The sequence below is a fragment of the Hemitrygon akajei genome, chromosome 23 (assembly GCF_048418815.1).
Source record: "Hemitrygon akajei chromosome 23, sHemAka1.3, whole genome shotgun sequence".
NCBI classification, from domain to species: domain Eukaryota; kingdom Metazoa; phylum Chordata; class Chondrichthyes; order Myliobatiformes; family Dasyatidae; genus Hemitrygon; species Hemitrygon akajei.
In genome coordinates, this window is record NC_133146.1 from 34,819,193 (window position 1) to 34,891,281 (window position 72,089).

Below are 72,089 nucleotides of genomic sequence, written 5' to 3' on the forward strand. Positions count from 1 at the left end.
CCAGTGGGGATAACTTCATTCACCTCAACTCTGAACTGATTCCACAACCTACGGACTCACGCAGTCAAAGTCAAAGACTCTACAACTCTTGTTCGCAGTATGTATGTATTTATTTAATGACTGAGCACTTGCACAGATTGCCTCCTTTGGCATATTGGTTGTTTTCCCTGTCTTTGTGTAGCTTTTCATTGATTTTATTGTATTTCATTCGCTACTGAATGCCTGCAAGAAATCTCATGGTAGTACATGACAACGTACCTGGACTTTGAAAATAAACATATTTTGAATTTTGATAATTAATAAATGAGTGTGCAAATTAAGATCTTACAATACTGGGGAAGCTGTTGATGAGCATTATATGACAGTAATTGAACAGAGGGCAGAGAGTTCGAATGATTTGTCCTTCATCAGTCTGAAGAGACCCAACTAGTGCAATGCTCCAAGAATCAGTCCTTGGTCCTCAATTAGTCACTATCTTGCATGATGAGTTGGAGGACTATCACACTGCGGGATATTCAAGTTTGCCCTTTTTGAGGGAAGATGAGCTGCAGGGAGGCTCCTCAGAAGCTGTGACAGAATTTAGCTCCTTTCTTGTATGAAACAATAAAGGTAATCAGCCAGTGCAATGAAGATGTATATACCATTTGCCTTTTAAGTGAGGTGAGGTCACAACTGAAGTGTGGTACTCAACTTGGTAACTTTATATATGAGGATCTGGCTGAAGGGTTTCACTGGCCAGCAGTGTTATTGAGGGACGGGGCCACCCTCTTACAGGTGAAAAGACCCTGTGCTGTGTACCGTTTTGAGGAGCACCTGAGAGATGGCCTGCCTTCAATGGCTGAGCTTGGAACAATCAAAATGTGCTGAGCTTTGGCAGCTGGCTGGCCATTGAATGTTTTGACTCACTGAACTTGTTAGACAAGACCAGGCAAGTCATCTTCTGCCTGTGGGGAGTTGGAGGGATAATAGTCTTTGTGGAGTGACCTTGTGATGCAGTATTATTAGTCTGGTGTTTTGTTCTCCTCCTCTTCCTCAGTGAAATCTTTGATACTCTGAGCACTCCCTTGGTCCAAATTCTCAAAACAAACAAACATTTAAAAGAAATCAGAAGCAGGAAATCTGAAACAAAAATAGAAAATGTGGTGTTTTTTTTGCATATAATCCACATTTTCATAAACTTTGAAGATGCTTCCATTTGGAATGGGCAACAATGAAGCTGGGAATGAAAGGGTTACAATATGAGGAGTGTTTGATGGCTCAGCCTGGATACACTGAAGTTGTGAGGTTTCGTGGGGGGGGGGGAGAGAAGAGGGGTGGAATCTCATTGAAATCTATCGAATATTGACAGGACTATATAGAGTGAACTTGGAGAGGATGTTTTCAACAGTGGGATAGTCTAGGACCAGAGGGCACAGCCTCAGAATAGAAAGATGTTCCTTTTAGGTCCAGAGCCGAGTACACCTATCCTATTCCCAGCCTAACACCCTTTCCTGTCCTTGACCACCAGCCTCCAAACAATCTGAACTCCTCTAACAATTGTATCTCTCCCCACCCTGGACATTCTCCTTGAGGCATTGCTACCGGTCATTACAATGTAAGCCTTTCATTTGAATGTCATACATCAGTATTTATGCACACCTGAACAGATGCCATTGGGGCAGATTCTTCAAACTCTCAGCCTGCAATGTCTGTCCACCCCTTTAACCTGAGCAGGATTCAGACTACTATCTGACCAATCTCCTTTCGCTGCAAGCCCTCCCGTGAAACTCAGTGATTTGTGTCTTTCAAACATATACGAGCATTGATTGCTGAGGTTCTGCCCAGTGTGTGCTGTCTCATGCTCCACCAACACAGGCCTGACATTGGCCGGGGGTGGAATGATTACTGCAACCAGGATGATGATGGAAGACTCCCTCTACAGATAGAAGTGATAACAATTACCCACCAGATGCTCTAGGGCAGGGGAACAGGACTGAGAAAAACCACATCTGTACACCACAATCAGTTTCTGTGAAGCACAGTACACAGCAATCCCTGATGTACTCCAAACTTGCTCTGAGTTTCTCAATCTTATTTTTCAAATTGTGAACATTAGCCAGGAGGATGGTAGGATTAGAACCTCAGAGCCCCATGTTACCTGAAACTCATCCAGGCTGGAGTGTTTTCTTAAAGGGAAACTGCACTCACTACCCCAGTGGTCTGCGGACAAGTCTTCTGATTTTGAGGATCAGATCTAATAACAAAGATGCTTACTGAAATACCACTGGACATGATTGTAGATTCCAGCTGTAGTCCTAATTGGGAATATTTCATCATTCCTAAACCAGACATCGGGCATGCCACTCTCCAACACTGCATTTCCCAGCAAAATTAACATCTGGCTGGACATCCATCATGGTCTGAACATAGGAGCCCAGATGTCCACATTGATTATGCCTATCAACATAAACAAATGCATCAATTTTCAACTAACTTAAAGCTTTTGTCAACTTTAAGATTTTCTGGACTTTATCTTGTAAACTGGCAATTGAAACAGGGAGAGCACAGTACAAATTTTCTATTGCTATATTAGACCAGACAGATCATTCACTTAGACCAGGTGTGGAGGGACAGCTGGATCCCCAGGAGGAGAAGGAAACAAAAGGTTAGACATAAATCAGAGCTTCAGAGGGACAACTGAGCAACACCATGAAACAATTCACCCTCTCCAACACAATGTCCCCACTAAGCCACAGCTGAGAGTTCTCTTTAAATAAAGACAGACTGCAGGAAACTTGTGCCAACCACAATTAACTTGACAAGATTACATCAAAAACATAAGGGCTTAACAACTCTAGTTAAGATATTGATTAGTAAATACAGGTGCTCAAAAACCCAAGAAGGCAAGCTGCAGGACTCAAGATAATTTCATTTAGGAATACCGCATGGAATAGGCCTTTCCAGCCCTTTGAGTCGTGCCATCTAGCAACTCGCAATTTAACACTAGCCTACAGTGGACACCTACACTACAATGACCAAATTTGTACGTCTTTGGATGTTTGAAGGAAATTAGAGCAGCCGGAGAAAATCAACACATTTCACGGGGATGATGTTAAAAGTCCTTACACAAACACCCAGATTGAATTCCAAACTCTGAAGCCCGAGCTGTAATGGTGTTGTGCTAAATGCTGTGCTACTGTGGCACCCCATGGTGTTTTAAATAATTAAAACATAAATGCAAATTTAATTAATCTTTAAAATATTATAGTTTAAAAATATAACTACAAAGTGAAATTTTAAAAAATCAACAAAAAAGGTGACATTTACTTTATGAGTGAAAGTCAGCTACCTCATTCATATACTTTAGACCATGCTGGATACTCCAGCTATATGTTCTGTTGTGTAGGATGGAGGTGATGCACCATCAATAACTCTTGGAGATGTGAGGCAAATGATAGGCTTTTATTAGCTGCAAGAAACGAACACACAACGTCCTGGTGACTGAGGGGGGAGCAGTGCCTCCAACCGCCTTTATACAGGGGTCTGTGGGAGGAGCCACAGGAGCAGTCAGTGGGGGGGGGGGGCGTGTCCAGACATGTATATGTAGTTCACCACAGGAGGTCCAGTGTTCTGTCTTGCAGGATGGAGATCCAGTGTTCTGTTGTGCCAAGACCGAGGTCCAATGTTCTGTTATCCTGGGAATATCAACACTGTAATCTGGAGATACAGAAACAAAGCAAGTGCCAACCTGTGAGGTTGAAAACAATCTTTCTTATTCAAATTGCCAACGAGAGGTGACTTTGTTCCAGGTCATTTTCCTTTCTGAAAAAGCTGTTTGATCAGGTGTATTTTAACATCTCCTTTTGGCAGAAGTTGTATCATTCATACATTCTTAATCAATCTAACAATCAGTAAGGCCAGACCACATCAGTCTCTGGAGTCCTTTAGTTACAACTTTTGGAAAGACTGGGAGTTCATCTCCTACTTAATCTAATGAGGCACTATTTCATAAAACTTGAGGAAATAGCTCCAAAGGTTCAACATTTTAAAGTGCAAGTGATTCAGGAAAAAATAACTACTTTGTAATCATAGATTCTTGCCCATCACTGCAATATTTAGCAGGTCTAACAATAGTGCCTCTGATTTTTACATTAGATATCAGTCTGGTGGGTGTGGTGAAGGCACACAGCAAAAGGTAAATACTCTTGCTTAATGGTATTGGACCATGGCATAAAAAGGTTGGAATCCACTGACCTAGATGATGTGAAACACAGATTACAAGATTCAAGGAAGATTGGTGGGGAAAATCAACACCAGCCTCGCAACCAATTTGATTTTGTGAACCACTTGCAAAGCAACTATGAAGAAGCAGTTCAAAATTTCGAGAAAGCAGAAGGGGCTCTGAGTGTTGCACAGACATGGCAGTGGAACAAACCCAAGTGCTGAACACAGGCAAGGAGGCCGAGTCCAGAGGCTTTGTTGTCGTAGTGAGTGTGGGAAAGGTTCCAAGAGAGTCTTGGCTTTGGTAGGTAATTCAGGAATGAGGTTAGACTTAGAACTGATAGTCCAAAGAACCATGGAATGAGATTACTCATACACAAGTCGACCAACAAACTGGCACCTTCTAGTTGTGGTCACAGGATTCTTATACTGCATTGGTTGATGGAATGCAGGTGTTTGTAGTTATTGGAATCAGGGAATGATTGGGAACTAAACGAGGTCATTAAGGCCCAATTCCAGGTTCCAGAAGGGACCATGACACTGAGAAAGAAGCACGTGGATGGATGGGAAAGAATAAATATTAATTCCTATGGAAACTATGCCTTGATATGTTATGTAGGACAACTGACTGAGGCCCAATCCTACATCTACAATCTGGAGATGATTTGCAAAATACCCAGTGATGGCCTTCTCTATACAGCAATGATAGCTGATGTGTATGGGGAGAAGGGATAGTCACTGTTGACTTCTACTGCTGAATATAATCACTTATATTCTGAGGTCAAGACCCCATCTTACTGTATGAGAGATCCATTCAAGAGCCTGATAACAGCAGGACAGAGCTACCACTGAGCATGGTTTAACATGCTTTCAGGTGTTTGTATCTTCTGCTGAGTGGGAGAGGAGAGAAGGAAGATCATCCGGAGGGGATTATGCTGGCTGCTTTACTGAGGAGTCCGCAGGGAGGAGGTATGTTACCATGATATGCTGAGCTGTGTCCACAACTGCATTTCCTGCATTTAATCACAAGTTACATATAGCAGTAATACTGTGGACGAGGAACACATGGATGCCAATTTTTTTTAAGTAACAGATGAGACGGGATCTAGACAGGATTGAGACTGGATTATCATGGAGTGGGCATTGTGACAACGAGAAAGAATAATTAACAATTTTCTCCTGCGTGGGCTGTATGGGGAGTGACCAGAGCATATTAGAATTCTTCATTAATATGCTGGGTGAAGTCACAGAATGAAATCAAGGGTGTGAACCTGAAGAAATGAAATTATGGGGACCCATTTCGTTGGCACACTATTCAATGGTTTGATTGTGAATGGGCACTGTATAATGTTTAAAGAATGAACTACAACAATGGTCCATTCCTGATTGGCATAAAAAGACGTAAGGAAAGAAGGGTCAACCCTGTGGGGGAAATTCAGCACAGAATTAGACCAAAAAAAGCAGCAGCTTGAGGATTGGAAACAGGTCAGAGTTCAGCCAAAGAGGGCAGAAATATTGATTAACAGTGGGAAGATGAGGTGTGAGAGTAAACTGGCAGGGAACATTAAACTGATAGTAAATATGGAAACTGAAATAAGATAGTGACCAGAATTGCAGATTACTTACAATTACAAACAGAGAAAATTATAAATAATTGAACAAGGGTGCTCAGAGTGACACACTACACGGGCATTCTGGTGAGATGTAGACTATTTCTATGCAAATCAATGGTTATATTGGCATACAGGAAATGCTTCTAAATTGCTTTCAATGGCCTCAGGGTTATTGATAGGCTTTGAATTTCAATTTCTATTCACAATACGGAACTAGTTGATAGTAGAAAAGGTTACCAGGTATAAAAGCTGACATAGCAACGGAGACTCAGCAGAAGAAGAACCGCACAAACTGAGAAAGAGCACAAATTGCTTTCCATCCAATGAACATCATGAGGTAAAGGACGTTTCCTTGCAGTTTATCTTTATGTACAGATTATTATAGAGGAGGTGGTTTACCAAAGTTAGTGGATCACAGTGCACTAACTATGAAATACCCAGAGTGGACACACACTGGCTAACACGGTAGCTGAATGACAAGACTGGAGGGGGATCCCTACATTACTCTGCTGGGGTGAAAACAGTGCAGGGAACTGCAGTGCTTTAGTATTATTTTTTGTTGTTAACAGCTAATACAGTGACTGTAATCACAAGATTTGCATCTGATTCCTGACTTCTGAAGAGCCTTTTGTACTGTATGATCTCCAGATCCAAGAGCAATTTCAAGGGATCAGAAATAATCCTTACTCACGGCAGGAGAGGCAAGAGGAGTAGGAGAGTAGGAGTCTGATGAAGTCGGTTTATCTGCATTTGACTTCCTCAGACTGGGGTCTTCGGTGGAATACGACTGAGAACAATGACATTATTTGAAAAGCTTAGCAGTGAGCGCAATCACTTTATCACGGATTGATTTCCACAGTAATTTGTAAGGAATGTGGACATTCTCTCTGTGACTGTGTGTGTTTCCTTTGGGTACTCGACTATGATTGAACATTCCAAAGATGTGTGGGTTAGGGTTAGCAAGTAGCTAGTGCTGGAATCTTGGTGACACACTTGTTGGCTGCCCTATGCAATTCTTTTTGATCTGATATAATGTCAAACAATGCATTTCACTTATCCTTTGATATACATGTGACATGTGAAAAGCTAATCTTTAATCTTCAAATTTTTAAAAGTAGGAGTTGATCCAGCTCTGCCATACACTACATCTATGTAGATTTAAGCATGTTGGAGCCTATGGGGTGCATTCAGTACTGAGGTAATACACCAGAGGAACATGCTACTCTAAACTGTCATAATTTCCAGCCCTTAACGGCTTTCAGGACAGAATGGAGGAGCTGCATCCACAGTGCGGCAAATTCATCTCCTTTGGGAGAAAGCAGGAAGCAGGGTTGATCTTAGAGTAGGGTTAAAGGTCGGCACAACATGTTCTATGTTCTATGCTGGTCTATGTTCTTTCATAAATGTGCAGCAGGATCAGGGGACGTTGCTCATGCAATTGTTCTGTGAACTGGTCTGGTAACTCGTAAATTGCCAGACTTCAGTGGGCTTCACAAAACAGCTTTATCTCACTGATGTTATTGAAGTTCTCAATCTTCTAGACATTGAGTCTGAGTACTGGTGGCTGTCTGGGGAAAAGCTCCACTTCTCTGTACCGAGATCTGGAGCTATGCTCAGGCTGCTGGCAAAAAAATGAAAGTCTGCAATAGTGGGAGAGCTCAACGTCTGGTAATAAAACCAAGTCCAGCATCAGTGTAACAAAGCAACAGATCAGCTGCCTTGGCTGTTCAGGAAACACATTTCCATCTTCATCACATGAATCAATTCTTCATATTGGGTTACTGATCTGAAACATTCTCCTTCCTCAGGTGCAGACTGATATGCGGAGCATTTCCAGGTTTTAAATGCCATAATTATAGAAAACTTCATTAAAAGGCAGCTTTCACACAGTTAGTAAATCTGCTGTTTATGGGATTGCAGGTCAGACCTGCATCAAGTGATCTGAGATGGAATTCATGATTATGTTTTTTCTCTCTTGCAGCAACACACTGGGAGATTTATTGAAAGAGAAGCTCAATCAGCTGCAGTGTCACTTCACGTGGAGACCACAGAAAGAAACTATTGACTTGGACGATATGATGTTAAGATTGCAAGATTCTCTGACATTGGGTAAAAAATATCAAGCTGCATCGTACAACCAACTTGCTTTTGTAAACTGTCTGCAGGGTCATTTTGAAGAAGCCATTCAAAATTTAAAGGAAGCTGAAAAGATTCTGAGGGAGAACCACCAAGATGAATTTGAAAGAAGAAGCATCATCACCTATGGAAACTTTGCCTGGGTGCATTACCACATGGGACAACTGACTGAGGCCCAGTCCTATCTCGACAAGCTGGAGATGATCTGTAAACCGCTCAGTGATGGCCCTCGCTATACAGCAATGATACCCGAGGTGTACGGGGAGAAGGGATGGTCATTGGTGAGTTCTGCTGCTGAATACTATGAGGAGGCAAATGAATGCTTTGCAAAGGCTCTGGAGCAAGATCCTGACAACACTGAGTGGATAATGGGATATGCGACTGCACTATTTCGGCTGGAATCATTTTCTGGAACCGCAGAGAGTCGTGATCAGAATCAGTCAGTGAAGTATTTCCGACGAGTACTGGAGCTTGATCCAGATGATGCTATGGCCATGGTGCAGTTGGCTCTAAAACTGCAGAGGTTAGGGCAAAATGAGGAAGCAAATGAATTAGTTGAGCAAGCTTTGAAGAAGAACTCTGATCTTCCATATGTGCTTCGCTACGCTGCAAAATATTATAGACAAAGCAAATCTGTGGAGAAAGCAATCGAGCTCTTGAAAAAAGCATTAGAGTTAACTCCACACTCTGGGTTCTTACACCACCAAATTGGGTTGTGCTACAGAAGTAAGCTGAAATACACTCACAGCAGACGTCGCAATCCTGAATTTCAGCAGAACCCAGTGTTGATCAATCTATGCAAGTATCATTTTGAAAAGGCTTTTGATCACCGTCCAAGGTCATTTATTAGAGCACAACTGGACTTTGCAGACATCTGCATAACAAGTGGGGAATATTCCAGAGCAGAGGAGATTTACCGTAGATTGGTGGAGTTAGTGGACATTCGTCCAGAGAATATGCAGAGCATATGTCTAGAAGCTGGGTTATTTGAACTGTACCAGAAAAGATCTGAAACAAATGCTGTCAGCCTCTTCCTGAAAGGTGTGAAAATTGAATATAACTCAAGAGAACGGGGAAAATGTCGCATGAATTTGGAGAAGTGGGCCGATAGGAAACTTAGTGTTAATGCACAAGACAGCGAGGCTCTTGGTGTCAAAGCATTTCTGTATCAGCTGAAGGGGATCAAGGGTAAAGCGACTGAATACTTTGAGAAGACCTTGGAGTTTGATCCTGGCAATGAGGAATATGTGAGTGCTCTTTCTCAATTACACATCTGAGCACCATTGGGATGTTTAAAAGATGCATTTCCATCTGATCTGAGGATAGGTTTGGTGGGGTGTTGCTTTACTAGTTATATTCTCTTAGCATCTTCTCTTTCTCGTTAGTGTCCAATTTGCAAAAATGGTCTCTCTACAACTATACCCAATCATTGCTTTTCTTTAAGAAATCTTCATTCCTCAAGTACCCTTTTTCAAATCTTGCTTCTCTGGACTCTGGAAAAATGGGATTGGGGATAATGCAGCAAGTGGAGTTAAATGAGAAATCAAACATTTTTCCACATTGGTTTGTTTGACCTATTAACCATTGAATGTATTTAACTTTTCACGAGGATTTTGACGTAGAAGTGTAATGGTGGGATGATTTTTCGAGAGCAATTTTATCTTGAGAATCATTGTAAAATATCCTCTTTAGATATGTCTGGTAATTAAAGCTTCAAAGCAGAGGTTGGTCTTGTCTTGACAAAATCAAAAGAACACAAGCAATAAATCCTAACAGCATGTATCCAAACCTGCTGAGTGTGGTGGAGGAATGGCTCGGAAGGAGGAATGACTGGCGAGTGGTAGTGGAGGGGTTTCGGGGATAATGAATGGAATTCCAATCAGATATTAACAAAAAATATGATATCTCTGGTCAGGTTTTGGCTAAAAGAAATATACACTTATTGATAACGTTATGAATCATTTTGTAAAGTGAAAGGGATGATTGCCATTCCCAAACCATACGAGTTAATTGAATTAATCAGATAGAACCACTTAAGTTGTTTGTGAATTCAGTGTTTCCCCACCTTACAGCAGTTTGAGTACCACAAATACTCCAACAGAGAATTCATAGATTACTCCAAAATAAATCGGCATATTGTATAAATTTTGATCTTAAATGCCTTGGATGTGAAAAAATAAACACAAATCATAAAGTAGCACTTTTGATCATTTTTTGTCAAAAATCACAATTTGAATGTTTTTCTGGGTACACAATCACTCCATGGGGTATCCTGTCATTGGGAATCGATGATAAAGACTGAGTTTAATTCCAGGTAGAGATTGAATTGTTGATTGGTGTAGAGGCTTGAGTGTTCAACCATTAGTATAGCGCTAGGGCCCTAAACAACATGCCCTACCAGCCCAGTTTCAGCACAATTACATCCATGTGACCAAATAACCAATGAAAGCAAACAGCTTTGTCATGTGGATGGAAACCGGTGTACCTGGATGAAACCTATGTGGTCACAGGCAGAACCAATAAAATCCTTACAGACAGTGGTGGGAATTGAACTCAGATCACTGCCGCTGTATTAGTGTTATGCCAATGACAATGCTATAAAGATTCCCCTTATCACTCCTTGCAGGTAGGTGGGAGGTATGCGGATGTGGTAGATTGACAGAGACCGAAGGGGACCACGCTCAGTCAATGAGCTGAAGTGGTAGACCTGGCTGAAGAACCACCCTACATCATTCTTACGGCACTAAAGTTGGCAAGGGTTCTATATTTTGTCCATCAGAGACTCAGGGGTCAGGGCCTCATATCATTGGACCAAACCAATCATTTTTTTAAAAAAAGAGACTTGACCAGCACTTGAAAGCACTCGGTGTAACTGTGAGTCTCTCCATCCATAACACACCAGTCACTGCAGCTCTTCAGCGAACCTTCAGAATCCCTCATCGTAGAAGGCTGGAAATTTTGTGGGACAGTGTAATTTCCAAATCCTGGTGCTATCTCAGCCAGGGGAAAATAAAAAGAAAGAAGTTCAAAGTGAGTAAAAATATGTTCAAAAGAATAATGGACAATTGCTGAAAATTTGAGGGACACACAGAAAATGCTGGAGGAACTCAGCAGGCCAGGCAGCATCCATTGAAAAGAGTACAGTCGACGTTTTGGGCCGAGTCCCTTCGACAGGACTGTAGGAAAAAAAGACGAGTAGTACATTGAAAGGTGGGAGGAGGGAAGAGAGAAATGTGAGGTAATAAGTGAAGCCAGGAGTCACAGGGGTGAAATAAAGAGCTGGTAAGTTGGTTGGTGAAACAGATACGGGGCTGAAGAAGGGTGTTTGACAGGTGGGTGTAGAAGGCGATGGAAGAAATAAAAAGGGGAAGAAGTACCGGGGGAGGCGATGGGCTGGCGAAGAAAGGAAAAGAAAGGAAAAGAGGATGGGGACTGGTGAAGGAATGGGTGGGGAGAGGACCATTGACAGAATCTTGAGGAATCAATGTTCATGCCATCAGTTTGGAGGCTACACAGATGGAATACAAGGTGTTTTCCTCCAACCTGAGTGTGGCCTCTGTGACAGTAGAGGAGCCAATGGATTAACATATCAGAATGGGAATGGGAAGTGGAATTGAAATAGGTGTCCACTGGGAGATCTCTCTTCTTCTGGTGAACAGACCTTAGGCGCCCGGCGCAATGGTCTCCCGAACTACATCGGGTCTCACTGATGTAGAGGAAGCCACAGTGGGAATACCAGACGCAACTAATGACCCCCACAGACTCACAGGTGAAGTGTCGCCTCAGCTGGAAGGACAGTTGGGCCCAGAATGGTAGTGAGGGAGGAGGTGTAGGGGCATACATAGCACATTAATTTCTATATTACTGACTCACCACTCATACCCCTGATCCTCGGATCCCCTTGGCTTTCCTAGCAGAATCCATCCATGAACTGAAGGAGAGGGAGAGTCATTGAATGGCCCAGTCGTCGTAAGAGGGTATGTTTGCAGAGTGGTGTTCCAACACCTAGACTCTGCCAAGACCAACGATAAACAAGGGGGATCTTCAGTGTGAAGTAACCTCGAGTCTTCTGTAGACCTAGTTCTGCCTTCAAGGATAGACAAGTTGGTTCTGACCAATGGGAGTACGTGTGTCCTGGCCCGGCCTAGTTGAGGCCGCACGGTAACTAGAGAGAGGGAATCTCCAGTCCAACTAATCTGGATCTCCTGCAGCTAAGCCTAAAGGATCCAGCTGCCTGGTGCCAAGGAGAGGAAAGACCACTCAGAGCATTTCCAGAGAGCGCAAGGACTTTTTGAAGCACTTTGTTGTCGTCGCCCGAGGATGCGATGGAGCCTCGTGGACCTCGGCAAGAGACTCAGATATCAGCTGCACCACCCTGGCCATCTAAGAACCCTCAGCAAGCCTGAGGCGTGGTGCGACCATTTAATGTGGGCAGAGGACACCCAAACAGCTTACAGCTTTCAGGGCAGGGTATGTTACTGTTCAATCGGTTCAACAGGTACATTTATTGTCCGAGAAATGTATACAATAAACATCATGAAATTCTTTTTCTTCACAACCATCCACGTAAACAGAGGAGTGCCCCAAAGAAAAAATGACAGAGCCTCAAATCACCCCTCCCATGCATAAGCAGCAGCAAAGCAACGACCCCCCCCCATCAGAAAAAAAATGAACGGCACCCCCCACCCCCCCACACCGAGCACTCAGGCGTGCAGCAAAGCATCAATAAAGACACAGACTTTCGGTAGTCCAAAGACTTCTTGTAAATCTGGTAATTCAGCATACCTCTCTCTCTCTCTAATAACGGAAAAAGACGTGACCCCGTTTCGCAGTTGGAGGAGCGATATAACAAAGCACCTTGCTAATTTACAGTATTAAAAGTCTGTTGTGATGCTTCTAATAAGCTCTGTGCCTAAAGAACTTAGGTCTCTGGGCACACAGCCAGCTCGCTGCTTACAATCTTCCGTCTCCCACGATGGATCAGGTGGCAGCACACTGGCCTTGAATCCATCTGCCTCCAGAGCCACGAAAATCCGGCGCCCTGACAGTGCACTGGTCTTCCAGGCCGCTTCCTTGGCATATTGAAAAGTGGCCAGTCATGTCGCCCTGAGAACCGATCCCATTTCCACAAAGAACCAAATTCAGCATGTAACTCAGGGTCTTCAAAAGAACCTTGAAAGGGAAAAAAGGAGGTATCAAAGATAGAAATAGAGCTGTTTCCAAGGATGCAAGCAAAGGAGTCACTGTTAGGTATCATCACCCTCTTTGTTTTCGAACAGGAGGACGATGTTGGGGTTCCAGGAGCAAAGATCTCATCCGACACTGCAATCAGAAATGGAACAGGGCAAGAGATACTTTGCTGAAGTCTACCTGGAAGGTGAAAACCAAGCCTAACTGAAGGATCAGTTTGATAGAGGCCCAACTGAGCAGGTGTGCGGACATCACCGAGTTAGAAAGGCAGGAAGAATTTAAAAGGAGAGCATTTTTTTCTTCAGCGGTTTGATCAAGGCATGACTGAGCACACGCGTGGACATCAGCAAGTTAGACCAGAGGGAAGGATTTAAAAAGAAGACAGCTTCATGGAGTGAGCACTTCAATCGAGGGTATCAGAGTAGGAGGGCTTAGGCGATAACGGGTCCAGGCGAGGTAAGCTCCTTGTGTAGAATAGATACAGGAAGTATGTCTGTGAGGCCGGTGTTCTGTACTGGGTGTCAGATGTAGGATGTTTGGGAGACTCCCAGCCTCCCGGATGGCCACACCTGTGCCAGGTGCATTGAGCTGCAGCTCCTTAGGGACTGGGTCAGGGAACTGGAGATGCAGTTCAATGACCTTCGTCTGGTCAGGGAAAGTGAGGAGGTGATAGAGAAGAGCTATAGGAAAATAGTCACACCGGGGCCTCGGGAGACAGATAAGTGGGTAACAGTCAGGAGAGGGAATGGCAAAAGTCAGTTACTAGAGAGTACCCCTGTGATTGTCCCCCTTAACAATAAGTACTCCTATTTGAGTACTGTTGGGGGAAACGGCCTACCTGGAGGAAGCAACAGTGGCTGCACCTCTGGCACAGAGTCTGACCCAGTGGCTCAGAAGGATAGGGAAAGGAAGAGGATAGCAGCAGTAATACGGGACTCTATAGTTAGAGGGTCTGACAGGCAATTCTGTGGATGCAGGAAATAAACACAGATGGTAGTTTGCCTCCCAGGTGCCAGGGTCCAGGATGTTTCTGATTGTGTCCACAATACACTAAAGTGGGAGGGAGAACAGCCAGAGGTCGTGGTACATATTGGTACCAATGACATAGGTAGGAAAAGGGAAGAGGTCCTGAAAACAGACTACAGGGAGTTAGGAAAGAAGCTGAGACGCAGGACCACAAGGGCAGTAATCTCGGGATTACTGCCTGTGCCACGCAACAGTGAGGATAGGAATAGAGTGAGGTGGAGGATAAATGTGTGGCTGAGAGATTGGAGCAGGTGGCAAGGATTTAGATTTCTGGATCATCGGGTCCATTTTGGGGCAGGTGTGATCTGTACAAAAAGGATAGGTTGCACTCGAACCTGAGGGGGCCCTATATCCTGGCAGGTAGGTTTGTTAAGGCTATTGGGAAGATTTTAAGCTAAATTGCTGGGAGGTGGAAGGGGTGGCTGTCTCACAAATGGAGAAAGCTTGTGGGCTATGTGAGAAAGAGGATAGGCAGGTGATAGAGAAGGGATGTGCTCAGAGCGTGGATCAGCACTTGGAGCTATGAAGTTGTGGCCATTACAGAGACTTGGATGGCTGAGGGGCAGGAATGGCTACTTCGAGTGTCAGGCTTGAGATGTTTCAGAAAGGAAAGGGAGAGAGGCAAAACAGGTGGGGGTGGTCAGGGCTAGTGTCACAGCTGCAGAAAAGGAGAAATCATGTAGGGAAGACCACAGTCTGTACGGATTGGTGATAACATATCCTCCTCACTGAAGATCAAGACTGGCGCACCTCAGGGGTGTGTGCTTAGCCCAGTGCACTGCTCTCTGTTTGGGGTCAATGACCAGTGGTGTGCTTTAGGGATCTATTATGGGATCCCTGGTCTTTATTTATAAATAACCTGGACGAAGAAGTGGCGGGATGGGTTAGTAAATTTGCTGATGACACAAAGGTTGGGAGTGTTGTGGATAGTGTGGAGGGCTGTCAGAGTGTACAGCCGGACATCTTTAGAATGCAAAACTGGGCTAAGAAGCGGCAGATGAGGTTCGAGCCAGATAAGTTGAGGTGGCTCATTTTGGTAAGTCAAATATAACGGCAGAATATAGTATTCATTGTAAGACACTTGGCAGTGTGGATGATCAGAGGGATCTTGGGTTGCGAGGCCATAGGACACTCAAAGCTGCTGCGCAGGTTGACTGTGTGGTTAAGAAGTCACACAGTGCATTGGCCTTCATCAACTGTGGGATTGAGTTCAAGAGCTGAGAGGTAATGTTGCAGCTATATAGGACCCTGGTCAGAACCCACTTGGAGTACTGTGCTCAGTTCTGGTCACCTCACTACAGGAAGGAAACTATAGAAAGGGTGCACAGCAGATTTACAAGGATATTGACTGGATTGGGGAGCATGCCTTATGAGAATAGGTTGAGTGAACTTGGCCTTTTCTCTTTGGAGCGATGGAGGATGAGAGGTGACCTGATAGAGGTGTATAAGATGAGAGGCATTGATCATGTAGATAGTCAGAGGCTTTTTCCCAGGGCTGAAATAGCCAGCATGAGAAGGCACAGTTTTTAGGTTTTTGGAAGTAGGTACAGAGGAGATGTCAGGCATAAGTTATTTTATGCAGAGGAGTGAGTGCATGGAATGGGCTGCCGGTGACAGTGTTGGAGGTGGATACAATAGGGTCTTTTAAGAGACTCTTGGATAGGTACATGGAGCTTAGAAAAATAGAGAGCTATGGATAATCCTAGGTAATTTCTAAAGTACATGTTCAGCATAGCATTTTGGGCTTAAGAGCTTGTATTGTGCTGAAGGTTTTCTGTGCTTCAATGTTGAGAAGGCATGGAATCACCTTCCAGACTGGGCAACAGGTCTGGCTGTCCAATCAGGATTTGCCTCTCTGGGCGGAGTCTGGAAAGTTCTTTGCACCATTCAAATTCCTCAAGAAAGTAAACCTGGTGCCATACACCTTGCAGCTCCCCACAACCATGAAGATCAATCCTACTTTCCACATCTCGAAGTTAAAACCTGTCTGCACCAGCCCCTTAGCCCCACTACCATCAGCCCTGTCGCCACCCAGGTTTAACACTGAGGAGCAGGTCTTCACGGTAAGAAAAAATTTGGACTCTAGGACTGTGCCGGGTGTTTGGCAATACGTCATGGACTGGGAGGAATTTGGACTCAAGGAAAGGTGCTGGGTGCCTGAAAAAGACATTTTGAATCCAGTTCTCATCACGACTACCATCAGCACCTCTTCAAGCAGCCAGGACTGTCAGCAGTTGGCAGCAGGGGAGCAGGTTCCTGTTGTGTGGTCACCACAAAGCTGTTAAAAACCAAGTAAATGCAGCATTGCTCATGTCAAAGAAATTTTGCACAGGGAATGGCAACATTCACCTCACGATCAAATCTCTGGATCCAGAAGCATAGACTGTAGTCCCTGGTCCACCAAGGCAAGAAGATTCAGCTGCACTGTGTTCAGCATGCATGCAGTGGAATGTTATGAGTAGAGTTATTTCAGGACAAATATGAATTATTCCAGGTTAAATTAATTTAGTTTCAATACCTTGAAAAATATTGTGCTATGCAATGGAATTTCATAGGAATATGCATTGAATGGAATGCATATAAATGATAGAAGCTAGGCATTATTTTTTCAGAACTGCTGTTTGGTGATGGAGTGGGTGGGTTCTAATGTACAACAATCTTGTTTTTCCTGTCTAGATTTCAACTTGGAGGCCTGCCAAGCTGTATCCAAGAAAACAAGGCCCTTGCTAGCTCTGGGAACCTCACTGTTACAAAAGCCTCAGCCTTCCTTCCATAGAACTCTGTGAAGGGGCAAAACAGGGAAACACAAATAGTTAAAAGACTGTCTGCAATGACTGACAGGTATGCAAAGTAGGCAGATTAAAGATCAGCCAATCAGGTTGGGTCTGATGGGCGAAGTGATATCTTACTGGTGCTAACTGAACCTGGCTTGCAACTGGATCCAGGCAGCTCTGCGTCAACCTGCAATGTTGTTTCAGTGGCATCATTTCTTGGAAAGAACTGGTTTTGTTTTCTAGGATAAGTTTCTATTCACCATCAGGAAATTGTTGTCAATCTGTTAGTGCAGGGAATCAGAACATAGGACTCACTTCTCCAACGACTCAACATTAAAAGTCCATCTGAAGCTGTGAAAGAAATTCAAAGAACGTTATTTCAAAGGAACATAATGAGTTGCAGAACTCTGTAAATTCTCCTGTATTTACATTTATTTTTTAACCATTGCATAGCAGCTTGATTTTGGAAGTATGCCAAATGCATTGCTGTAACTGTACCTGGAGCACAGTGTTGGTGTTGTGCATTCATAGGCACATCATTAAAGGCAGATCAGGCTGCTTGTGTCGAAAGTACAGCACAGTTATTATTACAGGTCAATAAGCTTTCATTGCAATAATCATCTCCCAGTTAAACAGATTACAGCCCAGTCAATTACTTCAACACCACCAGACAAATAAACATATCCACTACTTTCTGTTGTTATTTACACGTCTTGTATCTGCAACACTTTCTGTAACATTTTGGATGCTCAGCAGTACCAAGACTGGTGAGAGTAAGAAATCAGACAATCTCAGCATCACACAGACAAAAATAGGCCTTTGGCCCATCACTGAAGTTGCTGCCACGTGATTGGCTGATTGGATGTTTGCATTAACGAGCAGGTGTTCAGGTGTACATAATATAGTGTACATCTGGATGTATAGGGTAGTAATGTAAATATAAAATAAAGGAAACATCCATTTGGGCTCTGTATATGTACAACTTGAAATTTATTCATGTGTTGTTTAAAGTTTGGAGGTCACAATAACTCTTGACTTTGTTACATGTAATAATGTGAAGAAAAATGATCATTTATGAAGTGATGAATTTCATGAATTTTCTTCACTTGCAGCAACACACAGAGATTTGTTGAAAGAGAAGCTCGATCAGCTTCAGTGTCGCTTCACGTGGGGCCCTCAGAAGGGAACCATTGACTTGGAAGATGTGATGTACAGATTGCCAGATGCTAGAAATCTCGGTGTGAAATATCAAGGCACGTGTCACAACCCAACTCACTTTCGTGAATTGTCTGCAGGGAAACAATAAAGAAGCCATTCAGAACTTCAATGAAACTCTTGCCATCCTGCATTTTGCTAGAAAGCAAAGTTGTTCAATTAATGCAAGTATCACTTTGGAAAGGCATTTGAGAACCGTCCAATATCAGCTATAGAAACACAACTGGATTTTGCAGTTATAAGTGTAAGAAATGGAAAGTATTCCAAAGTGAAGGAGACCTACAGTAATCTTTTGAAATTAGATGATATTCATCCAGTAAACTTGCAGAGAATACAGTATGTCTACATGCTGGGACATTTGAACCATACCAGTGAAGGTGTGAATCAAATGCCATCAGTCTATTCCTTTAAGGACTGAAGGTTGAATATGACTCAAATGAATAAAAACAAGTGTCATGATAAATTGGAGAGGTGGACAGATCAAAAACATTGTAAGGTTCCACATGATAGTAAGGCATTTGTTATGAAAGTGTCACTGGACCATCTGAATGGCAACAAGACTAAAGCTATGGGATAGTTTGAGAAGGCCATGGAGTTTGATCATGAGAACGAATGTCTGAGGATTCATTGTGAACTCTGTCTTTCCATTGAGAAACATAATGACACTTGAAAGATTTTTGCTTCTGCTTGATCTGAGAAGCAGTTTGTCTCACTACTCTCACATGTGTATTCTTGCAGCACGTTCTTCACTGATATATTTATTTATGTTTTAAATTTTATGTAACGCTCTGGTTAAGATTTTCATTGCTATTCTATAGGTGTTTCATTTTAGCTGTTCTGTAAGAACAGTCCAATCTGCTTAAAGACAAGGGGCTATGTTATTCAACTTATGAATATTGCGTCAGCCAATCAGGTTGGAGGTGGAAATGGGACAAGGTCCCAGACTACACCGAGAGGAGAAGTCTTTGTGCCAGACTCTGGTGTGGGTTGAAGTCTTTTTTGGCGGGAGCTAGGAGAAGACAGGTGGGAAGATGTCTGAGGACGACATTCCTATTCCACAAGGTGCTTTGTGCAGATGAATGGCTTCATGGATGAAGAATCAAAAATTCTGTGAGGGAGACCACTTGTTTGATATGAATTTCGAGCGGCATTCTGAAGGGGCTGTGTGCTTTCATGCAGACCATGGGTCCAAGGCATGAATTAAAGATAACTTCAAGATGTGCTCCAGTGTAAGTGCACATTTCAACTGGGTTGACTGTAATGAGCCCTTTTTATATTTTTCCTTTTCTTTTTCCAATTAATTGTTCAATAAAGCAGATAGTTGTAGAACATTGAACATAGAAAACCATTAGCATAATACAGTTCCTTCAGCCCACAAATCTGTGTCGAACATGCCCCTACCTTAGAATTAACTAGGCTTTACCCATAGCCCTCTATTTTCCTAAGCTCCATGTAGCCATCCAGGAGTCTCTTAAAAGATCCTATCGTTGCCACCTCCACCACAGCCACCGTCTATATTCTTTACAATATACGCAGTGTATGATCTGCTATTTCTTGCTGATGGCAAAATGCATGGGGTAGTATTAACACACTTCTCGCTCAGATTTGGGGACGGTTGGTCGAAACATCCTGGCTCTGCAGGTCTGGTGGGACCCAACTCATTGATCTTAGCCGTACGGAGTTCGAGACAGGAGGTTTTCTCTCCGCAAAATACATTGGCTGGTTAGTGAGAGGCTAACCAGCCCTGTTTCTAGAGATGTCTGCTCAAACAGCATTTCATTTATTCTGAGATACAGTGTGGAACAGGTCCTTCCAGGAAATGAGCCACACTGCCCAGAACAGGCCGAATCACAGAGCAATTTAAAATGACCAATCAACACACGAACTGTACATCATTGGACAGTGGGAGAAAACTGGAGCACCAGGAGGAAACTCAGGGAGAGAATATACAAACATTCCTTACAGGTGGTGCCAGATTTGAACTCCGAACAGCCCGAACTGTAATAGTATCACTACAGTAGCAACCATGTTTGAAAGCGTGATTATGAAATAGAAACTTTGTTATTATCATTCCCAGTCCTTGTGCTTCATTGAAGATTACTCACTCCAGTATTCAGAAACAAAAGTGGGTTTCGGGGATTTAAGTCTAAAGAAACCAACTCTGAAAATCACGATGAATCTTCGTATGAGATTCCTTCACTGCAGGTGACACGAAGGTCGGTGGTGTTATGGAGAACGCAGAAGTGAAAGGCGCTTACTGACCATTCAGGATACAAGAGGATGCGTGTACTTGTTTGAGAGAATGTATAGTGTTTGTAAGTGTGTTTATGTTCTTTAAGATTAAGTTTGAAACTTTGACCGAACACACTTTTATACAACAGTCATCGTAAGTTCAGTGGCACAGAAGTGGAAGATTGCAGAGTACATACCATGTGATTTTAAGTATGTACTGTTTCATTTTTATCCATTCCTCATATCTTGAATTAGTTTGGAGATTTTTGAGGGAGAGGTTATACCCAGGTTGGGATGGCACATATTGAAATCAGACAAAGTCAGGTTGAGAATCCTGATGACACGAACCAGACCTTGACCCTGGTTATTATCATTCACAAGTCTTTCATCACGGGGAATAACAGAGCATTTTGTATGCACTGACCTCAGTTAAGATTGCTTCTGGAAATTCAGAATATTCTCACACAAGCTTGCAAAATGATTCAGGTTCACCAGGTCATTCAAAAGATATTTCGGTGTGGTAAAAGTGAAATGCACGAGGAATCTGTGGGACAGAATAGACCAGGGGAGAGTGGGATGCTACATGGACAACTCGTGGGAATAACAGTAACGAGGAGAGATATTGATGCTTTAAGGTTGAAGTGAGGCAGTGACAGGGGGGAGGTGAGAGTAACTGGGGAATGTTCATGCCCGTAGTTCAGAGAGCTGATGAGCCTGCCATGGATTATGCAGAGCATAAATATCAAGCATATGAGGAACATTCCGGTTGGAAAATCCAGGGATGGCTGATCCAGTCCACATGAAAATGCAGAATGAAGGCCTGAGCTCAACCCACCAGGACGTTTTAGATTTGAGGACAGTTGTGAAATTGACATATTCCACCTGAGAGATAAATCAGAGGAGGAGGAGGAGGAGGAAGAGCGGTCATAAAGTGGCTGTAGTGGATGTAGCTGCTATGAAGACACAGTGGACATGTTTTCTGTGCCAGCAAATAGGGCACCTGGCAAGGGAGTGCCCAAATAGACATAGATTGGTAAAGGTGATGGCACAGTATGTTACAGCTATGGCCTACCAGGGCATAGTTGGACAATGTGTCCGACAAAACAGAGAAAAGTGTGAAAATCACCCATCAAAACAGGCAGACATGATAGCAGCGTTTTCTCTGTCTGACTAGATTATTAAGTTAGTGAAGTCTGCATCCAGGTCAGACAAATAGCTGGTGGCTGCATCCATTGTTAATACTGGTCACCCACGGATGTACGCAAGAGGTTTCTTTGTATACTAGCAATATGATATGCCTGTGGACACAGGGTTATCAGTGAATAACTGATCCAGCTTTGCCAGTGGCTGGAGAGATGATTTACATTAGGAGTGTGGAGGTGAATGAATGAGGGCAGAGAGAAGGGAGCCTCACTTGAGATTGAGGGATCACAGTGATGCGAGCACCGATAACTGGATCTGTTAAATTTAATGCGATCTGTTTTCTGAAATTCAGACAACTGGAAAAGGCAACTGTGACCATTCGGCATACGGATTTTGGATCTGATCCCAGGTTTGTGATCTGGGAACTTTAGCTTGATCCTGGGATCAGAGACCACTGGAGTGGGATGAGCCCACAGTATGTGAGCACTCAGTCTGGTATCCCTGGATGTGATAATAGTTTGAATCAAATCCTGTGGTGCTCAGTCATTTAAGAATAGGGAGCTGATTGGGAGTGAGGGAAGCGAGAATTACATGAAGGAGTTTGACCTCTGAACAGATGATATGATTTCTGAGTTCTCCAGTGAGGAACTGACTTTTTCCAGTCGGTTGCATTTAGTGAACAGTGACAGATGTAATAAAGTTTACAGCTGTCGATGAGCCGATAAGACCATAAGACCTTAAAACATAATAGAATTAGGCCATTTGACCCATTGAATCTGCTCCACCATTTGATTATGGTTGATCCTTTCTCCCCTCCTCAGCCTCATTTGCCGGCCTTCTCCCTGGCCTTCTCTCAATAACATTTGGTTCTGTGGCCAATCAAGAACTAAAAATCTCTGCCTTAAATACACTCAATGACCTGGTCTCCACAGCTGCCTTTGGTAACAAATTCCACAATCTCACTACCATCTGGCAAAAGAAAATGTTTTAAATGAATACCTCTCTACCCTGAGGCTGTGCAGTCTTGTCCTTGACTCCCCGACTACGAGAAACATCCTTTCCACATCTACTCTGTTCAGGCCTTTCAACATTCAAAAGTTTTCAAAGAGATATCACCCATCCTTCTAAATTCCAGCAAGTACTTCCAGAGCCATCAGCTGTAACTCATACAATAACACTTTCAGAGAAACATAGAAGATCTACAGCACAATATAGGCCACAATGCTGTGCCAAACATGGACCTACTTTCACTCCTGCAGTCAGCTTTATAAACCTCCTCTGAACCCTCTCCAATGCCAGCACATCTTAAACAAGGAGACAAAATTGTTCACAATAGTCAAGGTGAGGCCACAGCCATGCCTTATAAAGCCTCAGCTTCACATCCCTGCTCTCATATTCTAAGTCTCATGAAATGGATGTCAACTTTCCATTTGCCTTCCTCACCACCAACTCAACCTGCACGCTAACTTTTAGAGCGTTCTGCACGAGGGCTCCCAAGTCCCTTTGCATCCCAGATTTTTTTGATTTTCTCCCCAGTTAAGAAATAGTCTGCACTTTTATTTCTTCTACCAAATTGCATGACCCTGTATTATCCAATATCATATTCATTTACCACTTTCTTGCCCATGCTCCAATCTGTCTGAGTCCTGCAAACTTACTGTTTTCTCAAAAGAGAAACTGGGAAACAAAGGCTAATTAGATGACCATCTGCTTTTGGCAACATGTCAGAATTCCAAAATCACAGAAGAAACAGCCATTTGGGAAAGCTTTTAATGGAGTTAAACCAAGTCAAAAGGGAATATATGTTCGGCAAATTTGCCCACCGTACAACCAACGGCTGATTATGAACAAGCAATCACGAAACTGCACGATGCTGTCTATTAACAAGAAACAGCCCATCCCGATGCATTTCAAATTACAGTCAGTGACTTTACCCAGGCCCGTTTGAAAAAAACCCTGCCCAGTTTCTCCAGCAAGTAACTTGTTGCACCAGAAGTCAAAACCACTAGTCCACTGCTACATACAACAAGGAATGCCCATCATTCCTTGCTAAAACCACGTTTTGGTTAAGTCAGATTATTTGACTGTACTCCTTCCTGCATACCGAGAGAGCCTAAAGTGACTTGCATGGACCCTGACAATGAATTTTAGGTATTCAAAGTGGTGTCACACTATACTGTGTATTTACTGTACTGTGATGGATACTCCTCAGTTCATCACAGGAAAAGACCTCCCCACCACTGAGCTTATCCACAGTAACCAATGCCATAAGAAAGTAGCGTCCCCCATCAAGGTCCACCACCATCCAGTCTATGCACTCTTCTCACTGCTGCCATTGGGAAGGGGGTACAGGAGCCTTAGGTCCCACACTACCAGGTGCAAAAACAGTTATTGCCCTTCAACCATCAGGCTCCTGAACCAGTGGGGATAACTTCATTCACCTCAACTCTGAACTGATTCCACAACCTACGGACTCACGCAGTCAAAGTCAAAGACTCTACAACTCTTGTTCGCAGTATGTATGTATTTATTTAATGACTGAGCACTTGCACAGATTGCCTCCTTTGGCATATTGGTTGTTTTCCCTGTCTTTGTGTAGCTTTTCATTGATTTTATTGTATTTCATTCGCTACTGAATGCCTGCAAGAAATCTCATGGTAGTACATGACAACGTACCTGGACTTTGAAAATAAACATATTTTGAATTTTGATAATTAATAAATGAGTGTGCAAATTAAGATCTTACAATACTGGGGAAGCTGTTGATGAGCATTATATGACAGTAATTGAACAGAGGGCAGAGAGTTCGAATGATTTGTCCTTCATCAGTCTGAAGAGACCCAACTAGTGCAATGCTCCAAGAATCAGTCCTTGGTCCTCAATTAGTCACTATCTTGCATGATGAGTTGGAGGACTATCACACTGCGGGATATTCAAGTTTGCCCTTTTTGAGGGAAGATGAGCTGCAGGGAGGCTCCTCAGAAGCTGTGACAGAATTTAGCTCCTTTCTTGTATGAAACAATAAAGGTAATCAGCCAGTGCAATGAAGATGTATATACCATTTGCCTTTTAAGTGAGGTGAGGTCACAACTGAAGTGTGGTACTCAACTTGGTAACTTTATATATGAGGATCTGGCTGAAGGGTTTCACTGGCCAGCAGTGTTATTGAGGGACGGGGCCACCCTCTTACAGGTGAAAAGACCCTGTGCTGTGTACCGTTTTGAGGAGCACCTGAGAGATGGCCTGCCTTCAATGGCTGAGCTTGGAACAATCAAAATGTGCTGAGCTTTGGCAGCTGGCTGGCCATTGAATGTTTTGACTCACTGAACTTGTTAGACAAGACCAGGCAAGTCATCTTCTGCCTGTGGGGAGTTGGAGGGATAATAGTCTTTGTGGAGTGACCTTGTGATGCAGTATTATTAGTCTGGTGTTTTGTTCTCCTCCTCTTCCTCAGTGAAATCTTTGATACTCTGAGCACTCCCTTGGTCCAAATTCTCAAAACAAACAAACATTTAAAAGAAATCAGAAGCAGGAAATCTGAAACAAAAATAGAAAATGTGGTGTTTTTTTTGCATATAATCCACATTTTCATAAACTTTGAAGATGCTTCCATTTGGAATGGGCAACAATGAAGCTGGGAATGAAAGGGTTACAATATGAGGAGTGTTTGATGGCTCAGCCTGGATACACTGAAGTTGTGAGGTTTCGTGGGGGGGGGGGAGAGAAGAGGGGTGGAATCTCATTGAAATCTATCGAATATTGACAGGACTATATAGAGTGAACTTGGAGAGGATGTTTTCAACAGTGGGATAGTCTAGGACCAGAGGGCACAGCCTCAGAATAGAAAGATGTTCCTTTTAGGTCCAGAGCCGAGTACACCTATCCTATTCCCAGCCTAACACCCTTTCCTGTCCTTGACCACCAGCCTCCAAACAATCTGAACTCCTCTAACAATTGTATCTCTCCCCACCCTGGACATTCTCCTTGAGGCATTGCTACCGGTCATTACAATGTAAGCCTTTCATTTGAATGTCATACATCAGTATTTATGCACACCTGAACAGATGCCATTGGGGCAGATTCTTCAAACTCTCAGCCTGCAATGTCTGTCCACCCCTTTAACCTGAGCAGGATTCAGACTACTATCTGACCAATCTCCTTTCGCTGCAAGCCCTCCCGTGAAACTCAGTGATTTGTGTCTTTCAAACATATACGAGCATTGATTGCTGAGGTTCTGCCCAGTGTGTGCTGTCTCATGCTCCACCAACACAGGCCTGACATTGGCCGGGGGTGGAATGATTACTGCAACCAGGATGATGATGGAAGACTCCCTCTACAGATAGAAGTGATAACAATTACCCACCAGATGCTCTAGGGCAGGGGAACAGGACTGAGAAAAACCACATCTGTACACCACAATCAGTTTCTGTGAAGCACAGTACACAGCAATCCCTGATGTACTCCAAACTTGCTCTGAGTTTCTCAATCTTATTTTTCAAATTGTGAACATTAGCCAGGAGGATGGTAGGATTAGAACCTCAGAGCCCCATGTTACCTGAAACTCATCCAGGCTGGAGTGTTTTCTTAAAGGGAAACTGCACTCACTACCCCAGTGGTCTGCGGACAAGTCTTCTGATTTTGAGGATCAGATCTAATAACAAAGATGCTTACTGAAATACCACTGGACATGATTGTAGATTCCAGCTGTAGTCCTAATTGGGAATATTTCATCATTCCTAAACCAGACATCGGGCATGCCACTCTCCAACACTGCATTTCCCAGCAAAATTAACATCTGGCTGGACATCCATCATGGTCTGAACATAGGAGCCCAGATGTCCACATTGATTATGCCTATCAACATAAACAAATGCATCAATTTTCAACTAACTTAAAGCTTTTGTCAACTTTAAGATTTTCTGGACTTTATCTTGTAAACTGGCAATTGAAACAGGGAGAGCACAGTACAAATTTTCTATTGCTGTATTAGACCAGACAGATCATTCACTTAGACCAGGTGTGGAGGGACAGCTGGATCCCCAGGAGGAGAAGGAAACAAAAGGTTAGACATAAATCAGAGCTTCAGAGGGACAACTGAGCAACACCATGAAACAATTCACCCTCTCCAACACAATGTCCCCACTAAGCCACAGCTGAGAGTCCTCTTTAAATAAAGACAGACTGCAGGAAACTTGTGCCAACCACAATTAACTTGACAAGATTACATCAAAAACATAAGGGCTTAACAACTCTAGTTAAGATATTGATTAGTAAATACAGGTGCTCAAAAACCCAAGAAGGCAAGCTGCAGGACTCAAGATAATTTCATTTAGGAATACCGCATGGAATAGGCCTTTCCAGCCCTTTGAGTCGTGCCATCTAGCAACTCGCAATTTAACACTAGCCTACAGTGGACACCTGCACTACAATGACCAAATATCTACTAACTACAAATATCTATAACTAAAAAGTGACATTTTAAAAAATCAACAAAAAAGGTGACATTTACTTTATGAGTGAAAGTCAGCTACCTCATTCATATACTTTAGACCATGCTGGATACTCCAGCTATGTGTTCTGTTGTGTAGGATGGAGGTGATGCACCATCAATAACTCTTGGAGATGTGAGGCAAATGATAGGCTTTTATTAGCTGCAAGAAACGAACACACAACGTCCTGGTGACTGAGGGGGGGAGCAGTGCCTCCAACTGCCTTTATACAGGGGTCTGTGGGAGGAGCCACAGGAGCAGTCAGTGGGGGGGCGTGTCCAGACAGGTATATGTAGTTCACCACAGGAGGTCCAGTGTTCTGTCTTGCAGGATGGAGATCCAGTGTTCTGTTGTGCCAAGACCGAGGTCCAATGTTCTGTTATCCTGGGAATATCAACACTGTAATCTGGAGATACAGAAACAAAGCAAGTGCCAACCTGTGATGTTGAAAACAATCTTTCTTATTCAAATTGCCAATGAGAGGTGACTTTGTTCCAGGTCATTTTCCTTTCTGAAAAAGCTGTTTGATCAGGTGTATTTTAACATCTCCTTTTGGCAGAAGTTGTATCATTCATACATTCTTAATCAATCTAACAATCAGTAAGGCCAGACCACATCAGTCTCTGGAGTCCTTTAGTTACAACTTTTGGAAAGACTGGGAGTTCATCTCCTACTTAATCTAATGAGGCACTATTTCATAAAACTTGAGGAAATAGCTCCAAAGGTTCAACATTTTAAAGTGCAAGTGATTCAGGAAAAAATAACTACTTTGTAATCATATATTCTTGCCCATCACTGCAATATTTAGCAGGTCTAACAATAGTGCCTCTGATTTTTACATTAGATATCAGTCTGGTGGGTGTGGTGAAGGCACACAGCAAAAGGTAAATACTCTTGCTTAATGGTATTGGACCATGGCATAAAAAGGTTGGAATCCACTGACCTAGATGATGTGAAACACAGATTACAAGATTCAAGGAAGATTGGTGGGGAAAATCAACACCAGCCTCGCAACCAATTTGATTTTGTGAACCACTTGCAAAGCAACTATGAAGAAGCAGTTCAAAATTTCGAGAAAGCAGAAGGGGCTCTGAGTGTTGCACAGACATGGCAGTGGAACAAACTCAAGTGCTGAACACAGGCAAGGAGACCGAGTCCAGAGGCTTTGTTGTTGTAGTGAGTGTGGGAAAGGTTCCAAGAGAGTTTTGGTAGGTAATTCAGGAATGAGGTTAGACTTAGAACTGATAGTCCAAAGAACCATGGAATGAGATTACTCATACACAAGTCGACCAACAAACTGGCACCTTCTAGTTGTGGTCACAGGATTCTTATACTGCATTGGTTGATGGAATGCAGGTGTTTGTAGTTATTGGAATCAGGGAATGATTGGGAACTAAACGAGGTCATTAAGGCCCAATTCCAGGTTCCAGAAGGGACCATGACACTGAGAAAGAAGCACGTGGATGGATGGGAAAGAATAAATATTAATTCCTATGGAAACTATGCCTGGATATGTTATGTAGGACAACTGACTGAGGCCCAATCCTACATCTACAATCTGGAGATGATTTGCAAAATACCCAGTGATGGCCTTCTCTATACAGCAATGATAGCTGATGTGTATGGGGAGAAGGGATAGTCACTGTTGACTTCTACTGCTGAATATAATCACTTATATTCTGAGGTCAAGACCCCATCTTACTGTATGAGAGATCCATTCAAGAGCCTTATAACAGCAGGACAGAGCTACCACTGAGCATGGTTTAACATGCTTTCAGGTGTTTGTATCTTCTGCTGAGTGGGAGAGGAGAGAAGGAAGATCATCCGGAGGGGATTATGCTGGCTGCTTTACTGAGGAGTCCGCAGGGAGGAGGTATGTTACCATGATATGCTGAGCTGTGTCCACAACTGCATTTCCTGCATTTAATCACAAGTTACATATAGCAGTAATACTGTGGACGAGGAACACATGGATGCCAATTTTTTTTAAGTAACAGATGAGACGGGATCTAGACAGGATTGAGACTGGATTATCATGGAGTGGGCATTGTGACAACGAGAAAGAATAATTAACAATTTTCTCCTGCGTGGGCTGTATGGGGAGTGACCAGAGCATATTAGAATTCTTCATTAATATGCTGGGTGAAGTCACAGAATGAAATCAAGGGTGTGAACCTGAAGAAATGAAATTATGGGGACCCATTTCGTTGGCACACTATTCAATAGTTTGATTGTGAATGGGCACTGTATAATGTTTAAAGAATGAACTACAACAATGGTCCATTCCTGATTGGCATAAAAAGACGTAAGGAAAGAAGGGTCAACCCTGTGGGGGAAATTCAGCACAGAATTAGACCAAAAAAAGCAGCAGCTTGAGGATTGGAAACAGGTCAGAGTTCAGCCAAAGAGGGCAGAAATATCGATTAACAGTGGGAAGATGAGGTGTGAGAGTAAACTGGCAGGGAACATTAAACTGATAGTAAATATGGAAACTGAAATAAGATAGTGACCAGAATTGCAGATTACTTACAATTACAAACAGAGAAAATTATAAATAATTGAACAAGGGTGCTCAGAGTGACACACTACACGGGCATTCTGGTGAGATGTAGACTATTTCTATGCAAATCAATGGTTATATTGGCATACAGGAAATGCTTCTAAATTGCTTTCAATGGCCTCAGGGTTATTGATAGGCTTTGAATTTCAATTTCTATTCACAATACGGAACTAGTTGATAGTAGAAAAGGTTACCAGGTATAAAAGCTGACATAGCAACGGAGACTCAGCAGAAGAAGAACCGCACAAACTGAGAAAGAGCACAAATTGCTTTCCATCCAACGAACATCATGAGGTAAAGGACGTTTCCTTGCAGTTTATCTTTATGTACAGATTATTATAGAGGAGGTGGTTTACCAAAGTTAGTGGATCACAGTGCACTAACTATGAAATACCCAGAGTGGACACACACTGGCTAACACGGTAGCTGAATGACAAGACTGTAGGGGGATCCCTACATTACTCTGCTGGGGTGAAAACAGTGCAGGGAACTGCAGTGTCTTAGTATTATTTTTTGTTGTTAACAGCTAATACAGTGACTGTAATCACAAGATTTGCATCTGATTCCTGACTTCTGAAGAGCCTTTTGTACTGTATGATCTCCAGATCCAAGAGCAATTTCAAGGGATCAGAAATAATCCTTACTCACGGCAGGAGAGGCAAGAGGTGTAGGAGAGTAGGAGTCTGATGAAGTCGGTTTATCTGCATTTGACTTCCTCAGACTGGGGTCTTCGGTGGAATACGACTGAGAACAATGACATTATTTGAAAAGCTTAGCAGTGAGCGCAATCACTTTATCACGGATTGATTTCCACAGTAATTTGTAAGGAATGTGGACATTCTCTCTGTGACTGTGTGTGTTTCCTTTGGGTACTCGACTATGATCGAACATTCCAAAGATGTGTGGGTTAGGGTTAGCAAGTAGCTAGTGCTGGAATCGTGGTGACACACTTGTTGGCTGCCCTATGCAATTCTTTTTGATCTGATATAATGTCAAACAATGCATTTCACTTATCCTTTGATATACATATGACATGTGAAAAGCTAATCTTTAATCTTCAAATTTTTAAAAGTAGGAGTTGATCCAGCTCTGCCATACACTACATCTATGTAGATTTAAGCATGTTGGAGCCTGTGGGGTGCATTCAGTACTGAGGTAATACACCAGAGGAACATGCTGCTCTAAACTGTCATAATTTCCAGCCCTTAACGGCTTTCAGGACAGAATGGAGGAGCTGCATCCACGGTGCGGCAAATTCATCTCCTTTGGGAGAAAGCAGGAAGCAGGGTTGATCTTAGAGTAGGGTTAAAGGTCGGCACAACATGTTCTATGTTCTATGCTGGTCTATGTTCTTTCATAAATGTGCAGCAGGATCAGGGGACGATGCTCATGCAATTGTTCTGTGAACTGGTCTGTCAACTCGTAAATTGCCAGACTTCAGTGGGCTTCACAAAACAGCTTTATCTCACTAATGTTATTGAAGTTCTCAATCTTCTAGACATTGAGTCTGAGTACTGGTGGCTGTCTGGGGAAAAGCACCACTTCTCTGTACCGAGATCTGGAGCTATGCTCAGGCTGCTGGCAAAAAAACAAAAGTCTGCAATAGTGGGAGAGCTCGACGTCTGGTAATAAAACCAAGTCCACCATCAGTGTAACAAAGCAACAGATCAGCTGCCTTGGCTGTTCAGGAGACACATTTCCATCTTCATCACATGAATCAATTCTTCATATTGGGTTACTGATCTGAAGCATTCTCCTTCCTCAGGTGCAGACCGACAGGCTGAGCATTTCCAGGTTTTCAATGCCATAATTATAGAAAACTTCATTAAAAGGGAGCTTTCACACAGTTAGTAAATCTGCTGTTTATGGGATTGCAGGTCAGACCTGCATCAAGTGATCTGAGATGTAATTCATGATTATGTTTTTTCTCTCTTGCAGCAACACACTGGGAGATTTATTGAAAGAGAAGCTCAATCAGCTGCAGTGTCACTTCACGTGGAGACCACAGAAAGAAACTATTGACTTGGACGATATGATGTTAAGATTGCAAGATTCTCTGACATTGGGTAAAAAATATCAAGCTGCATCGTACAACCAACTTGCTTTTGTAAACTGTCTGCAGGGTCATTTTGAAGAAGCCATTCAAAATTTAAAGGAAGCTGAAAAGATTCTGAGGGAGAAACACCAAGATGAATTTGAAAGAAGAAGCATCATCACCTATGGAAACTTTGCCTGGGTGCATTACCACATGGGACATCTGACCGAGGCCCAGTCCTATCTCGACAAGCTGGAGATGATCTGTAAACCACTCAGTGATGGCCCTCGCTATACAGCAATGATACCCGAGGTGTATGGGGAGAAGGGATGGTCATTGGTGAGTTCTGCTGCTGAATACTATGAGGAGGCAAATGAATGCTTTGCAAAAGCTCTGGAGCAAGATCCTGACAACACTGAGTGGATAATGGGATATGCAACTGCACTGTTTCGGCTGGAAGCATTTTCAGGAACCCCAGAGAGTCGTGATCAGAGTCAGTCAGTGAAGCATTTCCGACGAGTACTGGAGCTTGATCCAGATGACGCTATGGCCATGGTGCTGTTGGCTGTAAAACTGCAGAGGTTAAGGCAAAATGAGGAAGCAAATGAATTAGTTGAAAAAGCTTTGACAAAGACCCCAGATCTGCCATATGTTCTTCGCTATGCTGCAAAATATTATAGACAAAGGGGATCTGTGGAGAAAGCAATTGAGCTCTTGAAACAAGCATTAGATTTAACTCCACACTCTTGTTTCTTACACCACCAACTTGGATTGTGCTACAGAAATAAGCTGAAATACTCTCGTGGCAGATATCCTCGCAATCCTGTATTTCATCAGAAAGCTGAGTTGATCAATCTATGCAAGTATCATTTTGAAAAGGCTTTTGATCACCGTCCAAGGTCATTTATTAAAGCACAACTGGACTTTGCAGACATCTGCATAACAAGTGGAGAATATACCAGAGCAGAGGAGACTTACCGTAGATTGGTTGAGTTAGTGGACATTCGTCCAGAGAAAATGCAGAGCATATGTCTGGAAGCTGGGTTATTTGAAATGCACCAGAAAAGATCCGAAACAAATGCTGTCAGCCTCTTCCTGAAAGGAGTGAAAATTGAATATAACTCAAGAGAACGGGAAAGATGTCGCATGGATTTGGAGGAGTGGGCAGATAGAAAACTTAGTGTAACTGCACATGACAGCAAGGCTCTTGGTATTAAAGCAATTCTGTATCAGCTGAAGGGGATCAAGGGTAAAGCGACTGAATACTTTGAGAAGGCCTTGAAGTTTGATCCTGGCAATGAGGAATATGTGAGTGCTCTTTCTCAATTACACATCTGAGCACCATTGGGATGTTTAAAAGATGCATTTCCATCTGATCTGAGGATAGGTTTGGTGGGGTGTTGCTTTACTAGTTATATTCTCTTAGCATCTTCTCTTTCTCGTTAGTGTCCAATTTGCAAAAATGGTCTCTCTGCAACTATACCCAATTATTGCATTTCTTTAAGAAATCTTCATTCCTCAAGTACCCTTTTTCAAATCTTGCTTCTCTGGACTCTGGAAAAATGGGATTGGGGATAATGCAGCAAGTGGAGTTAAATGAGAAATCAAACATTTTTCCACATTGGTTTGTTTGACCTATTAACCATTGAATGTATTTTACTTTTCACGAGGATTTTGACGTAGAAGTGTAAAGGTGGGATGATTTTTCGAGAGCAATTTTATCTTGAGAATCATTGTAAAATATCCTCTTTAGATATGTCTGGTAATTAAAGCTTCAAAGCAGAGGTTGGTCTTGTCTTGACAAAATCAAAAGAACACAAGCAATAAATCCTAACAGCATGTATCCAAACCTGCTGAGTGTGGTGGAGGAATGGCTCGGAAGGAGGAATGACCGGCGAGTGGTAGTGGAGGGGTTTCGGGGATAATGAATGGAATTCCAATCAGATATTAACAAAAAATATGATATCTCCGGTCAGGGTTTGGCTAAAAGAAATATACACTTATTGATAACGTTATGAATCATTTTGTAAAGTGAAAGGGATGATTGCCATTCCCAAACCATACGAGTTAATTGAATTAATCAGATAGAACCACTTAAGTTGTTTGTGAATTCAGTGTTTCCCCACCTTACAGCAGTTTGAGTACCACAAATACTCCAACAGAGAATTCATAGATTACTCCAAAATAAATCGGCATATTGTATAAAAGTTTGATCTTAAATGCCTTGGATGTGAAAAAATAAACACAAATCATAAAGTAGCACTTTTGATCATTTTTTGTCAAAAATCACAATTTGAATGTTTTTCTGGGTACACAATCACTCCATGGGGTATCCTGTCATTGGGAATCAATGATAAAGACTGAGTTTAATTCCAGGTAGAGATTGAATTGTTGATTGGTGTAGAGGCTTGAGTGTTCAACCATCAGTATAGCGCTAGGGCCCTAAACAACGTGCCCTACCGGCCCAGTTTCAGCACAATTACATCCATGTGACCAAATAATCAATGAAAGCAAACGACTTTGGCATGTGGATGGAAACCGGTGTACCTGGATGAAACCTATGTGGTCACAGGCAGAACCAATAAAATCCTTACAGACAGTGGTGGGAATTGAACTCAGATCACTGCCGCTATATTAGTGTTATGCCAATGACAATGCTATAAAGATTCCCCTTATCACTCCTTGCAGGTAGGTGGGAGGTATGCGGATGTGGTAGATTGACACAGACCGAAGGGGACCACGCTCAGTCAATGAGCTGAAGTGGTAGACCTGTCTGAAGAACCACCCTACATCATTCTTACGGCACTAAAGTTGGCAAGGGTTCTATATTTTGTCCATCAGAGACTCAGGGGTCAGGGCCTCATATCATTGGACCAAACCAATCATTTTTATTTTTTTTTAAAAAGAGACTTGACCAGCACTTGAAAGCACTCGGTGTAACTGTGAGTCTCTCCATCCATAACACACCAGTCACTGCAGCTCTTCAGCGAACCTTCAGAATCCCTCATCGTAGAAGGCTGGAAATTTTGTGGGACAGTGTAATTTCCAAATCCTGGTGCTATCTCAGCCAGGGGAAAATAAAAAGAAAGAAGTTCAAAGTGAGTAAAAATATGTTCAAAAGAATAATGGACAATTGCTGAAAATTTGAGGGACACACAGAAAATGCTGGAGGAACTCAGCAGGCCAGGCAGCATCCATTGAAAAGAGTACAGTCGACGTTTTGGGCCGAATCCCTTCGACAGGACTGTAGGAAAAAAAGACGAGTAGTACATTGAAAGGTGGGAAGAGGGAAGAGAGAAATGTGAGGTAATAAGTGAAGCCAGGAGTCACAGGGGTGAAATAAAGAGCTGGTAAGTTGATTGGTGAAACAGATACGGGGCTGAAGAAGGGTGTTTGACAGGTGGGTGTAGAAGGCGATGGAAGAAATAAAAAGGGGAAGAAGTAACGGGGGAGGTGATGGGCTGGCAAGGAGATAAGGTGAAGAAAGGAAAAGAGGATGGGGACTGGTGAAGGAATGGATGGGGAGAGGACCATTGACAGAATCTTGAGTAATCAATGTTCATGCCATCAGTTTGGAGGCTACACAGATGGAATACAAGGTGTTTTCCTCCAACCTGAGTGTGGCCTCTGTGACAGTAGAGGAGCCAATGGATTAACATATCAGAATGGGAATGGGAAGTGGAATTGAAATAGGTGGCCACTGGGAGATCTCTCTTCTTCTGGTGAACAGACCTTAGGCGCCCGGCGCAATGGTCTCCCGAACTACATCGGGTCTCACTGATGTAGAGGAAGCCACAGTGGGAATACCAGACGCAACTAATGACCCCCACAGACTCACAGGTGAAGTGTCGCCTCAGCTGGAAGGACAGTTGGGCCCAGAATGGTAGTGAGGGAAGAGGTGTAGGGGCATACGTAGCACATTAATTTCTATATTACTGACTCACCACATACCCCTGATCCTCGGATACCCTTGGCTTTCCTAGCAGAATCCATCCATGAACTGAAGGAGAGGGAGACTCATTGATTGGCCCAGTCGACGTAAGAGGGTATGTTTGCAGAGTGGTGTTCCAACACCTAGACTCTGCCAAGACCAACGATAAACAAGGGGGATCTTCAGTGTGAAGTAACCTCGAGTCTTCTGTAGACCTAGTTCTGCCTTCAAGGATAGACAAGTTGGTTCTGACCAATGGGAGTACGTGTGTCCTGGCCCGGCCTAGTTGAGGCCGCACGGTAACTAGAGAGAGGGAATCTCCAGTCCAACTAATCTGGATCTCCTGCAGCTAAGCCTAAAGGATCCAGCTGCCTGGTGCCAAGGAGAGGAAAGACCACTCAGAGCATTTCCAGAGAGCGCAAGGACTTTTTGAAGCACTTTGTTGTTGTCGCCCGAGGATGCGATGGAGCCTCGTGGACCTCGGCAAGAGACTCAGATATCGGCTGCACCACCCTGGCTATCTAAGAACCCTCAGCAAGCCTGAGGCATGGTGCGACCATTTAATGTGGGCAGAGGACACCCAAACAGCTTACAGCTTTCAGGGCAGGGTATGTTACTGTTCAATCGGTTCAACAGGTACATTTATTGTCCGAGAAATGTATACAATAAACATCCTGAAATTCTTTTTCTTCACAAACATCGACGTAAACAGAGGAGAGCCCCAAAGAAAGAATGACAGAGCCTCAAATCACCCCTCCCATGCATAAGCAGCAGCAAAGCAACGACCCCCCCATCAGAAAAAAAATGAACGCCCCCCCCCCACCCCCCCACACCGAGCACTCAGGCGTGCAGCAAAGCATCAATAAAGACACAGACTTTCGGTAGTCCAAAGGCTTCTTGTAAATCCGGTAATTCAGCATACCTCTCTCTCTCTCTCTCTCTCTCTCTCTCTCTCTCTCTCTCTCTCTCTCTCTCTCTCTCTCTTTCTCTCTCTAATAACGGAAAAAGACGTGACCCCATTTCGCAGTTGGAGGAGCGATATAACAAAGCACCTTGCTAATTTACAGTATTAAAAGTCTGTTGTGATGCTTCTAATAAGCTCTGTGCCTAAAGAACTTAGGTCTCTGGGCACACAGCCAGCTCGCTGCTTACAATCTTCCGTCTCCCACGATGGATCAGGTGGCAGCACACTGGCCTTGAATCCATCTGCCTCCAGAGCCACGAAAATCCGGCGCCCTGACAGTGCACTGGTCTTCCAGGCCGCTTCCTTGGCATATTGAAAAGTGGCCAGTCATGTCGCCCTGAGAACCGATCCCATTTCCACAAAGAACCAAAGTCAACATGTAACTCCAGCTCAGGGTCTTCAAAAGAACCTTGAAAGGGAAAAAAGGAGGTATCAAAGATAGAAATAGAGCTGTTTCTGAGGATGCAAGCAAAGGAGTCACCGTTAGGTGTCATCACCCTCTTTGTTTTCGAACAGGAGGACGATGTTGGGGTTCCAGGAGCAAAGATCTCATCCGACACTGCAAGCAGAAATGGAACAGGGAAGAGATACTTTGCTGAAGTCTACCCGGAAGGCGAAAACCAAGCCTAACTGAAGGATCGGTTTGATAACGGCCCAACTGAGCAGGTGTGCGGACATCACCGAGTTAGAAAGGCAGGAAGAATTTAAAAGGAGAGCATTTTTTTCTTCAGCGGTTTGATCAAGGCACGACTGAGCACACGCGTGGACATCAGCAAGTTAGACCAGAGGGAAGGATTTAAAAAGAAGACAGCTTCATGGAGTGAGCACTTCAGTCGAGGGTATCAGAGTAGGAGGGCTTAGGCGATAACGGGTCCAGGCGAGGTAAGCTCCTTGTGTAGAATAGATACAGGAAGTATGTCTGTGAGGCCGGTGTTCTGTACTAGGTGTCAGATGTAGGATGTTTGGGAGACTCCCAGCCTCCCGGATGGCCACACCTGTGCCAGGTGCATTGAGCTGCAGCTCCTTAGGGACTGGGTTAGGGAACTGGAGATGCAGTTCAATGACCTTCGTCTGGTCAGGGAAAGTGCGGAGGTGATAGAGAAGAGCTATAGGAAAATAGTCACACCGGGGCCTCGGGAGACAGATAAGTGGGTAACAGTCAGGAGAGGGAATGGCAAAAGTCAGTTACTAGAGAGTACCCCTGTGATTGTCCCCCTTAACAATAAGTACTCCTATTTGAGTACTGTTGGGGGAAACGGCCTACCTGGAGGAAGCAACAGTGGCTGCACCTCTGGCACAGAGTCTGACACAGTGGCTCAGAAGGATAGGGAAAGGAAGAGGATGGCAGCAGAAATACGGGACTCTATAGTTAGAGGGTCTGACAGGCAATTCTGTTGATGCAGGAAAGAAACACAGATGGTAGTTTGCCTCCCAGGTGCCAGGGTCCAGGATGTTTCTGATTGTGTCCACGATATACTAAAGTGGGAAGGTGAACAGCCAGAGGTCATGGTACATATTGGTACCAATGACATAGGTAGGAAAAGGGAAGAGGTCCTGGAAACAGACTACAGGGAGTTAGGAAAGAAGCTGAGATGCAGGACCACAAGGGCAGTAATCTCGGGATTACTGCCTGTGCCACGCAACAGTGAGGATAGGAATAGAGTGAGGTGGAGGATAAATGTGTGGCTGAGAGATTGGAGCAGGTGGCAAGGATTTAGATTTCTGGATCATCGGGTCCATTTTGGGGCAGGTGTGATCTGTACAAAAAGGATAGGTTGCACTCGAACCTGAGGGGGCCCTATATCCTGGCAGGTAGGTTTGTTAGGGCTATTGGGAAGATTTTAAGCTAAATTGCTGGGAGGTGGAAGGGGTGGCTGTCTCACAAATGGAGAAAGCTTGTGGCCTATGTGAGAAAGAGGATAGGCAGGTGATAGAGAAGGGATGTGCTCAGAGCATGGATCAGCACTTGGAGCTATGAAGTTGTGGCCATTACAGAGACTTGGATGGCTGAGGGGCAGGAATGGCTACTTCGAGTGTCAGGCTTGAGATGTTTCAGAAAGGAAAAGGAGAGAGGCAAAACAGGTGGGGGTGGTCAGGGCTAGTGTCACAGCTGCAGAAAAGGAGAAATCATGTAGGGAAGACCACAGTCTGTACGGATTGGTGATAACATATCCTCCTCACTGAAGATCAAGACTGGCGCACCTCAGGGGTGTGTGCTTAGCCCACTGCACTGCTCTCTGTTTGGGGTCAATGACCAGTGGTGTGCTTTAGGGATCTATTATGGGATCCCTGGTCTTTTTTTATAAATAACCTGGACGAAGAAGTGGCGGGATGGGTTAGTAAATTTGCTGATGACACAAAGGTTGGGAGTGTTGTGGATAGTGTGGAGGGCTGTCAGAGTGTACAGCCGGACATCTTTAGAATGCAAAACTGGGCTAAGAAGCGTCAGATGAGGTTCGAGCCAGATAAGTTGAGGTGGCTCATTTTGGTAAGTCAAATATAACGGCAGAATATAGTATTCATTGTAAGACACTTGGCAGTGTGGATGATCAGAGGGATCTTGGGTTGCGAGGCCATAGGACACTCAAAGCTGCTGCGCAGGTTGACTGTGTGGTTAAGAAGTCACACAGTGCATTGGCCTTCATCAACTGTGGGATTGAGTTCAAGAGCTGAGAGGTAATGTTGCAGCTATATAGGACCCTGGTCAGAACCCACTTGGAGTACTGTGCTCAGTTCTGGTCACCTCACTACAGGAAGGAAACTATAGAAAGGGTGCACAGCAGATTTACAAGGATATTGACTGGATTGGGGAGCATGCCTAATGAGAATAGGTTGAGTGAACTTGGCCTTTTCTCTTTGGAGCGATGGAGGATGAGAGGTGACCTGATAGAGGTGTGTAAGATGAGAGGCATTGATCATGTAGATAGTCAGAGGCTTTTTCCCAGGGCTGAAATAGCCAGCATGAGAAGGCACAGTTTTTAGGTTTTTGGAAGTAGGTACAGAGGAGATGTCAGGCATAAGTTATTTTATGCAGAGGAGTGAGTGCATGGAATGGGCTGCCGGTTACAGTGTTGGAGGTGGATACAATAGGGTCTTTTAAGAGACTCTTGGATAGGTACATGGAGCTTAGAAAAATAGAGAGCTATGGATAATCCTAGGTAATTTCTAAAGTACATGTTCAGCATAGCATTTTCGGCTTAAGAGCTTGTATTGTGCTGAAGGTTTTCTGTGCTTCAATGTTGAGAAGGCATGGAATCACCTTCCAGACTGGGCAACAGGTCTGGCTGTCCAATCAGGATTTGCCTCTCTGGGCGGAGCCTGGAAAGTTCTTTGCACCATTCAAATTCCTCAAGAAAGTAAACCTGGTGCCATACACCTTGCAGCTCCCCACAACCATGAAGATCAATCCTACTTTCCACATCTCGAAGTTAAAACCTGTCTGCACCAGCCCCTTAGCCCCACTACCATCAGCCCTGTCGCCACCCAGGTTTAACACTGAGGAGCAGGTCTTCACGGTAAGAAAAAATTTGGACTCAAGGACTGTGCCGGGTGTTTGGCAATACGTCATGGACTGGGAGGAATTTGGACTCAAGGAAAGGTGCTGGGTGCCTGAAAAAGACATTTTGAATCCAGTTCTCATCACGACTACCATCAGCACCTCTTCAAGCAGCCAGGACTGTCAGGAGATGGCAGCAGGGGAGCAGGTTCCTGTTGTGTGGTCACCACAAAGCTGTTAAAAACCAAGTAAATGCAGCATTGCCCATGTCAAAGAAATTTTGCACAGGGAATGGCAACATTCACCTCACAATCAAATCTCTGGATCCAGAAGCATAGACTGTAGTCCCTGGTCCACCAAGGCAAGAAGATTCAGCTGCACTGTGTTCAGCATGCATGCAGTGGAATGTTATGAGTAGAGTTATTTCAGGACAAATATGAATTATTCCAGGTTAAATTAATTTAGTTTCAATACCTTGAAAAATATTGTGCTATGCAATGGAATTTCATAGGAATATGCATTGAATGGAATGCATATAAATGATAGAAGCTAGGCATTATTTTTTCAGAACTGCTGTTTGGTGATGGAGTGGGTGGGTTCTAATGTACAACAATCTTGTTTTTCCTGTCTAGATTTCAACTTGGAGGCCTGCCAAGCTGTATCCAAGAAAACAAGGCCCTTGCTAGCTCTGGGAACCTCACTGTTACAAAAGCCTCAGCCTTCCTTCCATAGAACTCTGTGAAGGGGCAAAACAGGGAAACACAAATAGTTAAAAGACTGTCTGCAATGACTGACAGGTATGCAAAGTAGGCAGATTAAAGATCAGCCAATCAGGTTGGGTCTGATGGGCGAAGTGATATCTTACTGGTGCTAACCGATCCTGGCTTGCAACTGGATCCAGGCAGCTCTGCGTCAACCTGCAATGTTGTTTCAGTGGCATCATTTCTTGGAAAGAACTGGTTTCGTTTTCTAGGATAAGTTTCAATTCAGGAAATTGTTGTCAATCTGTTAGAGCAGGGAATCAGAACATAGGACTCACTTCTCCAACGACTCAACATTAAAAGTCCATCTGAAGCTGTGAAAGAAATTCAAAGAACGTTATTTCAAAGGAACATAATGAGTTGCAGAACTCTGTAAATTCTCCTGTATTTACATTTATTTTTTAACCATTGCATAGTAGCTTGATTTTGGAAGTATGCCGAATGCATTGCTGTAACTGTACCTGGAGCACAGTGTTGGTGTTGTGCATTCATAGGCACATCATTAAAGGCAGATCAGGCTGCTTGTGTCGAAAGTAAAGCACAGTTATTATTACAGGTCAATAAGCTTTCATTGCAATAATCATCTCCCAGTTAAACAGATTACAGCCCAGTCAATTACTTCAACACCACCAGACAAATAAACATATCCACTACTTTCTGTTGTTATTTACACGTCTTGTATCTGCAACACTTTCTGTAACATTTTGGATGCTCAGCAGTACCAAGACTGATGAGAGTAAGAAATCAGACAATCTCAGCATCACACAGACAAAAATAGGCCTTTGGCCCATCACTGAAGTTGCTGCCACGTGATTGGCTGATTGGATGTTTGCATTAACGAGCAGGTGTTCAGGTGTACATAATATAGTGTACATCTGGATGTATAGGGTAATAATGTAAATATAAAATAAAGGAAACATCCATTTGGGCTCTGTATATGTACAACTTGAAATTTATTCATGTGTTGTTTAAAGTTTGGAGGTCACAATAACTCTTGACTTTGTTACATGTAATAATGTGAAGAAAAATGATCATTTATGAAGTGATGAATTTCATGAATTTTCTTCACTTGCAGCAACACACAGAGATTTGTTGAAAGAGAAGCTCGATCAGCTTCAGTGTCGCTTCACGTGGGGCCCTCAGAAGGGAACCATTGACTTGGAAGATGTGATGTACAGATTGCCAGATGCTAGAAATCTCGGTGTGAAACCACGTGTCACAACCCAACTCACTTTCGTAAATTGTCTGCAGGGAAACAATAAAGAAGCCATTCAGAACTTCAATGAAACTCTCGCCATCCTGCATTTTGCCAGAAAGCAAAGTTGTTCAATTAATGCAAGTATCACTTTGGAAAGGCATTTGAGAACCGTCCAATATCAGCTATAGAAACACAACTGGATTTTGCAGTTATAAGTGTAAGAAATGGAAAGTATTCCAAAGTGAAGGAGACCTACAGTAATCTTTTGAAATTAGATGATATTCATCCAGTAAACTTGCAGAGAATACAGTATGTCTACATGCTGGGACATTTGAACCATACCAGTGAAGGTGTGAATCAAATGCCATCAGTCTATTCCTTTAAGGACTGAAGGTTGAATATGACTCAAATGAATAAAAACAAGTGTCATGATAAATTGGAGAGGTGGACAGATCAAAAACATTGTAAGGTTCCACATGATAGTAAGGCATTTGTTATGAAAGTGTCACTGGACCATCTGAATGGCAACAAGACTAAAGCTATGGGATAGTTTGAGAAGGCCATGGAGTTTGATCATGAGAACGAATGTCTGAGGATTCATTGTGAACTCTGTCTTTCCATTGAGAAACATAATGACACTTGAAAGATTTTTGCTTCTGCTTGATCTGAGAAGCAGTTTGTCTCACTACTCTCACATGTGTATTCTTGCAGCACGTTCTTCACTGATATATTTATTTATGTTTTAAATTTTATGTAACGCTCTGGTTAAGATTTTCATTGCTATTCTATAGGTGTTTCATTTTAGCTGTTCTGTAAGAACAGTCCAATCTGCTTAAAGACAAGGGGCTATGTTATTCAACTTATGAATATTGCGTCAGCCAATCAGGTTGGAGGTGGAAATGGGACAAGGTCCCAGACTACACCGAGAGGAGAAGTCTTTGTGCCAGACTCTGGTGTGGGTTGAAGTCTTTTTTGGCGGGAGCTAGGAGAAGACAGGTGGGAAGATGTCTGAGGACGACATTCCTATTCCACAAGGTGCTTTGTGCAGATGAATGGCTTCATGGATGAAGAATCAAAAATTCTGTGAGGGAGACCACTTGTTTGATATGAATTTCGAGCGGCATTCTGAAGGGGCTGTGTGCTTTCATGCAGACCATGGGTCCAAGGCATGAATTAAAGATAACTTCAAGATGTGCTCCAGTGTAAGTGCACATTTCAACTGGGTTGACTGTAATGAGCCCTTTTTATATTTGTCCTTTTCTTTTTCCAATTAATTGTTCAATAAAGCAGATAGTTGTAGAACATTGAACATAGAAAACTATTAGCATAATACAGTTCCTTCAGCCCACAAATCTGTGTCGAACATGCCCCTACCTTAGAATTAACTAGGCTTTACCCATAGCCCTCTATTTTCCTAAGCTCCATGTAGCCATCCAGGAGTCTCTTAAAAGATCCTATCGTTGCCACCTCCATCACAGCCACCGTCTATATTCTTTACAATATACGCAGTGTATGATCTGCTATTTCTTGCTGATGGCAAAATGCATGGGGTAGTATTAACACACTTCTCGCTCAGATTTGGGGACGGTTGGTCGAAACATCCTGGCTCTGCAGGTCTGGTGGGACCCAACTCATTGATCTTAGCCGTACGGAGTTCGAGACAGGAGGTTTTCTCTCCGCAAAATACATTGGCTGGTTAGTGAGAGGCTAACCAGCCCTGTTTCTAGAGATGTCTGCTCAAACAGCATTTCATTTATTCTGAGATACAGTGTGGAAAAGGTCCTTCCAGGAAATGAGCCACACTGCCCAGAACAGGCCGAATCACAGAGCAATTTAAAATGACCAATCAACACACGAACTGTACATCATTGGACAGTGGGAGAAAACTGGAGCACCAGGAGGAAACTCAGGGAGAGAATATACAAACATTCCTTACAGGTGGTGCCAGATTTGAACTCCGAACAGCCTGAACTGTAATAATATCACTACAGTAGCAACCATGTTTGAAAGTGTGATTTTCAAATAGTAACTTTGTTATTATCATTCCCAGTCCTTGTGCTTCATTGAAGATTACTCACTCCAGTATTCAGAAACAAAAGTGTGTTTCGGGGATTTAAGTCTAAAGAAACCAACTCTGAAAATCACGATGAGTCTTCGTATGAGATTCCTTCACTGCAGGTGACACGAAGGTCGGTAGTGTTATGGAGAGTGCAGAAGTGAAAGGCGCATACTGACCATTCAGGATACAAGAGGATGCGTGTGTACTTGTTTGAGAGAATGTATAGTGTTTGTAAGTGTGTTTATGTTCTTTAAGATTAAGTTTGAAACTTTGACCGAACACACTTTTATACAACAGTCATCGTAAGTTCAGTGGCACAGAAGTGGAAGATTGCAGAGTACATACCATGTGATTTTAAGTATGTACTGTTTCATTTTTATCCATTCCTCATATCTTGAATTAGTTTGGAGATTTTTGAGGGAGAGGTTATACCCAGGTTGGGATGGCACATATTGAAATCAGACAAAGTCAGGTTGAGAATCCTGATGACACGAGCCAGACCTTGACCCTGGTTACTATCATTCACAAGTCTTTCATCACGGGGAATAACAGAGCATTTTGTATGCACTGACCTCAGTTAAGATTGCTTCTGGAAATTCAGAATATTCTCACACAAGCTTGCAAAATGATTCAGGTTCACCAGGTCATTCAAATGATATTTCGGTGTGGTAAAAGTGAAATGCACGAGGAATCTGTGGGACAGAATAGACCAGGGGAGAGTGGGATGCTACATGGACAACTCATGGGAATAACTGTAACGAGGAGAGATATTGATGCTTTAAGGTTGAAGTGAGGCAGTGACAGGGGGGAGGTGAGAGTAACTGGGGAATGTTCATGCCCGTAGTTCAGAGAGCTGATGAGCCTGCCATGGATTATGCAGAGCATAAATATCAAGCATATGAGGAACATTCCGGTTGGAAAATCCAGGGATGGCTGATCCAGTCCACATGAAAATGCAGAATGAAGGCCTGAGCTCAACCCACCAGGACGTTTTAGATTTGAGGACAGTTGTGAAATTGACATATTCCACCCGAGAGATAAATCAGAGGAGGAGGAAGAGCGGTCATAAAGTGGCTGTAGTGGAACTAGCTGCTATGAAGACACAGTGGACATGTTTTCTGTGCCAGCAAATAGGGCACCTGGCAAGGGAGTGCCCAAATAGACATAGATTGGTAAAGGTGATGGCACAGTATGTTACAGCTATGGCCTACCAGGGCATAGTTGGACAATGTGTCTGACAAAACAGAGAAAAGTGTGAAAATCACCCATCAAAACAGGCAGACATGATAGCAGCGTTTTCTCTGTCTGACTAGATTATTAAGTTAGTGAAGTCTGCATCCAGGTCAGACAAATAGCTAGTGGCTGCATCCATTGTTAATACTGGTCACCCACGGATGTACACAAGAGGTTTCTTTGTATACTAGCAATATGATATGCCTGTGGACACAGGGTTATCAGTGAATAACTGATCCAGCTTTGCCAGTGGCTGGAGAGATGATTTACATTAGGAGTGTGGAGGTGAATGAATGAGGGCAGAGAGAAGGGAGCCTCACTTGAGATTGAGGGATCGCAGTGATGCGAGCACCGATAACTGGATCCATTAAATTTAATGCGATCTGTTTTCTGAAATTCAGACAACTGGAAAAGGCAACTGTGACCATTCGGCATACGGATTTTGGATCTGATCCCAGGTTTGTGATCTGGGAACTTTAGCTTGATCCTGGGATCAGAGACCACTGGAGTGGGATGAGCCCACAGTATATGAGCACTCAGTCTGGTATCCCTGGATGTGATAATAGTTTGAATCAAATCCTGTGGTGCTCAGTCATTTAAGAATAGGGAGCTGATTGGAAGTGAGGGAAGCGAGAATTACATGAAGGAGTTTGACCTCTGAACAGATGATATGATTTCTGAGTTCTCCAGTGAGGAACTGACTTTTCCCAGTCGGTTGCATTTAGTGAACAGTGACAGATGTAATAAAGTTTACAGTTGTCGATGAGCCGATAAGACCATAAGACCTTAAAACATAATAGAATTAGGCCATTTGACCCATCGAATCTGCTCCACCATTCGATTATGGTTGATCCTTTCTCCCCTCCTCAGCCTCATTCGCCGGCCTTCTCCCTGGCCTTCTCTCAATAACATTTGGTACTGTGGCCAATCAAGAACTAAAAATCTCTGCCTTAAATACACTCAATGACCTGGTCTCCACAGCTGCCTTTGGTAACAAATTCCACAATCTCACTACCATCTGGCAAAAGAAAATGTTTTAAATGAATACCTCTCTACCCTGAGGCTGTGCAGTCTTGTCCTTGACTCCCCGACTACGAGAAACATCCTTTCCACATCTACTCTGTTCAGGCCTTTCAACATTCAAAAGTTTTCAAAGAGATATCACCCATCCTTCTAAATTCCAGCAAGTACTTCCAGAGCCATCAGCTGTAACTCATACAATAACACTTTCAGAGAAACATAGAAAATCTACAGCACAATATAGGCCACAATGCTGTGCCAAACATGGACCTACTTTCACTCCTGCAGTCAGCTTTATAAACCTCCTCTGAACCCTCTCCAATGCCAGTACATCTTAAACAAGGAGACAAAATTGTTCACAATAGTCAAGGTGAGGCCACAGCCATGCCTTATAAAGCCTCAGCTTCACATTCCTGCTCTTATATTCTACATCTCATGAAATGGATGCAAACTTTCCATTTGCCTTCCTCACCACCAACTCAACCTGCACGCTAACTTTTAGAGCGTTCTGCACGAGGGCTCCCAAGTCCCTTTGCATCCCAGATTTTTTTGATTTTCTCCCCAGTTAAGAAATAGTCTGCACTTTTATTTCTTCTACCAAATTGCATGACCCTGTATTATCCAATATCATATTCATTTACCACTTTCTTGCCCATGCTTCAATCTGTCTGAGTCCTGCAAACTTACTGTTTTCTCAAAAGAGAAACTGGGAAACAAAGGCTAATTAGATGACCATCTGCTTTTGGCAACATGTCAGAATTCCAAAATCACAGAAGAAACAGCCATTTGGGAAAGCTTTTAATGGAGTTAAACCAAGTCAAAAGGGAATATATGTTCGGCAAATTTGCCCACCGTACAACCAACGGCTGATTATGAACAAGCAATCACGAAACTGCACGATGCTGTCTATTAACAAGAAACAGCCCATCCCGATGCATTTCAAATTACAGTCAGTGACTTTACCCAGGCCCGTTTGAAAAAAACCCTGCCCAGTTTCTCCAGCAAGTAACTTGTTGCACCAGAAGTCAAAACCACTAGTCCACTGCTACATACAACAAGGAATGCCCATCATTCCTTGCTAAAACCACGTTTTGGTTAAGTCAGATTATTTGACTGTACTCCTTCCTGCATACCGAGAGAGCCTAAAGTGACTTGCATGGACACTGACAATGAATTTTAGGTATTCAAAGTGGTGTCACACTATACTGTGTATTTACTGTACTGTGATGGATACTCCTCAGTTCATCACAGGAAAAGACCTCCCCACCACTGAGCTTATCCACAGTAACCAATGCCATAAGAAAGTAGCGTCCCCCATCAAGGTCCACCACCATCCAGTCTATGCACTCTTCTCACTGCTGCCATTGGGAAGGGGGTACAGGAGCCTTAGGTCCCACACTACCAGGTTCAAAAACAGTTATTGCCCTTCAACCATCAGGCTCCTGAACCAGTGGGGCTAACTTCATTCACCTCAACTCTGAACTGATTCCACAACCTATGGACTCACGCAGTCAAAGTCAAAGTCTCTACAACTCTTGTTTGCAGTATGTATGTATTTATTTAATGACTGAGCACTTGCACAGATTGCCTCCTTTGGCATATTGGTTGTTTTCCCTGTCTTTGTGTAGCTTTTCATTGATTTTATTGTATTTCATTCGCTACTGAATGCCTGCAAGAAATCTCATGGTAGTACATGACAACGTACCTGGACTTTGAAAATAAACTTATTTTGAATTTTGATAATTAATAAATGAGTGTGCAAATTAAGATCTCACAATACTGGGGAAGCTGTTGATGAGCATTATATGACAGTAATTGAACAGAGGGCAGAGAGTTCAAATGATTTGGCCTTTATCAGTCTGAAGAGACCCAACTAGTGCAATGCTCCAAGAATCAGTCCTTGGTCCTCAATTAGTCACTATCTTGCATGATGAGTTGGAGGACTATCACACTGCGGGATATTCAAGTTTGCACTTTTTGAGGGAAGATGAGCTGCAGGGAGGCTCCTCAGAAGCTGTGACAGAATTTAGCTCCTTTCTTGTATGAAACAATAAAGGTAATCAGCCAGTGCAATGAAGATGTATATACCATTTGCCTTTTAAGTGAGGTGAGGTCACAACTGAAGTGTGGTACTCAACTTGGTAACTTTATTTATGAGGATCTGGCTGAAGGGTTTCACTGGCCAGCAGTGTTATTGAGGGACGGGGCCACCCTCTTACAGGTGAAAAGACCCTGTGCTGTGTGCCGTTCTGAAACAAAAATAGAAAATGTGGTGTTTTTTGCATATAATCCACATTTTCATAAACTTGGAAGATGCTTCCATTTGGAATGGGCAACAATGAAGCTGGGAATGAAAGGGTTACCAAATGAGGAGTGTTTGATGGCTCAGCCTGGACACACTGAAGTTGTGAGGTTTTGTGGGGGGGGAGGGGTGGAATCTCATTAAAATCTATCGAATATTGACAGGACTATATAGAGTGAACTTGGAGAGGATGTTTTCAAAAATGGGATAGTCTAGGACCAGAGGGCACAGCCTCAGAATAGAAAGATGTTCCTTTTAGGTCCAGAGCCGAGTACACATATCCTATTCCCAGCCTAACACCCTTTCCTGTCCTTGGCCACCAGCCTCCAAACAATCTGAACTCCTCTAACAATTGTATCTCTCCCCACCCTGGACATTCTCCTTGAGGCATTGCTACCGGTCGTTACAATGTAAGCCTTTCATTTGAATGTCATACATCAGTATTTATGCACACCTGAACAGATACCACTGGGGCAGATTCTTCAAACTCACAGCCTGCAATGTCTGTCCACCCCTTTAACCTGAGCAGGATTCAGACTACTATCTGACCAATCTCCTTTCGCTGCAAGCCCTCCCGTGAAACTCAGTGATTTGTGTCTTTCAAACATCTATGAGCATTGAATGCTGAGGTTCTGCCCAGTGTGTGCTGTCTCATGTTCCACCAACACAGGCCTGACATTGGCCAGGGGTGGAATGTCTACTGCAACCAGGATGATGATGGAAGACTCCCTCTACAGATAGAACTGATGACACTTACCCACCAGATGCTCTAGGGCAGGGGAACAGGACTGAGAAAAACCACATCTGTACACCACAATCAGTTTCTGTGAAGCAGAGTACTCAGCAGTCCCTGATGTACTCCAAACTTGCTCTGAGGTTTTCAATCTTATTTTCCAAATTGCGAACATTAGCCAGGAGGATGATGGATTTGGAACCTCAGAGCCCCATGTTACCTGAAACTCATCCAGGCTGGAGTGTTTTCTTAAAGGGAAACTGCACTCACTACCCCAGTGGTTTGCAGACAAGTCTTCTGATTTTGAAGATCAGATGTAATAACAAAGATGCTTACTGAAATACCACTGGACATGATTGTAGATTCCAGCTGTAGTAGTCCTAATTGGGAATATTTCATCATTCCTAAACCAGACATAGGTCATGCCACTCTCCAACACTGCATTTCCCAGCAAAATTAACATCTGGCTGGACATCCATCATGGTCTGAACATAGGAGCCCAGATGTCCACATTGATTATGCCTATCAACATAAACAAATGCATCAATTTTCAACTAACTTAAAGCTGTTGTCAACTTTAAGATTTTCTGAACTTTATCTTGTCAACTGGCAATTGAAACAGGGAGAGCACAGTACAAATTTTCTATTGCTGTATTAGACCAGACAGATCATTCACTTAGACCAGGTGTGGAGGGACAGCTGGATCCCCAGGAGGAGAAGGAAACAAAAGGTTAGACATAAATCAGAGCTTCAGAGGGACAACTGAGCAACACCATGAAACAATTCACCCTCTCCAACACAATATCCCCACTAAGCCACAACTGAGAGTCCTCTTTAAATAAAGACAGACTGCAGGAAACTTGTGCCAACCACAATTAAATTGACAAGATTACATCAAAAACACAAGGGCTTAACCACTCTAGTTAAGATATTGATTAGTAAATACAGGTGCTCAAATACCCAAGGCAAGCAAGCTGCAGGGCTCAAGATAATTTCATTTAGGAATACCGCCTTTCCAGCCCTTTGAGTCGTGCCATCTAGCAGCTCATACTTTAACACTAGCCTACAGCGGACACTAACACTACAATGACCAATTATCTACTAACTTGTACGTCTTTGGATGTTTGGAGGAAATTAGAGCAGCCGGAGAAAATCAACACATTTCACGGGGATGATGTTAAAAGTCCTTACACAAACACCCAGATTGAATTCCAAACTCTGAAGCCCGAGCTGTAATAGTGTTGTCCTAAATGCTGTGCTACTGTGGCACCCCATGGTGTTTTAATTAAAACATAAATGCAAATTTAATTAATCTTGGAGATGCGAGGCAAATGACAGGCTTTTATTAGCTGCAAGAAACGATCACACAACATCCTGGAGACCGAGTGAGGAGCAGTGCCTCCAACTGCCTTTATACAGGGGTCTGTGGGAGGAGCCACAGGAGCAGTCAGCGGGGCGGGGGGGGGGGGGGGAGGGGGTGGGCATGTCCAGACAGATATATGGAGTTCACCACAGGAGGTCCAGTGTTCTGTTGTGCCGAGACCGAGGTCCAATGTTCTGTTATCCTGGGAATATCCACACCGTAATCTGGAGACACAGAAACAAAGCAAGTGCCAACCTTTGAGGTTGTAAACAATCTTTCTTATTCAAATTGCCAATGAGAGGTGACTTTGTTCCAGGTCATTTTCCTTTCTGAAAAAGCTGTTTGATCAGGTGTATTTTAACATCTCCTTTTGGCAGAAGTTGTATCATTCATACATACATTAATCAATCTAACAATCAGTAAGGCCAGACCAAATCAGTCTCTGGAGTCCTATAGTTACAACTTTTGGAAAGACTGGGAGTTCGTCTCCTACTTAATTAATCTAATGGGGCACTATTTCATAAAACTTGAGGAAATAGCTCCAGAGGTTCAACATTTTAAAGTGCAAGTGATTCAGGAAAAAATATAACTACTTTGTAATCATAGATTCTTGCCCATCACTGCAATATTTAGCAGGTCAAACAATAGTGCCTCTGATTTTTACATTAGATATCAGTCTGGTGGGTGTGGTGAAGGCACACAGCAAAAGGTAAATACTCTTCTTTAATGGCATTGGACCATGGCATAAAAAGGTTGGAATCCGCTGACCTAGATGATGTGAAACACAGATTACAAGATTCAAGGAAGATTGGTGGGAAAATCAACACCAGCCTCGCAACCAATTTTATTTTGTGAACCACTTGCAAAGCAACTATGAAGAAGCAGTTCAAAATTTCGAGAAAGCAGAAGGGGCTCTGAGTGTTGCACAGACATGGCAGTGGAACAAACCCAAGTGCTGAACACAGGCAAGGAGGCTGAGTCCAGAGGCTTTGTTGTCATAGTGAGCGTGGGAAAGGTTCCAAGGTGGTCTTTACCTGGAGTCTTGGTTTTGGTAGGTAATTCAGGAACAAGGGTAGACTTAGAACTGATAGTCCAAAGAACCATGGAATGAGATTACTCATACACATGTCGACCAACAAACTGGCACTTTCTAGTTGTGGTCACAGGATTCTTCTCCTGCATTGGTTGATGGAATGCAGGTGTTTGTAGTTATTGGAATCAGGGAATGATTGGGAACTAAACGAGGTCATTAAGGCCCAATTCCAGGTTCCAGAAGGGACCATGACACTGAGAAAGAAGCACATGGATGGATGGGAAAGAATGAATATTAATTCCTATGGAAACTATGCCTGGATATGTTACGTAGGACAACTGACTGAGGCCCAATCCTACATCTACAATCTGGAGATGATTTGCAAAATACCCAGTGATGGCCTTCTCTATACAGCAATGATAGCTGATGTGTATGGGGAGAAGGGATAGTCACTGTTGACTTCTACTGCTGAATATAATCACTTATATTCTGAGGTCAAGACCCCATCTTACTGTATGAGAGATCCATTCAAGAGCCTGATAACAGCAGGACAGAGCTCCCGTTGAGCATGGTTTGACATGCTTTCAGGTGATTGTATCTTCTGCTGAGTTGGAGAGGAGAGAAGGAAGATCATCCGGAGGGGATTATGCTGGCTGCTTTACTGAGGTAGTGACAAGTGTAGACCATTCCGCAGGGAGGAGACATTTTACCATGATATGCTGAGCTGTTTCCACAAATGCATTTCCTTGTGGTCTCGTGCAGAGCAGTTGTCATAAGAGGCTGTGATGCGGTCAGATACAATGATGTCAATGGTGCATCAATAAAATTCTGTCAGAGTGCACAGGGAACTGCCAGATTTCTTTTGCATTAGTGAGCTTTCTTGACTGTGGTGTCAACACGATTGTACCAGGTATGTACAATGTGAATGTTCCACTGTACATTTTCCAAAGTTGGCTCAATGCCACTTTAAAATTACAGAGAGCATGACATTCTTACATAGAATGATGACTTGCAGGAAAGAAATTGGAAACCATATTTCAGAACAATGTAAATTTAATCACAAGTTACATATAGCAGTAATACTGTGGACGAGGAACACATGGATGCCAATTTTTTAAGACAAGTAAAGATGAGACGGAATCTAGACAGGATTGAGACTGGATTATCGTGGAGTGGGCATTGTGACAATGAGAAAGAATAATTAACAATTTTGTCCTGCGTGGGCTGTATGGGGAGTGACCATAACAGATTAGAATTCTTCATTAATATGCTGGGTGAAATCACAGAATGAAATCAAGGGTGTGAATCTGAACAAATGAAATTATGATGACTCATTTCATTGGCAAACTATTCAATGGTTTGATTGTGAATGGGCACTGTATGATGTTTAAAGAATGAACTACAACAATGATTCATTGCTGATTAGCAGAAAAAGACGTAAGGAAAGAAGGGTCAACCCTGTGGGGGAAATTCAGCACAGAATTAGACCAAAAAAAGCAGCAGCTTGAGGATTGGGGGCAGTTCAGAGTTCAGCCAAAGAGGGCAGAAATATTGATTAACAGTGGTAAGATGAGGTGTGAGAGTAAACTGGCAGGGAACATTAAACTGATAGTAAATATGGAGAACTGAAATAAGATAGTGACCAGAATTGCAGATTACTCACAATTACAAACAGAGAAAATTATAAATAATTGAACAAGGGTGCTCAGAGTGACACACTACACAGGCATTCTGGTGAGGTGCAGACTATTTCTATGCAAATCAATGCTTGTATTGGCTTGCAGGAAATGCTTCTAAATTGCTTTCAATGGCCTCAGGGTTATTGATAGGCTTTGAATTTCAATTTCTATTCACAATACGGAACTAGTTGATAGTACAAAAGGTTACCAGGTATAACAGCTGACATAGCAGCTGAGACTCAGCAGAAGAAGAACCGCACAAACTGAGAAAGAGCACAAATTGCTTTCCAGCCAACGAACATCATGAGGTAAAGGACTTTTCCTTGCAGTTTATCTTTATGTACAGATTATTATAGATTTGGTGGTTTACCAAAATTAGTGGATCACAGTGCAATAACTTTGAAAAACCCAGAGTGGACACACACTGGCTAACACAATAGTTGAATGAAAAATCTGTAGGGTGATCCCTACGTTACTCTGCTGGGGTGGAAACAGTGCGGGGAACTGCAGTGCTTTACTAGTATTTTTTGTTACTAACATCTAATAAAAAGGCTGTAAACACAAGATTTGCATCTGAATCCTGACTTCTGAAGAGCCTACTGTTCTGTACGATCTCCAAATCCAACAGCAAGTTCAAGGGATCATAAATAATCCTTGCTTAGAAGGAGAGGCAAGAGGAGTAGGAGAGTAGGAGTCTGATCAAGTCAGCTTATCTGCACTTGTCTTCCTCAAACAGGGGCTTTCGTTAAAACACGACCGCAAACAATGAGAGTCAGAGAAAAACTGTGCAGTCAGCGCAATCGCTTCATCATGGATTGATTTCCACTGGTATTTGAAAGAAGTGTGTACATTCTCTGTGTGTATGAGGATTTCCTCTGGGTTCACAGGAATCAGCACCAGTTGTGTGGTTACAGCTATTTTATGAGATGTTCCTCTTACATTCCAAAGATGTATGAGTTAGGGTTAGTGAGCATGTCACTGTATGTTTTGATGTACATGTGACAAAGAAAGCTAAACTTTAATCTTCAAAATTTTTAGAAATAGGAGTTGACTCAACTCTGCCATACACTACAGCCGCTTAGATTTGAGCACGTTGGAGCCTACGGGGTGCATTCAGTACTGAGGTAATACTCCAGAGGAACATGCTACTCTAAACTGTCATAATTTCCAGCCCCTAGCAGCTTTCAAGACAGAATGGAGGAGCTGCATCCATGGTGAGGCAAATTCATCTCCTTTGGGAGGAAGCAGGAAGCAGAGTTCATCTTAGAGTAGGGTTAAAGGTTGGCACAACATATTCTATGTTCTATGCTGGTTTATGATCTTTCAGAAATGTGCAGCATGATCAGGGGATGTTGCTCATGCAATTGTTCTGTGAACTGGTCTGGTAGCTCGTAAATTGCCAGACTTCAGTGGGCTTCACAAAACAGCTTTATCTCACTAATGTTGTTGAAGTTCTCAATCTTCTAGACATTGAGTCTGAGTACTGGTGGCTGTCTGGGGAAAAACACCACTTCTCTGTACCGAGATCTGGAGCTATGCTCAGGCTGCTGGCAAAAAAATGAAAGTCTGCAATAGTGGGAGAGCTCAATGTCCAGAAAAATTATCTTTTTCTCTCTTGCAGCAACACACCGGGAGATTTATTGAAAGAGAAGCTCGATCAGCTGCAGTGTCACTTCACATGGAGACCACAGAAGGAAACTATTGACTTAGAAGATCTGATGTACAGATTGCAAGATTCTATCGACATGAATATGAAATATAAAGATCAGTCCTACAATCATCTTGCTTTTGTAAACTGTCTGCTGGGCGGATGTCAAGAAGCAATTCAAAATTTAAAGGAAGCTGAAAAGATTCAGAGGGAGAACCACAAAGATGAATTAGAAAGAAGAAGCATTATCACCTATGGAAACTTTGCCTGGGTGCATTACCACATGGGACATCTGACCGAGGCCCAGTCCTATCTCGACAAGCTGGAGATTATCTGTAAACCGCTCAGTGATGGCCCTCGCTATACAGCAATGATACACGAGGTGTACGGGGAGAAGGGATGGTCATTGATGAGTTCTGCTGCTGAATACTATGAGGAGGCAAAGGAATGCTTTGCAAAGGCTCTGGAGCAAGATCCTGACAACACTGAGTGGATAATGGGATATGCGACTGCACTATTTCGGCTGGAAACATTTTCTGGAACCCCAGAGAGTCGTGATCAGAGTCAGTCAGTGAAGCATTTCCAACGAGTACTGAAGCTTGATCCAGATGATGCTATGGCCATGGTGCATTTGGCTCTAAAACTGCAGAGTTTAGGGCAAAATGAGGAAGGAAACAAATTAGTTGAACAAGCTTTGCAGAAGACCTCTGATCTTCCATATGTGCTTCGCTATGCTGCAAAATATTATAGACAAAGCGGATCTGTGGAGAAAGCAATCAAGCTCTTGAAACAAGCATTAGAATTAACTCCACACTCTGGTTTCTTACACCACCAACTTGGATTGTGCTACAGAAGTAAGCTGAAATACACTCACAGCAGACATCGCAATCCTGAATTTGAACAGAACCCAGTGTTGATCAATCTATGCAAGTATCATTTTAAAAAGGCTTTTGATCACCGTCCAAGGTCATTTATTAGAGCACAACTGGACTTTGCAGACATCTGCATAACAAGTGGGGAATATTCCAGAGCAGAGGAGATTTACAGTAGATTGGTGGAGTTAGTGGACATTCGTCCAGAGAATATGCAGAGCATATGTCTGGAAGCTGGGTTATTTGAACTGTACCAGAAAAGATCCAAAACAAATGCTGTCAGCCTCTTCCTGAAAGGAGTGAAAATTGAATATAACTCAAAAGAACGGGAAAAATGTCGCATGAATTTGGAGAAGTGGGCAGATAGAAAACTTAGTTTTAATGCACAAGACAGTGAGGCTCTTGGTGTCAAAGCGTTTCTGTATCAGCTGGATGGGAACATGGGTAGAGCAACTGAATACTTTGAGAAGGCTTTGGAGTTTGATCCTGGCAATGAGGAATATGTGAGTGCTCTTTCTCAATTACACATCTGAGCACCACTGGGATATTTAGGAGATGTATTTCCATTTGATCTGATGATAGGTTTGGTGGGGTGTTGTTTTACTAGTTATATCCTCTTAGCACCTTCACTCACTCATTGGTGTTTGATTTGCAAAGATGGTCTTGTTGTAACTATACCCAATTATCGTGTTTCTTCCAAACATATGAATTCCTCTATCACCCTGAGCAAATTAAATTTAGTTTTGCTTCTCTGGACACTGGAAAGATGGGATTTGGGATACTGCAGCAAGTGGAGTTAAATGAGAAATCAAACATTTTTCAACAGTGGCTTGTTTGACCTATTAACCATTGAATATAGTTTACATATCATCTGTATTTTGATGTATGTTTAACTCTGGAATGATTTTTCACGTGTCATTGTATCTTAAAGAACATTGTAAAATATCCTCGAAAGGTATGTCTGGTAATTAAAGCTTCAAAGCCGAGGTTGGTCTTGTCTTGACACAATCAAAGGAATGCGAGCAATAAATCGTCAACAGCATGATTCCAATCTGCTGAGTGTATTGGAGGAGTGTCCGAGAAGGGGAATGACTGGCGAGTGGCAGTGGAGGGGTTTTGGGAATAATTCATGGAATTTCAACTGTTACAATCCAGCAACAATGAATATATAATTGAGACAGGTTTTTTATAACAAATAAAACATTTATTAAACACTGCTAAAAAAAAAAACAATAGTAAACAAAACACTAACTTAACCAGAAGTCAGCTGCGATATGGCAGCTCGAACAGTTCTTAAAGCGGGAAATGCGAACTCAGTTCTTTAAAGTAGTATTGCAAAAAGAGTCCAAAATAATTTACAGTCAGTTAGGAGAGTCTTTCCTTGAAGTAATAAAAATCCTCTTTCGCGACATTACTGCTGATCCCAGCCGAAGTATGCTTTGCCAAGGGATTTACAATTGAAGGAAATAAAACAGCTTAAAGGCACTGACCTTTTCCTTGGCGTAACTCTGCATCCAACTCTCTGCTCTTTTAGCAAAGCCTGAGTTATCATGGACACAAGTTACTAATTCCTCGTATGAAGATTAAATAGGAGTCGAATCTGTTTCACCGTCGACATTAACTTTCCTTGATTCATCCAGCTTCCTGAACTTCAATTAATCTTCACTCTCGGACTGAACTGAACTGGCAGTATTGTAGCAAAATTGCCGGCAAAAACCTTTGAAACTTAAGGCAGAAAGTAAAACTCCACTTTAAAACAAAACTGCGTCATAACATCGAGTATGCAGCAAAACAGAGTCACTGGCGAATTCAACCACGAACTGCCCCCCGTCACAGGGAGGGGTTCTGCTTTTATACCCTATTGAAAAAAACTATCACATGACCTCTCACTGGTGGGAAAACTACGTCACTCCACCATCACAAGACCATTACATCATTCTCAGTATAGCCTCAATTACATCATGGTCATGTGACAGGAACGAGGTACCCACGGGAACGTAACACCTTCCTCCAAAAAAAAATTTGGTCTGTCATGAACAAAATTTTAACAATTAATTACTTACAAGAGAAGAAATACAAATATATTAAATTTACAATATACTCAGTATACATAGTATTGTCATACAGCACCTTACAAATTATTACACAGGAGTGTTACAAATGTTAAAATATCACTCCATAAAAAAAATTACATTGTATGTTCAACATCGAGATAGACAATCGGCAATGACATTATCTTTGCCTTTAATATGAGTTATCAAAATATTGTACTCCTGTAACATTATACCTTTCGTTAGTAAATTGAAGCTTGATGTATTTCTTTAACCATTTTCTTTAACCAAGCCTGGACTTACAACAGAACTAATGTAAGTCACAATGGCAATTCCAAATTCACTTTTAGCTAAGTTAATAGTTAAGTTAGCTTTTGAAAGCCTTTCAAATAATTTCTCCACCGCAGTAATGATACTTCCCAAGTATCATTTCCTGTTACTAAATTGTCAATATAAGCATCTGTATCCTTTAATCCCTGAATCACAAAGTTAATCATCCACTGTAAAGTACCTGGGGTATTCTTCATTCCATATGGAAGAACATTATATTCATATAACCCAGATGGAGTTACAAATGCAGAAATCTATCTGCCTCTATCCGTTAATGGAACACACCAATACCCTTTCAATAAATCAATCTTTGTAAGGAATTTTGCTTTTCCAACTTTATCTACACAATCATCTACTCTAGGCATTGGATATACATCTGTTTTCGTCACAGCATTCACCTTCCTGTAGTCCGTACAAAACCGGATACTACCGTCTGACTTAGGCACCATAACACAAGGTGAACTCCAATTTGAGTTAGAAGATTGAATAATATTATTCTCTAGCATACATTTAATTTCTTTCTCAGCAAGTTCACATTTTTCCATGTTCATTCTATATGGATGCTGTTTAATGGGTTTGGCATCTCCAACATCTACATCATGTGAAGCTACAGTGGTTCTTCTAGGAACTTCTGGAAACAAATCCTTATATTAAAAAATTAATTGCTTCATCTGCTATTTCTGCTCTTGCTGTAAATGTGCTAACTTTTCACCAATATTTTCCAGAATGGTTGAGTTTGGTAATCTGACAGAAACAACGTTGGGTTTAGAATGAGATTCAGATGAATCATCTATTATGTTCCTAGTGAGATCAGACTCATTATTATTGACCACAACAGTCACAGTAGATAGATAGATAGATAGATAGATAGATAGATAGATACTTTATTCATCCCCATGGGGAAATTCAACTTTTTTTCCAATGTCCCATACACTTGTTGTAGCAAAACTAATTACATACAATACTTAACTCAGTAAAAAAATATGATATGCATCTAAATCACTATCTCAAAAAGCATTAATAATAGCTTTTAAAAAGTTCTTAAGTCCTGGCGGTAGAATTGTAAAGCCTAATGGCATTGGGGAGTATTGACCTCTTCATCCTGTCTGAGGAGCATTGCATCGATAGTAACCTGTCGCTGAAACTGCTTCTCTGTCTCTGGATGGTGCTATGTAGAGGATGTTCAGAGTTTTCCATAATTGACCGTAGCCTACTCAGCGCCCTTCGCTCAGCTACCGATGTTAAACTCTCCAGTACTTTGCCCACGACAGAGCCCGCCTTCCTTACCAGCTTATTAAGACGTGAGGCGTCCCTCTTCTTAATGCTTCCTCCCCAACACGCCACCACAAAGAAGAGGGCGCTCTCCACAACTGACCTATAGAACATCTTCAGCATCTCACTACAGACATTGAATGACGCCAACCTTCTAAGGAAGTACAGTCGACTCTGTGCCTTCCTGCACAAGGCATCTGTGTTGGCAGTCCAGTCTAGCTTCTCGTCTAACTGTACTCCCAGATACTTGTAGGTCTTAACCTGCTCCACACATTCTCCATTAATGATCACTGGCTCCATATGAGGCCTAGATCTCCTAAAGTCCACCACCATCTCCTTGGTCTTGGTGATATTGAGACGCAGGTAGTCTGAGTTGCACCATATCACAAAGTCCTGTATCAGTTTCCTATACTCCTCCTCCTGTCCATTCCTGACACACCCCACTATGGCCGTAGCAGATTGTTTCTCATAATATGGTTTTATCATAATTATATCACAAAGTTGTGTTGGCTTTCTACGATCTGGAGTTTTTATCACATATTCCACATCATTAATTTTAGACACAATTTCATAAGGGACATGAAATTTAGCTTGTAAAGCATTCATTTGCACTGGGAAAAGAACCAGCACCTTATCTCCAGGCTTAAACATCCTCATTCTAGCTTCTTTATTGTACAAGGTTTTCATTTTCTCCTGAGCCAATTTTAAAATTCCCTAGCTAAGCTACAAGCTTTATGTAATCTGTCCTGAAATTTTAAAAAAAACATAGTCCAACAAATTAGTGTGTACTTCTTTATTAATCCATTATTCTTTTAATAAAGCTAAAGGTCCTGTAACTCTATGCCCAAATACAAATTCAAATAGACTGAAACCTAATGATTCCTGGACCAACTCCCTTACTACAAATAGAAGTAAGTATATACTCTCATCCCAATCATTTTCATTTCCACACAATACATCCTAATCATAGTCTTGAGGGTAGAATGGAGCCTCTCCAAGGCGCCTTGCGATTCTGGATGGTATGCAGACGAATGATTTGCTTAGCTCCCAATTTATCAACTATCTGTTGAAACAATCCAGTCATAAAATTACTGCTTTGATCAGATTGTGCTACCTTCGGCAACCCAAAATAAGTAAATAATTTTATAAGAGCCTTTATTACAGTTTTAGTTGTTATATTCCTAAGTGGTACTGCCTCTGGAAACCTAGATGCAGTGCACATGATATTCAGCAAGTGCTGATAACCAGTTTTTGTTTTCGGTAATGGACCTACACAATCTATAATAATTTTAAAAAACGGTTCACGGAATGCTGAAATAGGTTGTAGTGCGGCCACTGGCGTAACTTGATTTGGTTTACCCACAATTTGACAAGTATGACACGTTCTGCAAAACATCACCATATCTTTTATTAAACAAGGCCAATAAAAATGTTTTAAAATCTTGTCCACAGTTTTCCTTACCCCTTGATGTCCACCCAAGGCCAAACTATGGGCTAAAGTTAAAATCTCATTTCGATAAACTTTAGGAACAACTACCTGGTGAACAATATTCCATTCATCACTTGCAGGAATTGTAAGCGGTCTCCACTTCCTCATCAACACTCCTTTCTCAAAATAATATCCTACTGGCACCTTATCAATTTCACTATCCAGAAGAGCTTGTTCTTTTAATTTGATAATCTCAGGATCGCTACTCTGCTCTGCTATCATCTCCTTCCGAGACAGAGACAAATCTTCATGGTCAGACTTACTCCAAGAATCTTGTTCAAACAATGAAGGTAAGAAAGTTTCTGACACATCCTCAAAACTTGAATCCCTGAGTAGAACAATCATGGGTAACAACCTCATTCTGCACATTAATCTTTATAGCCATAGCTCAAGTTACAACACAGGAAGAATCTGTTTTAGAATCCATCCATGGCTCCTCTGACTCTATTGTCAAATGCACTTCAGGAAAAACTTGTCCACCTGACAAATCATTTCCTAACAATAAAGAAATATCATTCACAGGTAAGCTAGGTTGTAGTCCTACTTTAACAAGTCCTGTAACTAACCCTGACTTTAAATTTACTTCATGCAAATGTACAGGCATAAGGGCACTCCCGACACCTCATATATAATTTACCTCACCAGTATCAAACACATCATTAAACTTTAGCACACTGTCTACCATCAGTGATTGAGAAGCTCCAGTATCCCTAAGGATTTTTATTGGCACCGGAGTAGATCCTTCTTTCAAGGATACAAATTCTTCAGTTATAAAATGATCATATCCCTTCCTAACTTGGTCAGACTCTAACAAAGCTTCATTTGTGTTTATCAAACCCTGTGGATTTACAGGTATTTCAGTATGTTGCACACAGGCATCTGGGACTGCTTCCTTCTCCTTCTTTTTCAATCGGAAACAGTTAGCTATTACGTGACCAGGTTTCTTACAATAATTACAAATGGGACCAAACTGTCTTTCCTTCACAGGTTTTCCTTCCTCCTTACCTTTCTCACTAACTTCTGATTTAATTTCTGGTTTACCTTGATTCTCTGTGTTATTTTTCCTTTTAAAAATTCTGCCCTGAGGAAATTTATTCTTATGGATTAAAGCATACTCATCAGCTAATTTAGCAGAGTCCTGCAATATAGCAGTGTCTCTCTCATTTAAGTATGTCCTTACTTCAACAAGGATGCTCCTTTTAAATTCCTCCATTAAAATCAGCTCTTTCAACTTATTATAGTCCCCCTTTACATTTTTAGAGAAAACCCATCTCAAAAACACACAGCTTTATTGTAGGCAAATTCCACATAAGCTTTTTCCCACAGATTTTTTCAAATTTCTGAATCTTTCTCTATATGCCTCCGGGACTAACTCATACACCTTCAATATGTGCAATTTCACAGTATCATAATCAAGTGCTTGCTCAGCAGTTAAAGCTGTATAAACCTGTTGTGCTCTGCCCTTAATTACACTCTGTAACAACACTGACCATTTCTCTTTTGGCCACTCTGAAATCAGAGCAATAGTTTCAAAATGTTGAAAATATTTCTCTACTTCTGTTTCACTAAATGGAGGGACCAATCTAATCTCCTGACTAATAACAAATGATTTTCTAGAACCAGAAGACTGACTCTCAGACTTTAATTCCGCCATCACAAGTTCAAATTCACTCTGTTTATTCTCAGCTTCTAACCGACGTAATTCCAAGTTAGCTTACAATTCCTTCTGTTTTAATTCAGCTTCTATTTTAAGCTTTTCTAACGCTACTTGTTCCAAGTGTAACTGGATCGCTGCTTTACTCACAGGGAACTTATCTAATTTCGATACATCGAACACACCCGACTCTATATAGTGTTCCACGATTTTTCTCTGAATTACAGGCTTTGTTGTATTTTTTTAAATACCTCTAAGTTCCAACCTGCATTTTTTTTTGCCTTTGCTAATAATCCCGAACCTGGCGAAGCCAGGAAGTCATCAATATTCATTGTTGCCGAATACCACTCACAAGCCAACCAAGCAAAAGAATCGGGTATTCCCCTTTTTCAAAACACCGATCAAAAATTACACAAGCATTTAAACTCAAAAATGGTTCATTCCACGTGCCCCCAATTGTTACGATCCAGCAACAACGAATATATAACTGAGACAGGTTTTTTTTAAACAAATAAAACATTTATTAATCACTGCTAAAAAAAACCCAAAAGTAAACAAAGGACTAACTTAACCGGAAGTCGGCTGCAATACGGCAGCTCGAACTGTTCTTAAAGCGAGAAATGCTAACTCAGTTCTTTAAAGTAGTATTGCAAGAAGAGTCCAAGATAATTTATAGTCAGTTAGGAGAGTCTTACCTTGAAGTAATAAAAATCCCCTTTCGCGACATTACTGCTGATCCCAGCCGAAGTATGCTTTGCCAAGGGATTTACGATTGAAGGAAATAAAACGGCTTAAAGGCATTGACCTTTTCATTGGCGTAACTCTGCATCCAACTCTCTGCTCTTTTGGCAAAGCAGGAGTTATCATGGACACAAGTTACTAATTCCTCATACGAAGATTAAATAAAAGTCAAATCTGTTTAACTGTCGACATTAACTTTCCTTGAAAGTCTCCAGCTTCCCGAACTTCAATTAATCTTCACTCTCTGACTGAACTGAACTGGCAGTATTGTAACAAAACTGCCAGCAGTAATCTTTGAAACTTAAGGCAGAATGTAAAATTCCACTTTAAAAGAAAACTGCGTCATATTATCGAATACTCAGCAAAACGGAGTCACTGGCAAATTCAACCACGAACTGCCCCCCGTCACAGTGAAAAAAAACTATCACATAACCTCTCACTGGTGGGAAAATTACATCACTCCACCATCACAAAACCATAACATCATTCCCAGCATATCCTCAGTTACATTATGGTCATGTGATAGGCACGAGATACCCATGGGTACGTAACACAACAAGATAAAATTTTTAAGAAAAAAAAGTTTTAGAGTTTGCATTCACTATAATTAATAACCAAGTACAATGTAGCTGCAAAATTCCAAACAAGATTGTGTTTGCCAATGGACTCATAATGGAACAAGATGGAAGGGTATAGTGCAAGGATCATGCCTTTGACCTGACCAATGGTGTTGGTATAGTGATAGCCAAACGACATTCCTGTGATGTGCATGTGCTTGGCTGCTGATAAGGAGATAACCCTGTAATTAGACAACGGAAATCAGATATGGTTATAGCTTAAGTGAGTTATTGTCCTGTAAAATTTGCAGGGGTGGGGAAGAATGAGAAGGGAGATGCAGAAAAGAGAAAAGAGAGCATATGACCACCAGCTCAGGATCAATCATCTTAAATTTCTGAAAGAAAGTGTCGTCGCCAATTAGCTGGACACTTGTTCCTCAGTCACCACGGTAGCATAGTGGTTAGCACAGCTGGGGCATCGGAGTTCAGAGTTTCATTCTGATGCCGTGTATAAGCAGTTTTTCCATTCCTCCTCGTGAGTACATGAGTTTCCTCCGGATGCTCCACTTTTCCTCCCACATTCCAAAGTCAAACCTGTTAGCAGGCTGATTTGTCATTGTAAACTGTCCTGATATCATGCTATGGTTATATAGGTGTGTTGTTGGGTGGTGAGTCTCATTGGGCCAGTAGGGGCTGTTCCATGCTGTATGTCTAAATAAAATATAATTATACTTCATTTACTTGTACACAAGGAGAAGAGTGTGTCTCCTGTCACCACACTGTTCTGAAGTCTGTAGAGGGGAATGTCATTGTTATACAGAATTGACTAGCAGGTACAGATGTTGATTATTCCTGGTGGTAAAATGTTTTAATTCTGATTTCCATTCTCATTCTGACATCTCAGTCCATGTTCTCCTCTTGAGGCCACCCTCAGGGTGGAGGAGCAACACATTGCATTCCGTCTGGGCAGCCTCCAATCTGATTGCATGCATATCAATTTCTCCTTCTGGGAGAAAAATATTCCCAGCAACTTCCCTCTTCTTCTGTTACCCAGTCTGGCCTCTTGCCTCTTCTCACCTCACTATCACTTCCCCCTGAGTCCCTTCCTCCTCCCCTTTCTCCTCTGGACCACTTTCCTCTCCTGTTTGGTTCCTTCTGCAACAGCCCTTTATCATTCCCACCTTCCTGGATTCACTGATCACCTTCTAACTATTCCCCCTCACACTCTACCAACATATTTTTTTAATCTGGTGTCTTCCACCTTCCTTTCCAGTCCTGAAGAATGGTCTTGGCCTGAAACACTGTCTCTTTATTCCTTTCCATGGATGCTGTCTGATCTGTTGAGTTCCTCCAGCATCTTATGTGCGTTGATTTCTTGAAGCTGTGTATGTTTGAATTTCTTACTTGCAAAATCAGTAACCATTCACAATACAGGTGTTTAACGTCAATAGAAAATACCATCTAACAATTGATAATATTTCAAATTTAGTAACATTATATTTCTTCGTTGGTGTGTGCTCCTTGAACACTTCTGTTAAATTCTTACCTTATGTCTGCCAGCCAAAATGGCTCCATTTCTCAACAGCGAAAAAGGAAGCTACATTATCAGTGACCTTTCTTGCCGAAGCTGTCTGCACCTATCTACAATCTATCCTTGCCTGGACATGTTGTCGATCCTTGCCTTGCCTCAACTCCCACAAAGGGGCAGGCTGTTGTCGGTTTACAAGCAACACAAGGACTGATCGGAAAGTACTGAGTGCTCAGCCGTACTTTGATCATTTTCAATATAATGCACACCGTGTTCTGCCTGTCACCACTTAGAAATGTTATGTTTTATATTTCATGTTTCTGTTTAGCTCCTTATGAAGAAGAAGGCCATTCACCCCATTGAATTAATGCCGACACCAAACTGTCCCATCAGAGTTTATTCCCCTCTGACCCTTCTCCCTGACATGTTCATTCATCTCTCTTTGATTCACCTTCCAAAAGTTATGCTGGAGACAATTTACAACAAACAAATAAACAATCCGTTGAAGGAAACTGGAGCACACATCCACACTGCTGCAATGCCAGCCCTTAACACTCCTTGCAGGTAGGTAGGAGCTATGGGGATGTGGTAGATTGACACAAACCCAAGGGGACCAGGCTCAGTCAATGAGCTGAAGTGGTAGACTTGTCTGAAGAACCACACAACATCATGCCTACAGCACTAAAGTTGGCAAGGGTTCTGTATTTTGTCCATAAGAGACTCAGGGGGCAGGGCCTCATATCATTGGATCAAACCAAATTTTTAAAGAGACATGACCAGCAATTGAAAGCACTCAGCATAACTGTGCGTCTCTCTGCCCATAACACACCAGGCACTGCAAGTCTTCAGCAAACCTTCAGAATCTCGCATCAAATAATGCCGGAAATTCTGTGGGACAGTGTAATTTCCACATACTGGTGCCATCTCAGTCAGGGGAAATAAAAAGGAAGAAGTTCAAAGTGAGTAAAAATATGTTGAAAAGAATAATGGACAATTGTCTAAAATTTGAGTAACACACAGAAAATGCTAGAAGAACTCAGCAGGTCAGACAACAGCTATGGAAAAAAGTACAGTCAACGTTCCAGGCTGAGTCCCTTCAGCAGCACTGGATAAAAAAATGAGGAGAAGATTTAAAATGTGGAGGAGGGACAAGAGAAACACAAGGTGAGAGGTGAAACTGGGAAGAGGAGGGGCAAAGTAATGTGCTGGGAAGTTGACTGGTGAAAGTGATACAGGGCTGGAGATTGGGAAATCTGATATGTGGGGATAGGAGGCCATAGAAGAATGTAAAGGGGTGAGGAGTATCAGAGGGAACTGACGGGCAGGGAGGTACGATGAGAGAAGGAAAAGGGGATGGGACTGGTGACAGAGAGGGTTGTAGGGGAGATCATTACCAGAAGTTCAAGAAATTGATGCTCATGCCATCAAGTTGGAGGCTACCCAGACGGAATATAAGGCGTTGTTCCTCCAACCAGACTGTGGCCCCATCATCACAGTAGCGGAGGTCATTGACTGACATATCGGAATGGGAATGGGAAGCGGCATTAAAATAGGTGGATGCTGGGAGTTCCCACTTCTTCTGGCGGTTGGAGCGTAGGTGCTTGGTGAAAAGATCTCTCGATTTACATCAGGCCTCAGTGATATAAACGAGGCCACAGTGGGAGCACTGGACACCAGAATGACCCCAGCAGACTCACAGATGAAGTATCGCCTGACCTGTAAGGACTGTTTGGGGCCCTGAATGGTAGTGAGGGAGGAGGGGCAGGGGCAGGTGTGGCATTGTTCTGCTTGAAAGGATAAGTGATATGAGGGAGATTAGTGGGGAGGGATGAATAGACAAGTAGTCAAGTAGGCTTTGTACACTGTGGAAAGCAGAAAGTGGGGTTGAGGGAAAGATTTGACTGGTGGTGGGATCTCGATAGAGATGGTTGAAATTCCATAGAATTATGTGCTGAACGCAGAGGCTGGTTGGATAGTAGCTGAGGACAAAAGGAACCCTAACCCTGGTAGGGTGGCAGGAGGATGGGATAAGAGCAGATACGTGGGAAATGGAAGAGATATGGTTGAGGACCACGTTGATGATGGAGGAAGTGAAGCCACTTTCATTGAAAAAGGAGGACATCTCCTTTGTTATAGAATGAAAAGCCTCAGCCTGAGAGCAGATGCAATGGAGATGGAGGAGTTGAGTAAAGGGATGGTGTTTTGACAAGTTATAGGGTGACGAGAGTGTTAGTCTAGGTAACTGTGAGAGTCCATAGGTTTATCGTAGATAATCCGTCTCCAGAGATAGAGATGGTGAGATTGAGAAAGGGGAGGGAGGCAGCAGATTTATAATAGACATCAGTCGATTAGCTGTCTCAAATTTGGATCCTCCTCTTCTGCAATAATGGCATCTGGTCCAGGGCTCTCCCACTCTTGGAAACGTCCCCTCCTGGTCCACGTTTTCCGGGCCTTTCAATACTCAATTGCTTTCAGTGAGATTCTCCCTGCATCCAAACTCCAGCAAGTACAGGCCCAGATCCATTAGAAACTTCTCATATATTAACCCTTTCATTCCTGGTGTAAATAAATCCCCTCTGAACACTCTCCAATGCCAGTACATCTATTCCTAGACATGGGGTTCAAAGCTGCTCACAATACTCCAGATACATTCTGACCATTGTCCTAGAAGGACTCAGCATCACATCATTGCTTTTATATCCAAACTAGGATTCCCAAGTCCCTTTGCATCTCTGATTTCTGAAGTTGCTCCCCGTTTAGTGTGGGCAGGTCACTCAGCAAATTACAGCATTCAGAGCATGGATTTTGAATGAACCCTAAGATGCCTGGCCTCAGAAAAACCTGGCGAGTGGTGCAAACATTTGGTGTGGGCAGAGGTCACCCAAGCACCTTACAGCATTCAGGGCATGGAATGTTTGCTAGTTTGATTATACTCTGCCACCCTTTCTAGAACAGGAGGCCAAAGTTGAGGTTCCTCGAGCCAAAGATTTCATCCAACACTACAATCAGAAATGGAGCAGGGCAAGAGAGATTTGGCTGGTCTCTACCCGGAAGGTGGAATCCAAGACAAACTGAAGGAGAAGACAGGGACCCACTTTTCAGCCTGGGCAAAATGTCTGGCTGTCCACTCAGGCCTTGTCTCTCCGGGAGGAGTCTAGAAATTTGGCACCCAAGTACATTGCACCTTTCAAAGTCCTCAAGAAAGTAAACCTGGTGCTGTACAGCTCCCCAAGATAATGAAGATCAATCCACATCTCTAAATTAAAACCTGTCTACACCAGCCCTGGAGGGGTAGATTTAAAAGGTGGGGGAGGGGAGAGAAGGCCACCGGGTGAGAGGTGAAACCTGGAAGGGGAGGGATGAAGTAAAGAGCTGGGAAGCTGTTTGGTGAGATGAGGTAAGAGAAGGAAAAGGCGATGGGAAATGGAGAAGTGGGGGAAATGTTGGGGAGCATTACCAGAAAATTGAGAAATCGATGGAGGCCACCCAATCAGAATATAAGGTATTATTCCTGCAATCTAAGTGTGTCTATATCATGACAACGGAGGAGGCCATGGATGGACATCAAGTCAAGTCAAGTCAAGCTTATTGTCATTTCAACCATAGACTGCTGGTACAGTACACAGTAAAAACAAAGTGATGTTCCTCCAGGACCCTGGTGCTACATGAAACAACACAAAACTACATTAGACTATGTGAGACAGCATAAGGTGACACTAGACTACATAAAACAACATAAAAACTGCACTAGACTACAGACCTGCACAGGACTACATAAAGTACACAAAACAGTGCAGGGCAGTACAATAATTAATAAACAAGACAATAGGCACAGTAGAGGACAAATTACAATATAATAATAAATTATGTAGATGTCAGTCTAGTCTCTTGATATTGAGGAGTCTGATGGCTTAGGGGAAGAAACAGTTGCACAGTCAGGTCGTGAGAGCCCGAACGCTTCGGTACCTTTTGCCAGATGGCAGGAGGGAGAAGAGTTTGTGTGAGGGGTGCATGGGGTACTTCACACTGTTAGCTTTGTGTGTGCAGCATGAGGTGTAAATATCTGTCATGGCGGGAAGAGAAACCCTGATGATCTTCTCAGCTGACCTCACTATCCGCTGCAGGCTCTTGCGATCGGAGATGGTGCAATTTCCGAACCAGGCACTGATGCAGCTGCTCAGGATGCTCTCAATACATTCTCTGTAGAATGTGGTGAGGATGGTGGGCGGGGGGGGTGGGGGGGGGGGTGGGAGATGGACCGCAGAAAGTAGAGACATATGAGAATTGGAATGGGCATTGGAATTAAAATGGCTGGCCACTGGAAGATCCCTCATGTTCTGGCAGACAGAGCGTAAGTGCTCGGCGAATCAGCCTCCCAATCTGTGTCGGGTCTCACCGATGTACAGGTGGCCACACTGAGAGCACCCAACACAGTAAACAAACTTAAAAGACTCACAGGTGAAGTGTTGGCTCACCTGGAAGGACGGTTTAGGAGTGATGGGGTGTGTGGGGTTTCAGCTACAACAATCTTGTTGATTCATTCTAGATTTCAGCTTAGAGACCTGCAAAGCTGTATCCATGAAACCAGAAGCCCTTGCTGGCTCTGAGAACATCACTGCTACCAGTGTCTCTGTCTTCCTTCCACAGAACTCTGGGAAGGGGAAAAGCAGGGAAACACAAATAGTTAAAAGACTGTCTGAGATGCTGCCAGGTATGAAGAGTGGACAGATAGAAGATCAGCCAATCAGGTTGGGTCTGTTGGGCAAAGTGATTTATTACTTATGCTCTGCTAGCCTTCCTTGTTATTGGATCCAGGCAGCTCTGCATCAGCCTGCATTGTTGTTTCAGTGGCATCACTTCTTGGAAAATACTGCTTTCATTTTCTAGAATAAATTTCTATTCAACATCAGGGAGTTGCCAACAATCTGTTAGAGCAGGAAATCAGAACACAGGACACACTTCTCCATTCACTCAACATTAAAAGTCCATCTGAAGCTGTGAAAGAAATTCAAAGAATGTTCTTTCTAAAGAACGTAATGAGGTACAGAACACTGTAAATTAAAATTTATTTTTTAATATATTGTATTAATTGAAGTGTTTAAATTTATTTTTTAACCATTGCACGGAAGCTTGATTATGGAAGTATGCCGAATGCATTGCTATAACTGTACCTGGAGCACAGTGTTGGTGTTGTGCATTCATAGGCACATCATTAAAGGCAGATCAGGCTGCTTGTGTCGAAAGTAAAGCAGAGTTATTATTTCAGGCCAATAAGCTTTCATTGCAAAAAATTATCTCCCAGTTAAACAGATCACAGCCCAGTCACTTGTTTCAACAACTTCAGACAAAAAAGCATATCCAGTACTGTCTGTTGTTATTGAGACATCGAGTGTCTGTAACACTTTCTGTACCATTTTGGATGCTCAGCAGCTCCACGACTGGTGAGAGGGAGATGTCAGACAATCTCAGTGTCACACAGACAAAAATAGGCCTTTGGCCCATCATTAAGTTGCTGCTTCATGATTGGCCAATTGGATATTTGCATTAATGAGCAGGTGTACAGGTGTACATAATAGATTGTACAACTTGATGTATAGGGTAATAATGTAAATATAAAATAAAAATAACTTCCATTAAGGCTAGGTATAGTAACAACTTGAAATTTATTCCTCTGTTGTTTAAAGTTAGGGGAACACAGTAACTCTTGGCTTTGTTACAAGAAATGATGTGAAGAAAAATGATCATGTATGAAGTGATGAATTTCATGAATTTTCTTCACTTGCAGCAACACACAAAGAGATTTGTTGAAAGAGAAGCTCGATCAGCTTCAGTGTCACTTCACGTGGGGCCCTCAGAAGGGAACCATTGACTTAGAAGATGTGATGTACAGATTGCGAGATGCTAGAAATCTCGGCGTGAAATATCAAACCACGCGTCACATCCCAACTCATTTTCGTAAATTGTCTGCAGTGAAATAATAAAGAATCCATTCAGAACTTCAATGAAACTCTCGCCATCCTGCATTTTGCTAGAAAGCAAAGTTGTTTAATCAATACAAGTATCACTTTAGAAAGGCATTTGATCACCGTCCAATATCAGCTATTGAAACACAACTGGATTTTGCAGTTATAAATGTTAGAAATGGAGAGTATACCAAAGCAAAGGAGATATACAGTAATCTTTTGAAATTAGATGATATTCATCCAGAAAATTTGCAGAGAATACAGTATGTCTACATGCTGGGACATTTAAACTATACCAGAGAAGGTGTGAATCAAATGCCATCAGTCTATTCCTTAAAGGACTGAAAGTTGAATATGAGTCAAATGAATAGAAAAAAGTGTCATGATAAATTGGAGATGAGGACAGACAAAAGTCTTTGCAAGGATCCACATAATAATAAGGCTCTTGGTATGAAAGGGTGACTATACCAGCTGAATGGCAACAAGACTAAAGCTATGGAATAGTTTGAGAAGGCCTTGGAGTTTGATCATGAGAACGAATGTCTGAGGATTCATTGTGAACTCTGTCTTTCCATTGAGGAACATAACGACACTTGAAT

The 72,089-nt window shown here is 42.5% G+C and overlaps 3 protein-coding genes across 3 annotated transcripts; all 3 read left to right on the plus strand.

Annotated features, from left to right (window-relative positions):
* The first annotated feature begins 6,136 nt into the window (after positions 1-6,136).
* Positions 6,137-9,432, plus strand: LOC140715082 (interferon-induced protein with tetratricopeptide repeats 1-like). The gene is made up of 2 exons (XM_073026812.1): positions 6,137-6,150; positions 7,795-9,432. Exons 1-2 carry the CDS (start codon positions 6,137-6,139, stop codon positions 9,224-9,226), a joined length of 1,446 nt encoding a protein of 481 aa, XP_072882913.1. The 3' UTR covers positions 9,227-9,432.
* Positions 9,433-29,817: 20,385 nt separating this feature from the next.
* LOC140715083 (interferon-induced protein with tetratricopeptide repeats 1-like) lies at positions 29,818-33,856 on the plus strand. The gene is made up of 2 exons (XM_073026813.1): positions 29,818-29,872; positions 31,517-33,856. Exons 1-2 carry the CDS (start codon positions 29,868-29,870, stop codon positions 32,949-32,951), a joined length of 1,440 nt encoding a protein of 479 aa, XP_072882914.1. The 5' UTR covers positions 29,818-29,867; the 3' UTR covers positions 32,952-33,856.
* Positions 33,857-36,002: 2,146 nt separating this feature from the next.
* Positions 36,003-56,865, plus strand: LOC140715026 (interferon-induced protein with tetratricopeptide repeats 1-like). The gene is made up of 5 exons (XM_073026754.1): positions 36,003-36,152; positions 37,025-37,121; positions 41,841-41,937; positions 45,657-45,713; positions 55,007-56,865. The coding sequence occupies exons 1-5, from the start codon at positions 36,003-36,005 to the stop codon at positions 56,436-56,438; spliced, it is 1,833 nt and encodes a 610-aa protein (XP_072882855.1). The 3' UTR covers positions 56,439-56,865.
* Positions 56,866-72,089: the final 15,224 nt, after the last annotated feature.

Excerpts from the sequence above, each read along its gene's own strand:
- LOC140715026 (XM_073026754.1), top strand. The coding sequence starts at position 36,003 with ATGCGATGGAGCCTCGTGGACCTCGGCAAGAGACTCAGATATCGGCTG. Across the intron at positions 37,122-41,840 it reads TGCTGAAGTCTACCCGGAAG|CAACACACAGAGATTTGTTG; the intron begins GCGAAAACCAAG and ends CTTCACTTGCAG. Across the intron at positions 45,714-55,006 it reads GATTTTGGATCTGATCCCAG|CAACACACCGGGAGATTTAT; the intron begins GTTTGTGATCTG and ends TCTCTCTTGCAG.